At 28.6% G+C, this 66,582-nt stretch overlaps 3 protein-coding genes across 85 annotated transcripts in view; all 3 read left to right on the top strand.

Annotated features, from left to right (window-relative positions):
• Positions 1-13,545: 13,545 nt before the first annotated feature.
• Positions 13,546-16,686, top strand: LOC114183674 (ABC transporter C family member 13-like). Of its 10 annotated transcripts, XR_003604497.1 has the most exons (8): positions 13,780-13,940; positions 14,308-14,378; positions 14,473-14,562; positions 15,374-15,468; positions 15,553-15,663; positions 15,762-15,815; positions 16,080-16,202; positions 16,544-16,686. XR_003604497.1 is itself a non-coding variant. In XM_028070777.1 (5 exons), exons 2-5 carry the CDS (start codon positions 14,527-14,529, stop codon positions 16,592-16,594), a joined length of 264 nt encoding a protein of 87 aa, XP_027926578.1. In that variant the 5' UTR covers positions 13,546-14,378; positions 14,473-14,526; the 3' UTR covers positions 16,595-16,686. The 10 variants fall into 10 exon arrangements, 4 of the variants coding, with proteins under 4 accessions (XP_027926578.1, XP_027926579.1, XP_027926576.1 ...); XR_003604495.1 differs by having other exon boundaries at positions 13,547-14,378; XR_003604496.1 differs by lacking the exon at positions 14,308-14,378 and having other exon boundaries at positions 13,548-13,940.
• Positions 16,687-18,075: 1,389 nt separating this feature from the next.
• Positions 18,076-33,289, top strand: LOC114183665 (ABC transporter C family member 13-like). 37 transcript variants are annotated; one of them, XR_003604412.1, is made up of 21 exons: positions 18,076-18,138; positions 19,227-19,495; positions 19,570-19,644; positions 19,788-19,929; positions 20,058-20,153; positions 28,994-29,110; positions 29,227-29,307; positions 29,395-29,456; positions 29,556-29,706; positions 29,978-30,079; positions 30,159-30,226; positions 30,326-30,393; positions 30,511-30,571; positions 30,938-31,019; positions 31,111-31,184; positions 31,263-31,330; positions 31,492-31,535; positions 31,649-31,765; positions 32,152-32,401; positions 32,517-32,596; positions 32,684-32,938. XR_003604412.1 is itself a non-coding variant. In XM_028070757.1 (16 exons), the coding sequence occupies exons 4-15, from the start codon at positions 19,840-19,842 to the stop codon at positions 31,153-31,155; spliced, it is 1,023 nt and encodes a 340-aa protein (XP_027926558.1). In that variant the 5' UTR covers positions 18,076-18,138; positions 19,227-19,495; positions 19,570-19,644; positions 19,788-19,839; the 3' UTR covers positions 31,156-31,184; positions 33,204-33,289. The 37 variants fall into 37 exon arrangements, 3 of the variants coding, with proteins under 3 accessions (XP_027926558.1, XP_027926556.1, XP_027926557.1); XR_003604408.1 differs by having other exon boundaries at positions 31,445-31,535; XR_003604415.1 differs by having other exon boundaries at positions 31,437-31,535; positions 32,285-32,401.
• An 11,486-nt stretch (positions 33,290-44,775) lies between these two features.
• The window catches only part of LOC114183667 (ABC transporter C family member 13-like), a 22,830-nt gene continuing 1,023 nt past the window's right edge, over positions 44,776-66,582 (top strand). Inside the window, exons 1-32 of one of the 38 annotated variants that reach the window (XR_003604451.1) lie at positions 44,780-45,166; positions 45,723-45,812; positions 48,457-48,526; positions 48,842-48,901; positions 50,303-50,411; positions 50,485-50,559; positions 50,703-50,845; positions 50,929-51,003; positions 51,147-51,285; positions 51,416-51,538; positions 57,051-57,102; positions 57,251-57,324; positions 57,390-57,477; positions 59,373-59,425; positions 59,510-59,619; positions 60,215-60,328; positions 60,414-60,552; positions 61,174-61,288; positions 61,439-61,555; positions 61,672-61,752; positions 61,999-62,094; positions 62,367-62,468; positions 62,548-62,615; positions 62,753-62,884; positions 62,960-63,107; positions 63,305-63,455; positions 63,727-63,828; positions 63,933-63,977; positions 64,115-64,244; positions 64,320-64,467; positions 64,665-64,950; positions 65,036-65,049. Coding sequence is in view for 1 of the 38 variants with exons in the window: in XM_028070760.1 (XP_027926561.1) it covers positions 65,064-65,195; positions 65,548-65,723; positions 65,808-65,919; positions 66,018-66,068; positions 66,325-66,456 (603 nt within the window). In the remaining 37 variants the exon portion in view is untranslated. Of the gene's footprint in view, positions 45,167-45,722; positions 45,813-48,456; positions 48,527-48,841; positions 48,902-50,302; positions 50,412-50,484; positions 50,560-50,702; positions 50,846-50,928; positions 51,004-51,146; positions 51,286-51,415; positions 51,539-57,050; positions 57,103-57,250; positions 59,850-60,214; positions 60,329-60,413; positions 60,553-61,173; positions 61,289-61,438; positions 61,556-61,671; positions 61,753-61,998; positions 62,095-62,366; positions 62,469-62,544; positions 62,616-62,752; positions 62,885-62,959; positions 63,108-63,304; positions 63,456-63,726; positions 63,829-63,901; positions 63,978-64,114; positions 64,245-64,319; positions 64,468-64,664; positions 64,951-65,035; positions 65,196-65,547; positions 65,724-65,807; positions 65,920-66,017; positions 66,069-66,324; positions 66,457-66,582 lie in introns of those variants that run through there. The other 37 variants (XR_003604446.1, XR_003604443.1, XR_003604450.1 and 34 more) reach the window with 37 other exon arrangements.

Raw genomic sequence — 66,582 nt, 5'->3', positions numbered from 1 at the left:
TAAAAAAGATATAGAAAATAGGAATTGATTGAGAAACCAAAATGAGAGAATATAAAAAATTGAAATTGAGAGTTACTGATTAAAGACATGTCGAATCAGCGCCAGCGACAAAAGCTGAATTGATTATGCCAATTTTGTTTCGTCACCCTTTTTATGTCAAAAATTATAAAATGCTTCAATTATTTATTCCATTAATGCTGAATTTATTGTTACCAGCATAATCAAACTTTAATATAAATTTAAACTTTAGTTCATATTATTTGAATTATATATTTTCCTTTATGATTTTTTTTATGTTTTGGCTTTTATACTTCTAAAATCAACTCAATATAATTTTTAGTATAATTATCATAAAATAAATAATAGAATAAAAATGGAATATACATGCTTTTGTATAGGCCATAGAGTAAATTTAGATGAACTACAATAAATATATATATATATATATATATATATATATATATATTTATATAATTTCAGAAAGGTTGCTAAATAAAACAAAACTCCCTGTATTGGGTTACAAAGTTAGGTTAGAAAATAGTAATGGTTACGTACTTTTAATAACTATGTATGACAATAATAATAAAAACTGTCATACATTTCAAAAAATAAATAAATAGAAAAAAAAATTCAAAAGTTTGATTACCATCCGTCATATACCGAATTTTCACTCTTGCAACTTTCTTTCTCAGTTTTTTCGGTAAATTTTAATTTTTGTTGGAGTCCAAAATTACATTGACGTAAAAAATAAATAAATTTACTTTTAAGATTAAACATAAATCCATTCGTTCTACTCAAGTTTTTTATTTTTGTATTACCTTTTAAAAAATAATAGATTTATTCCTTCATTTCTAACTACACTATATTTGGTTAATTTATCAAATAATGTTAATTTATTGTTGTATTTATACAATATGATAGGACTTTTAAATATTACATAATAGGGAAAAAGTCTTCATAAATATAATAAATATAACGATTTCATTACAAAAATTGAAGTTATATATATATAAGATTATAATTATAGCATTATATACGTAATATATGATTTTGTATATACTATAAGGTTTATGTATATTATATTATATTGTACGTAATATATGTTTTTGTACTTATTATAAAATTTTGTACATAATATTTGTACGTATTATACAATTTTGTACGTAATATATAGCTTTTGCAGGAAACATGTTGTTGAACAATTTGTACGTAATATGTTTTTGAACAATGAAGAATATAAAAGGTCTGTTGGTTGTTTCTCGTTCCGGCATCTTGCCGTTCCAGGCTGACCGCCTATTTTGATTTACTGCCATTCATGGCTCCCTGCTGATTTTGATTTCTTGCCTATTTTAATTTCCTCGGTCATCGCTCCATGCTCCTCGTTCGTCACCGCTCTTGGCTCTCAGCTGCTTCGCTTCCTTGTTTCTCTTTGATTATTGTTCCATGATCATGTCATCTCTTTCGATTGTTAATTTGTTGTTCCTTTCTCCATAAATGTGAATTTTAACAAAAACATCATTATAACTTTTATATAAAAATTAAATTTGTTCTCAATTTTGAGAGGAATCACTAGTGTATATTTGACATTTTACTTCGTCTTATAACCGCACTCCTTCGTATACGTCAGGAGTCCATTGATGAGAAGGGGCTGGGGAAAGCTTGAACCCAATTCCTACAGTGATGAATAAAAGTGCAATGAAAATTCCTGGGGAGTTATACATTTGTGTATTGATAAGACCATTCACTATTTCTTGAAGCTCGATCTCTCCCCCGGATGAACCATATAGCCAAGAGAAACCATGAACCAGAATAGAAAAGCTTGCTCCACCCATGAGTAAATATTTCGTATAAAGAGGCGGTGGCATGTAACATGCTCTTAGGTTGAACAAAAATAAAATTGAATATAAAACATCGTCTCGTAACATGCTTTTAGGTTGACACATGGAGATTCTTTTCAAAAATAAATAAAAAATTAGAAAAAATTACGAAGTGACACGTGAAAGTGTCAGTGTTACTGTTTATTGCCATTAATAATGTTAAAAAAAATATCAAATTGTACAAAATGGATGAAAATTGCAATTTATTTAAAAAAAATAAAATTAGGATTGATTTGACACATTTAAAAAAATGTATTTTAAGCTTGATGACATACACTTTTATTACATATTTATAACATGGTTTTTAAAATGGGTGAGAATTTGGGTATAGGATAATCGAATTCTAAGTTTTGTTTTTGTTATTTCCTATTAAAATAACAAAATTCATTGTTCGAAGAACTGTATTCTGAATTAAATCTTTAAATCTTTTGTTGTTTTATGATGTTTTAAAAAATAGAGGAAGAAAAAGATAAAAGGAAATAAATGGATGGGAAGAATTATTATAGTAATGTTTTTGAGTGTTGTAATTTAAAAAAAGAATTGAGAAATATATCTTTATTTACTTCAAATAAATTAAAAAATAGTAATTTTGGTGTAGATATTAAAAAAAGTAGAAATAAATAATAACTTTATTTAGCAATAGTTATTTAGTAAAATAAGAAAAAATAATAAGATTATTTAGCCAAATTAATTCAAAGGAATTGAGTTGAGGAAGATAAACTAATACTAGTAAATAAAATAATCTTAACTTATAACTAAATAAGATTTTCTTAATCATTAACTTTAATTTAAATCAGCAGTAACTACAAACCATCATTAAATTTTAACTACATGTTTTAAAATAGGAAATTCTAATATATTTAAAAAAAAAAGAAATTAGTAAATAAAATAATCTTAACTTATAACTAAATAATATTTTCTGAATCATTAACTTTAATTTAAATCAGCAGTTGAGAAAAGTTTTCATCACGTCTTAACTATAATCATGTTTTAAGAAGGAAAATTGTAATCTAATCTGTTTAAAAAAATAAAAAATCTTATCTTACCATATTTTTTTTATCCACAATAAATCTTCTCTAAGAAATTAAAAAGGTTTTTTTTATTGTTAATTTAGTTCTGATTAAAGATTAGTAAAATAAAGAAGAAGAATAAGATTATTTAGGCAAATTAATTTGAAAAAAATGAGTTATTTAAGATAAATAAATTAATATTAATAAATAAATAATCTTAACTTATAATTAAATAATATTTTTGTAATCATTAACTTTAATTTATAACAACAGTAACTTCAAAAAAGTTTTCATCAAATTCTAATTATAATCATGTTTTAAAATAGGTAATTCTAGTATGTTTTAAAAAAGGAAATTAGTAAATAAAATAATCTTAACTTATAATTAAATAATATTTTCTTAATCATTAACTTTAAATTAAATCATTAATAACTTCAGAAAGTTTTCATCAAAATTTAACTATAATCATGCTTTAAAAAAGGAAATTATAATTTGTTAAAAAAATTAAAATAAAAAAGGAATCTTACCGTGGAAAAAATTTATTAAGGATATTAAAAAACTTTTTTGTGGAATTTTTATTTTATTCAGATTAAACCATTTTTTTGGGTTTTCTTTTTTGGTTTTTTTAGTAGTTATTTTTGTTTTTTTAATGTGTAGACATTATTTAGTAATAGTTATTTGGTAAACTAAGAAAAAGAATAAAATTATTTAAGCAAATTAATTTGAAAAAATTGAGTTATTTGAGATAGATAAATTAATATTTGTACATAAAATAATCTTAACTTATAACTAAATAATATTTTCTTAATCATTAACTTTAATTTAAATCAGCAGTAACTTTAAAAAATCATCAAATTTTCAAATTTAAACTATAATCGTGTTTTAAAAAAGGAGATTCTAATATGTTTTAAAAAAAGAGATTAGTAAATAAAATAATTTTAACTTATAACTAAATAATATTTTATGAATCATTAACTTTAATTTAAATCAGCACTAACTATTCAAGCATTCACAATCAACATAATGTTTGAATAATATTTTTGAAATTTGACACACGATGGAAATAAAAGTTTAAAACTTAATATTCATTACAATATTTTGACAGATAATAAAAAGGTAAATTATAGTTTTGATTCTTTATCCAAATTATAAAATTCTAGTTAACTTCGATATTTTAAATTGTATTTTATTCCTTATCTTTTAAATTTGAGTCAATTTGATTTTAAAATAAATATAATTTTTAATTTTAAGATGGGACCCGTGAAAATTATCCTATTATATATAAGTAATGTTTAAGCAAAAATTGGGCCCGTGAAGCAACAGAATAGTTTTGTGTGTTAATGGTTTTGTGTGTTATAAATAAATAATAAATAAAATATTAATGAAAAATGTTTTCAAATGACCACTAAATATTGTTTCAATTTGGGTCGACCCACAGCACGGTCCTGGTCCCATGTGGATTAAGGTAAAAAAAGTCTATATTGAAAAAAAAGTCTCTATCAAAATAGTTTATAGGACTAAAAACTCCACAAAAATCATGTGGGTCAGGGTTAATTTATTGATTTTCATCTTCAACATGAAAAATATATTATTTTTTAAAATATATCATTAAATTTTTCGGCGACTTAGACGCGCCTCATGAATCGAATTGGCCAAGCGGGCCAATGTTTCAGGCAAGGTCGACGATTCGGACAGGTCCGACAATCCAGACAGACCTGACGACAAAGATAATATCGACAACCCGGACGATCTCAATGACCGGGACAGGCCCGACGACTCGGACTGAACATATGATCTGGACAGGCCAAATAACTTGGTTGGCCCCGAGGACCCGGACGATCCCGATGACCCGGAGAACTCAAATGGGCCCGACGACGCGGATGACGTGGACGAACCCGACGACAAGAACGACCTTGACGGGTCCGACGTCATCGTGCTTGTCCGAATCATCGAGCACATCTTGGTCTTCAGGCCCGTTCGGCTCGTCCTGGTCGTTTGGCCCGTCCTTGTCGTCGAACCTGTCCAGGTCTTCGGGCCCATCCAGGTCTTTGGGCTCGTCGGGCTTGTTTGGGTCTTCGAACTTGTCCGGATCGCTCGACTTGATCTTTCACTCTGGCTTAATGTAGTATTATTTTGGGAGCCTAACCCACTTTAGCCTTGACCCTAACCCACTCGAGAGGGGGCTTTGGGACTTGAGCTTTTTTTGGCCCCCTCATTTGGGGCCCTCCTAAAAGGAGACTTAATGAATAGTGGGTCAGGGCTGGCCCATGGACTAGGAGCCAAATTGACATCTCATCTCATCATTGTCGATGCAAACAGTAGAAGATGTTCATAATGAAACATAAATAAATAAAAAATGGATTATAAAGATTATGTTAAAATTATATATATATATATATATATATATATATATATATATATATATATATATAGTTAAAAGAAAACATACCATATGTTATTTATAAAGAAAAAAGGTAGAGAAAGAATATTATTGAATGATAATATCATGTTCGATAACACTTGATATAGAAACAATAGAAAGTAAATTGGAGATATGATGAGGGTCAAAACTTAGTACAATATTTTTCATATTTGGTATATATTATTGGATTTGGAAGTGCATTCTGGTTTGACCAATTTAAAAATAATTTTGTGAATATAATGAAGATGAGTGTCGATGATTATGATTTTAAGGAGTTTTAAGCGGTTGAGATCAAGTACTAGGACTTTAAAAACTATGATTTTTTTAGTAAGTTAGGATTTTAAGAGAATTTAAGGTTTACTGAGTAAAATTTAAGGTCTAAGGTTTAAAGTTCAACTTCTTTCTTTTTGTCAATGATAAATCATATTTATCTTTTAGAAATATTTTTAATAATTTATTTTCTTATTGTAGAAAATTTACTTTTAATATATTATTTTTATTTTTTATTTGTAAAAAATTTGATATGTAAAAACTAGTCTCTGACCCGTGCATACGCACGGGTCTTTTTTTCTTTTTGCATTTTATAAAATAATAATATAATAATTGTTATATTTATTTAAATAAATTTAAAAATTATAAATTTAATAATTAAAAAAACTAATAATAATATTATTAATAATTATAAATTATAAATTTTTGAAAGATTAAAAATTTATTTAATAAAATTATGTAATACAGTAACATTTTTTATAAATAAAAAAAATACTTATAATAATAGTAAAACTAATATTAACAATAATTTATAACTATATATATAAAATATATATTTTTGGTGTCCTCTTTTAATTTTTTAAATTTATCATCTTAACTATTACTTTTAAATTGAAATAACTATTCATATAAAAAAAATTACATTTTAATTTTATCATTTTACTAATTTTAGTAATTAATTTTTAAATTCAAATAATTATTTCGATGTTGAGATAAATCAACAACAAAACAAATGAAAACTGTAAATAGTTAAGATGTGGTTATGTAATAAACAAAAACAAAAATGTATGTCTAACTATACTAATGATAGTAATAATAATAGTAATATCACTATAATAATATCAAGCAATGATAAAAATGCTAATAACAATAGTAATAATAATATTATTATAATAATATCCCGTGATAATAACAACAACGATAATAATAATAATAATACCACTATAGTAATATAATAATTATTATTATTATAAGTGCAATATAATTATCATTATAAAAAATTATTGTTTATTTCTTTTAATTTACTAATTTTAGTAACTACTTTTTGAGTTCAAAGATTTAAAGATAAATCAACAACAAAACAAACAAAAAATACACTTAATTAATATATGATCCTGTATTAAATAAAAATAAGATGTCTCACTATACTAATAATAATAATAACAATGGTATAATAATATCCCATGATAAAAAAAAAATAACAATACAACAACAACATATATGTAAGGATATACATATCTTTACTGTCCTCTTTTGTTTTTATAATTTTATTCTCTTAATTATTATTTTTTAAATTTAAATAATTTTTCATAATAAAAAAATTATTATCAATTTTATTATTTTACTATTTTTGTAACTATTTATTTGAATTCAAATAATAATCAGATGTATAGTTAAATAAACAATACAATAAATAAAAAATGCAAATAATTGAGATATGCTCCATAATAAACAAAAGAAAAATGTGTGTTTAATAACAACAACAAAAACAACAACAACAATAATAAAAATAATAGTAATAATAATAATAATAATATCACTATAATAATTTCCCGTAGTGATAGAAATACTAATACCAATAGTAATAATAATAATATCACTATTATAATATCTCGTAGTGATAACAACAACAATAATTGCAATAATAATAATAATAATACCACCATGTTAATATAATAATAATTATTATTATAATAAAAATAATAATTTTTGGTTCTATTAATTTACCAATTATTGTAACTACTTTTTTAGTTCAAAGATTTAAAGATAAATGAACAACAAAACAAATAAAGAATTGCAAGTTTTTGAGATATGATCTCATATTAAATAAAAGTGGAATGTGTGTCTCAACTGTCAAAACGAGTAACTCGGTCTGACCCGGTTCGACCCACTATGGGTTGATTACTTAGCGAGTCAACCCAACTCGGCTCACTTATTAGTGAGTAAAAAAAATTTCAACCCGATCCGGTCTACCGCGGGTTGGTAGGTTAAACGGGTTGGCTCACTATACTACTAATAATAATAATACCGCAATAATAATATCTTGTGATAGAAAAATAAATAATAATACAACAACTACATACATGTCTATAGTGTCCTCTTTTGTTTTTAAAAATTTATCCTCTTAATTATTATTTTTTAAATTTAAATAATTTTTCACAATAAAAAAATTATTTTCAATTTTATTATTTTATTACTTTTGTAACCACTTATTTGAATCCAAATAATACTCATATGTATAAATAAATAACAAAACAATAAATAACAAAACAATAAATAAAAATTGCAAGTAATCGAGATATCCTCCCATGGTAAACAAAAGTAAATTGTGTATCTAACTATAATAATAATAATAATAATAATAATAATATCACTATAATAATATCCGACAGTGATAAAAATACTAATAACAATAGTACTAATAATAATATCTATATAATAATATCCCGTAGTGATAATAACAACAACAACAATAATAATAATAATACTAATACCACTATAATAATATAATACTAATAATTATTAAAAGAAATATAATTATCATAATAAAAAATGTTTTTTAGTTGTATTAATTTATTAATTTTAGTAACTACTTTTTAAGTTCAAAGATTTAAAGAAAATCAACAATAAAACAAATAAAAAATGCAAATAATTGTTATATGATCCCGTATTAAAATAAAGTAAGATGTGTGTTTTACTATACTAATAATAATAATAATAATAATAATAATAATAATAATAATGTCATTGTAATAATATCCCGTGATAAAATAATAATAATATATATATATATATATATATATATATATATATATATATATATATATATATCTTTAGTGTCTATTTTGTTTTTTAAAATTTATCTTATTAATTATTATTTTTTAAATTTAAATAATTTTTCATTATAAAAAAATCGTTTTAAATTTTATTATTTTACTAATTTTGTAATTACTTATTGAATTCTAATAATACTAAGATGTATTGATAAATAAACAACCAATAAATAGAAATCTGGAAATAATTGAAATAAAAGTGATAGTAAATAAAACTAAAATGAGTGTGTAATTATCATGATAATACCACTATAAAAATAATATTTCGTATTCACAAAACTAATAATAATAATAATTATTATTATATAATAATATAATAATAATAATAATATTAATAACAATAATAGGTTCGTAAAAATATAATAATAATAACCATTATTCAGTATAGTTATTATAATAAAAAAATAATTTTTAAGTTTTATTAATTTATTAATTATAATTACCTTTTTGAGGTGAAATATTTAAAGACAAATCAATTATTAAACAAATAAAAAAAGTGTTATGATCCCAAAATAAATAAAAATAAAATATGTGTCTGTTTGTACTAATAATAATATTATTATTATCTAGTGACAAAAAAAATAATGATAATACAACACTAACATTACGTAAATAAATACACATTTAATGTTCTTTGAATTTAGTTCTTTTAATTATTATTTTTTAAATATAAATAATTATTCAAGATGAAAGATATTATTTTTTCAATTTTATTATTTTATTAATTTTGTAATAACAATAATTCAAAAAATTACTTATAGAAATAACAATAATATAATACTAATGATAATATTAATAATCATAATATAATAACAATTTATTTTTATTACTAATAATTATAACAACAACAAAAATAATAACAATAATACAAATTTTAATTGATACAATATCAATAATAATAAAAATTATAATAATAATAAAATTTAGTACTGTTACTAATATTTTAATGATTTAAAGTATAAAATTAATACAACAATTTTAATAACAATAATAATAAAAATTATAATAACTTTGATAATATAAAATATAATAATACTATCATAAGAATTATTATAATAATATTCGTAATAATATAAATAACAATAAAAAATATTATTATAAATAAAAGAATATTTATAATTATTATAATAAATATAATAATATTCACAATAATAATATCAGTAATAATAAAAGTTAACGTGACAAATAAAATAAAATAATATAATAACAATAATAATGACAAAAATAATATTAGTATTAATAATTCTAATAGTAATAAAACAATTTTAATAATAACAATAAAATGAATTGTAAAAATAATCTTAATAATAATAAAAAAATATTGAAATAATAATAATTTTAATAATAATAATAATAATATTAATGACAATAATAATAATATTAAAAATAATTATAATGATGTATAAAATTAAAATATTAATATTAATAATAATAGTAATATTTAATTTTTAGTAATCAGCTTGTGATTATTTTAATTTTTTAATTAAAAAAAAATTGGCACGTGTCAAAATATGATTCTGCCACGTATCAATTATTGAAGTGAAAAATATCAATTTGATCCCTGTATTTGTTATTTGTCTTAATTTAGTCCTAATTTCATTTTAAACTAAAGTAATTTTATCTCTTTCAAATTGAGACCAAATTAAAAAAATCACGACATGTGACAAAACCCTAATTTGACACGTGTCAACTGTTTTTTCAAGAAAAAAGTAAAAAAAATAAAAAAAAATCACGAGCTGACACGTGGCACAAAATTAACGCCGTCAATTATGCCATAACAAAAACGACCAAATTGGAACAAATTTTCAAAAAATATGACCTTCTGTGTGATTAAACCTAAAAGTAAATTGTATGTCTAACTATAATAATAATAATAATAATAATAACACAAATAATAATAATAATAATACTCTAGATTATTATCCTGTAATGATACAAATAATAATAATAATAATAATAATAATAATAATAATAATAATAGAACAACTACATATATGAAAATATACACATATTTGATGTCTTCTTTTGTTTTTACAATTTTATCCTTTTAATTATTATTTTTTAAATTTAACTAATTATTCATAATAAAAAAATTATTTTTTCAGTTTTATTATTTTACTAATTTTAGTAACTATTTTTTTATTTAATTACTCCGATGTAATAATAAATTAACAACAAAACGAACAAAAAAGTGCAAGTAATTGGAACATAATCATATAGTAAGTAAAAATAAGATGGGTGTCTAACTATAATAATATCCCGTATTGATAATAATGATAATAATAATACACAACTACATATATAGATATACATGGTCTCCTATTTTGTTTTTACAATTATATTCTCTTAATTATTATTTTATAAATTTAAATGATTATTGATAATAAAAAAAACACTTTTTAGTTCTATTATTTTACTAATTTTAGTAACTATTTTTTTTAATTCAGCTAATTCTTCAGATGTAAAGATAAATCAACAACAAAACCAATAAAAATGGAAGTAATTAATATATAATCCGTAGTAAATAAAAATAAATGTGTATCTAAATACTACAATTAAAATAATAACACTAAGATTAATATTAATATAATAATAATAACACTAATATTATTTAAAATAAAAATACAAATAATAATAATAATAATTATTATTATATTAATATTAATACTAATACTAATTATTCTTTTTCAAATTTAAATGATTATTTATAATATAAAAAATTACATTTTAATTTTATTATTTTACTAATTTTAGTAACTACTTGTTTGGATTCAACTAATTACTCAAATGTAAAAACAATCCAACAACAAAATAAATAAAAATACAAATAATTAAAATATAACTTCATAGTATATAAAAGTAAAATTTGTATTTAAATACTATAATCCAAATAATAAAAATGTAAATAATTAAAATATAATTTTGTTTCAAAATTGAAACAATAACAATAATACTAATATTATTTATGATAAGTATAGTACTAATAACAATAAATAATAATAATAATAATAATAATGTTATTAATAATAGTAAATTTTTCTAGTTTTTTTCATAATATATAAAAAGAATAATATATTATATGTTGATATTATAAGTAATACTATACTAATATTTTTACTACTACTAATATTATCAATAAATTTAATAATAATCACAATCATATATAATCATAATATTAATATATTATATATTAATATGGTTAATAATACTAATAATAATAATAACAATAATAATAACACTAATAACTTTACTATTACTAATAATGTTAATAATTTTTTCAATAACAAAATATAATAATAATAATAATAATACTAATAGTAATACTAATAATTTTACTACTAATTATAGTTAATAATTTTTCTAATTACTTCTTTACTACTACTAATAATAATAATAATAATAATAATATATAATAATAACAATGTTAATAATACCAATAATAATAATAATAATATATAATAGTAACATATTATAATAATAATAATAATAATAATTATTATAATATTAATATTGATTATAATTTTACTATTATCACTATAAATAATATTTATAATAATAATATTATTAATAATTACAAATAATAATAATACTTATAAAAATATTACAAATAATAATATTATTAATAATTACAAATAATAAAAATTATAAAAATATTACAAATAATAATATTTCTTATAATTAATATTATAGTTGAAATCATAAATAAATGAAAAAATAAAAATAAATTGGTTTTTGTAGGATTTGAATCCGGGTCCTTTTGTTACACAGTTTTAAAATGACGAAAAAACTAAACTTTATGACACTTGTCAATAAAAGGAGATGAGTAATGTAGTAATTTTTGTGGTATCTTCTTTTCTTAATATGTAATAGACTACAATTTATAAGCAATATCAATGTCCAATTATTATAATAAATACAATAAATATTAAAAAAAAAAATAACAGTAACCAAAAGCAAAAGATATTAAAACCTTAAAAAAAAACTTCTTTTCATAAAATAAATTTATAATAAAATACGATTTGATCACATATTCATAAAATTATTAGATAAATAAAATAAAGTACTGTAAATATATTTAAAAATTAAAATATATTCAAAAATACAAAATGTGTCTAATTTAATTTGAGAAAAAATCTAAAAAGATAATTAAAAATAAAATAAAATTTATTTTATCCTAAAAGTATGTAAAAAATAAAAATATATGATATTTATAGTTTTAAAATAAAATACATATCAAATCATAATAAAAAAATAAATAATAATAACTATTATAATAATTATATTTATTATTAATAATAATAATAATAATAAGGTAATAAAAATAATTATAGTTGTTATTAATGATAATAATATTTATAGTCGATAATAATAATCAATAACGATAATATAATTATAGATAATAATAATAATAATAATAATAATTATAGTTATAATTAGTAATAATTATAATGTAAAAATAAAATAATTATATTTTATAATAATAATAGTAATAACAACAAATAATAATAATAAGAATGGTGAATAATAAAAATAATATTAATAGTAATAATAATTATGGTGGTTAATAATATAATATTTTTGAAATATTAATTTTTTAAATTAGATAACAATTAGTCATATATAAAATATCAATCTCAGAACAATTAATAATTATGTTTTATTTAAATTGTTGTAATTAGTAACACTCTCATACTTTATGGTTATAATTTATATCTATTTTTACTATAGTTTTTTTTAATAGATTATTATTATTATTATTATTATTATTATATAATTTGACAATAACTTTTTCATTGAATTTAAAATTTATTGTATTTTATATTATTATTTATTTTCGATCTGCACATCCGATGTATACCAACTAATTCGAGCATGCATGGATGTAATTATTATTGACTATTTTTTATTTTTAATATCTTCATTAAGAAATAAATAATATAATTATTTTTATGTTTGACGAAAATATTTATTTATATTATTATATATATATATATATATTATGATTATTTATATTTTGTAAGAGTTTATAGATAATATTTTAATTTTTCAATTCAAACCTAATTATTATTCGATCAAAGGATAATTTGGTCAATACATTTTATAATAGTCTGTCGTTGTTAAAATAACCCTTGTTTTCTGATATTCAAATCCCCTTAATTTTCATCTGATCTTCAAACCCTTAATTTTGATCTTTCAGTCAGCATTTCTACTTTATACAATCTCATTTCAAATAGTTTCCATTCAAATCTCTTTCTCTCTCTTTCTGTTAATTTTCAAGCACCGGAGCTTTGGCCCTCTCTGTTCCTGCTGTCTGATTTCTCTTCGTCTAATAATATTTTGCTTGTGCTTTATTTTCTTTTCAGTTGCGCTGTTATTTATATTGTTTCCTATTCTTTTCGTTTCTGTTCTTGTTTTCTTCTCGTAACCATGGATGCAGGATCTTTGAGTTCTTCTGGAGCCCTCAAAGATCGGATGACGCTATCCTCTTCGAGAACAGTTTATTCAAAGAAAGAGTTCCCAAAAAAATGTAAAGAAATTATGGCAAGATTTTTTTCCCTGATTATAATTTGTGTATATTTTGCATGATTGTCGGGGCAACATTTTAGATTAGTGTTTAAAATCTAAGTAATTAGAAGTTCTAATTTTGTAGAAATGTTCAGAAAACTTGAAATTAGTTTAATATTTTCAAAGATTTTGAATGGCTTTGAAAACTAAAGATGATAAATCTTCATGTCTTACTTTGAATTTGTTTATGGAAAGCCACCTGCACCAGCTGACTTAATTCCGGGAAAATGCACCATCTCTTCCTCTATTATTTCCCAACACTACAATTTGAACCCTTTGGGGGCATGCCGTTTTTAACACATGCACCTCCTCCTGCAATGTTCTTTCAGGTTGCCAAACCTCTCTCGCCAATACAATAGTCAACCAAATTGATTATTACTTCAATTGATTATTATTTCAAGTAAATTATTGTTTGTTCTTCGTTATTTACTGTAGTGTTTCCCAACAAATCTTTGCAGTTGAATTTTATCTTCAATGTTCTTTTGTTTATGCAGTGATGCTAATTTAGTGAGGGATGAGTATTTAAGGTTCAACATGGATGAACAAAGATGGGTTCCAATTTCTCTGATTGCAAGCTTCCTCGTGTAAGTTAATTATTCTTGATCGAGTAATATTTTCAACCTATTCTGCATAAATTACAGTTTCATATCTTAAACTTATGTGTAGTGGTGATTTTTTATGATCTTGGTAATATGGTTCAATGTTTTAGACAGTAATAATCTATTTTTTATGGATTTTATTGATGGATTGTTATTTACCTTTAAGAAGTTTTAGGCTTTCATGGCTGATGAAAATTTTTCTTACCCTAAGAGCATTGTTGGCAGTATAATTCGAAGATAAAATATAAAGGAATAATGAAGATGGAAAAAATGAATTTACGTGATGTTTAGGAGAAAACAGTCTGTTTTTATCATTCCAAATTTGCTAGCTTTTTGTTTGGTGAATTTGGCTTTGATACTATGCTGCTTTTTAATACCCTTGTATGTTATTATTGGTTATATTTTTTAAATGTGACAGAATTAATGTGGAAATAAAAGTTTAAAACACAGTATTCATCACAATATTTTGACAGATAATAAAAATGTAAATTACAGCTTTGATTCTTTATCCTAATTATAAAATTCTTGTTAACTTCTTAATTTTAAATTGTATTTTATTGCTTATCTTTTAAATTTGAGTCAATTTGATTTTAAAATAAATATAACTTTTAAATTTTAAGATGGGACATTTAACAGTAAAAATTGTTCTATTATAATTTGAGTATTATTTGATTTAAGCCGTACAAAGCAGTCAAATCATCATTTTATAAATTATATTTTTCCTTTAATAAATAACCGTTATAGCTTAATTATTTAATTATGGCATGTTATAGCTTAATTATTTAATTATTACAAGCTGCAACTAAGGTACACAATAAATTGCTCAACAAGCTTTATGAATGCACCTGTCCAATTCTTTGATCAGACCCCTGGTGGGAGAATACTGAACAGGTTAGAATAAGATGTCTTCAGGGAATAATAGCAGATAATGATAATATGAATTTTATGTTTCACGATTTCTTCTGTTTTGTGTAGGTTATCTTCAGATCTTTATACCATTGATGATTCACTTCCATTCATTCTGAACATTCTCCTAGCGAATTCGTAGGCCTGTTGGGTATTACAATAATTTTGTGTTACGTACAGGTACAACGATTTTCTTAGTTTGTCATATGTATTATGGAACTACCAATATTTGTCTTAATGTTCCCCATGATCTATTTTTATCTTTCGATTTTCTGTAGGTCTTCTTCTTACTCTTGCTATTGCCATTTTGTTATATCTACAGTAGATTTCAGGTATTATTTTTTCTTATTGACACTTTCATATTTAACCACACTCCTTGTTTTTTAGAATGTAAGTTCCTAAAACTATTAGGATTATTTGTTATTAAATTGTACGAATTTGGAAACCCTCATAATTATGGAGTACAAAATAAAGCTTTTATAAAACTACAAATAAATTATTTCAGTGTTTCTTGGGTCTCAAACGTTTAAAACCATAATCACTTCTTTGACTTGGTATAATAGACAACAATCAACTGATCTATGCAGTGGCTTCAGTTCTTCTACAGGTCAACATCGAGAGAATTACTACGACTGGACAGTGTTTTACGCTCTCCAATATACTCATCATTCACGGAAACACTTGATGGATCATCAACTATTAGGGCGTTTAAATCTGAGGTAAATATAAGTCATTTTATAGTAATGATAATAAATAGAACTTTGTATCATGTTGAAGAACTTTACTCAACAAGGGTACTTAAGATATATATTGCATATCAATAAGATTTGAGGACGAGAAGATAGCTATTTGTTTAAAATCTTTTACTTGTCACATCCATTCATAATATGAAAATGAGTTGATTTGATTGTAGTAGCAGGCATAGTGCATGTGAAAATTACATTTTTGTTTATAGATCACGTTTCAATTCTGAATGAATATGCTGTCACAGTTTTAGTTTTTTGTTTTAATATTCTTCCTATATAGGGAAATGATGGAAACTTTTGGGATTTGATTTCAGCTTCACAACTCCATTAATGAATCATGGTGTGGTAAAACAATTAGACTCTGATAACCTGCTGCCACTACGGACTGATATGGGTCCTTCTTCCTGTCATGATGTGATTTTATCCTGCTGGCAAGATGAACTGAGTAACAATGGCTCTAACCATCTTTGTTTAGAGCACTCTGTAGTGCATCTGGATGGTCATATCTCCGCCTGGGTTTAATGAAGGTATTTTTCAAATTGAAATCGTGTTTTCCTCCCACATACTAAACCAAAGTTTGTGCATAATTCTCTAGTCTTTATATGCAATATTTATACTATATGACTGTTATGGACTGCTGGAATCTAATTCGTCCAAGTTATACCTTTTTCAACACTTTCGAATTTTCAATTCCAACATGGGATTCTACTTTTTCTGTGGAGATGCAAGTTCTAGCCTTTTTATCCTGAAATGAAAGGAAATTTAATGTCTGTCCAATAGCTCAGTAAGTTTATGTGTACAGAAGATGCTTTTTGTTTTGAATTATGCATTGATTTCTGTAACAAGCAATGGTTCAAGGTCTATCAATCAAAATAGTATAGTTTCCCAACTACTGTTGTGATAGATAACTGATTGTTTATGTACCTAGAAATTTCGGTTGTGCCACTAGAAAATATACTCATAGTATGACAGCCTGCATGACATAACATGTTTTACTTGTACCTTGACATCTTTATTAGAAAAATACGATCCTTATCAATTTCTAAATAAGTAGAGAATTTTTCATAGTTTGTATATGGCATTCCATGGTCCAAGGTATTGATACCTTGACATGTTTTAAAGTTACAGAATCTGAATTGTTTATCATGTCAATTTAAAAACAAGATCACTTAAGTAAGTAGGATTACAAGGATTATTACATAATTTTAATGACATCAACACCATGACAATTGACACATATACTTATTAGTTACAAGGGAACACAACAAGATGTTTTCATATGATAATGAGTCCTTATCATGTCCTTGTTTTGTATTTGGATGTCTTTTATGAAGTATATCTATGTCAATATTAAAATACCAATTCTTTGGCCATAAATAAACCAAAATTTAATCTGACTTTGCTTTATTTTATCTGGTTTCAATTTATTTACGCATTTACTAAATGTATGAGAAATTCTTCCAGGTGATTAATGATTGTTTTGGTTTTGCGGGGCCATTGTTTCTTAATAAACTGATCCAGTTTCTTCAACAAGGTGTTACGACGAGCAATAAAGTTTTTACTTGTACCAATTGTTTTATTAATCTCTTATTTGATATGCTTCTTCGTTACTTTATTCCCTTTAGGCACCATACTTTTATTTCGCATTCCTTCATACACAACTTTATATGTCAATTTAAAACATTGCAAATATCTATCTGTCAAATATATTAACATAAACATGGTTATGGTGATGGTGATGCCATTCCTTTTTTTTTTTCTTAAATAATTTCCTTCTATTTGCATATCAAACAATTGGAACAAAAAAACTTTAAAAAAATTTGGTTCCATCTTTGTTATTTCTTCCAGGTTCAGTGAATGTGGATGGGCATTTACTTGCATTATCCTTGGGGCTCACCTCTCTAATTAAGTAAGTTTAACTCTTGTAGTTAATATAGTTCATTATATTATATTTCACTTATATGTTTTTCCTGCATAATAAGTTTAAGGTTCAGGTGATGATTGTCCTAACCTTAAAAGCTCTATTTAAGTCATCTTTCTTCTATTCTTGTGCGTTATTGTTAGAAAGTTATCTTGATTGTGGTCATCCCTAATATGTTTTGGCTTTTATACTTCTAAAATCAACTCAATATAATTTTTAGTATAATTATCATAAAATAAATAATAGAATAAAAATCGAATATACATCTAAACATGATTGCTTTTTTATAGGCCATTGAGTGACTTTTGATGAACTGCATTTTATATATATATATATATATATATATATTCAGAAAGGTTGCTAAGTAAAACAAAAGTTCCCTATGTTGGGTTACAAATTTAGGTTAGAAAATAGTAATGGTTCCGGACTTTTAATAACTATGTATGACAATAATAATAAAAACACTCATACATTTCAATAGATAAATAAATAGAAAAAAAATTCAAAAGTTTGATTATCATCCGTCACGTATATCGAATTTTCACTCTGGTAGTCTTCTTTCTCAGTTTTTTCGGTAAATTTTAATTTTTGTTTCAAAATTAAATTATGAAAAAATAAATAAATTTATTTTTAGGATTAAAAATAAATCCATTTGTTCTACTCAGGTTTTTTATTTTTTTATTACCTTTTAGAAAATAATAGATTTATTCCTTCATCTCTAACTACACTATATTTGGTTAATTTATCAATCATTTGTTCTACTCAAGTTTTCTATTTTTTTATTACCTTTTAGAAAATAATAGATTTATTCCTTCATTTTTAATTACACTATATTTGGTTAATTTATCAAATAATGTTAATTTATTGTTGTATTTATACAATATAATTGGATTTTTAAATATTACATCATAGGAAAAAAGTCTTCATAAATATAATAAATGTAACGATTTCACTACAAAATTTGAGTCATATATCATATAAACGATTTCAGCTTTTATATATATATATATATATATATATATATATATATATATTCTTAATTCTAGTATATTTTAATAGTTGTTTAATCAAAGCAGCCTAGCCCATTCCCACGAAAAGATTGGGCTTTCAAATTTGGGTTGCCCATCCCAAGGCCCAAAATAGAAGACGCTTTTGAGAATTTGATATTAGCATTTAGCCGTTGTGATTTCAAACTTTGAAATCTAAAGAAAAAAACAGTACTCTATTCCTCTCTTCGCTCAATTGCTAAATCTCAGAAAGAAAAGAACGTTACTCTTTTGCGCTCCATTGCTCTCTTGCTTTATTGGTTAAGAAGTTGGATCTTGGAAATGGAGAACCATGAACGGTAATCTCACTTTCTCTCCACTAACCAATTGAATTAACCACTTCTTCTTTAACACAAAGCACCCGTTCTTGCAGATCAATCCATTCAAATCCAAATGCTCGCTGAAAATTCCACCGCTTTGTTCTTTGACTACGTTCCTTCTGAGTCAGGTTCCTTTTCTATTCTCTACTCTCTATTCAATTTCCCTTTTCGATTTGGATCGACCAAAAGAAAATAATGATCTTAATTTCAGCCAAAGATACATTGTTAATTCTGACGTTGGATGGTTCTTTGATTTGTGGAATTTCGACAGATGATGTATCGAAGCAAGTGAACGAGAAACAGACTCCGTGGATGAAAACACTATGTCACAGCGAATCCACCAAGTTTCTCCGGATAAGGGTCACACACTTCCCATATTGAAGAAAATACTTGATCTCGACACTAAAATTCAGGTAAATCTTTAAAATCCACATTGAATTCTGTTTCTTTCTTTTCCTTAAATTTGGATTTACTGTTCGCTCGCATTCTGTTAATCTTTCGCAAACTTTATTTTACCGGGGTTTTATTGTTCATGCATTAGGATATGAAGAAGCATCATATAGCACTGTCTGATGAAGTCCGTGCAGCTTTTCCGGTTGAATCTTTTCCGGGCACTGCTGTTTTGAAGTCCGTGCAGGTGAGTTCTTATTTTATTGTGGGGTTGAGGTCCAGGGTCTCATCTTTCATCCTTGTTCTTTAAATTTCTTTCCACTTTTGTTAATTTCTGGGTCTTATTTTTGTGCAGATTCCTTGTTCTTTAAATTTCTTTCCACTTTTGTTAATTTCTGGGTCTTACTTTTGTGCAGATTCCTTGTTCTTTAAATTTCTTTCCACTTTTATTAATTTCTGGGGCTTCCTTTTGTACGGATGTTTATGATTATATCTTTGAATGCGTTTTTTGTGGTTTTGATACTGTTGCAAATTGTTCAAAGGAGTTTAATTATGACTTGAGAAAAAGCCGGGGATTGTGGGTTGAATTAGATGGGTAGCTTTTAATTTAATTTAATTTTTTTAGCCTAAAGATGTCGTTGTATTTACTTAAATTTAGGGGTTTCGGTTTCTTCTCTTCATGTGAGGTTGGATTCTAGTTATTTGACAATTAGTTGATTTGTTTGGAATTGAGCTCATTCTTTAAAGTTTGGTGGTGCGATCTCTGTTTTGTGCTTTGTATTATGTGTTGTGTGTTATGTTTTTGATATGTTTTGTGTTATGTGTTTTGTGTGTTGTACGCATTGTGTTGTGTTTTGTGTTTTTATGGTTTTGTGTGTTTGTATTTTTTTGGTTGTGTTGTGTGTTTTGTTGCATGTTTTAATTTGTATGTGCTGTGTGTTTTTTGTTGTATGTGATGTGTGTTTTGTGTTTTGTGTGATTTTGTTGTGTTCTGTAATGTGTTTGTTCCTGTGTGTGTTTTGTGCGTTGTGAGTTTTGGGTTTTGTGTGTTTTATAGTGTGTGGGTGTGTGATTTGTGTTGTGTGTGTTTGTATTGTTTTGTATTGTTTGTGTTATGTGTTTTTTGGTTGTGTTAACTGTTTTTGTGCTTGTGTGTTTTTTTATTTTGTTTTTGTGGTTGTGTGGGGTGTTGGGTGTTTTTGATATATATTGTCTTTTGTGTGGGGTGTTGTGTTTTGTGTTGTGTGTGTGTTTTTTATGTTTTTATGTTGTGTTATGTGTTTGCTGTGTTGTGTGTGTGTGTTTTGTGTTGTGTATGCTTTGTGGTGTATGTGTTTTGGGTTGTGTGTTTTTGTGGTGTGTTTGGTGTTTTTGTGTTTTGTGTTGTATATGTTTTGTTGTGATTTGGGGTGTTTGTGTTTGTGTTGTGTTTTGTACGTGTTTGTGTTATTTTGTGTTGTTGTGTTCGGTGTTTTTGTTGTTGGGTTAATTGTTTTTGTGCTTGTGTGTTTTTTTATTTGTGTTTGTGATTGTGTGGGATGTTGGTTATTTTTTATTTATATTGTCTTTTGTGTGGAGTGTTGTTTTTGTATTGTGTGTTATGTGTTTGTGTGCTTTTTTGTGTGAATTGTTATGTTTTTTGTATGTGATTTGTGTTGTGTGTGTGTTTTTTGTGTTGTGTATGTTTTGTGTTGTGTTTTGTGGTGTGTGTTTTGGGTTGTGTTTTAGGGGTGTGTGTTTTTGTGTGATTTGTGTTTTGTTTTTTGGGGTGTTGTGATTTGGGGTGTGTGTGTTTTGTTGTGTTTTATGTTGTGCGTGTTTTGTGTTGTTGTATTCAGTGTTTTTGTGGTTGTGTTAATTGTTTTTGTGCTTGTGTGTTTTTTTATTTGTTTTTGTGCTTGTGTGGGGTGTTGGTTATTTTTTATTTATATTATCTATTGTGTGGGGTGTTGTGTTTTGTGTTTTTGTATTGTGTGTTATGTGTTTGGTGTGTTTTGTGTGTGTGTGTTTTGGGTTGTGTTATGTGGTGTGTGTTTGGTGTTTTTTGTGTTTTGTTGTGATTTGGGGTGTTTGTGTTGTTTTGTGTTGTTGTGTTCGTTGTTTTTGTAGTTGTGTTCAGTGTTTTTGTGGTTGTTCGAGATGTTGGATGCTTTTGATTTATATTGTCTTTTGTGTGAGGTGTTGTGTTTTGTGTTATGCGTGTGTTTTTTGTGTTGTGTGTGATTGTTGTTATGTGTATGTTTTCTGTTTTGTGTTGTATTTTGTGGTGTGTTGGTGTTTCTGTGGTTTGTGTTTTTGTGTGATTTGTGTTTTGTGTTTGGTGTTTTTTGTGTTTTGAGGTATTTTGATTTGGGGTGTGTTTGTTTTGTGTTGTGCGTGTTTGTGTTTTGTTGTTGTGTCCGGTGTTTTTGTGGTTGTGTTAATTGTTTGTGTTTTTGTGTTTTTTATTTGTTTTTGTGGTTGTGTTAGGTGTTGTTGTTTTGTGTTGTGTGTTTTTTGTGTTTGTGTTGTGTGGTATGTGTTTGGTGTGTTGTGTATGTTTTATGTTGTGTTTTATGGTAGGTGTGTGTTTTGTGTTTTGGGGTGTGTGTTTTGTGTTATGTTTTGTTTTGTGTGTGTTTGTGTTGTTGTGTTCGGTGTTTTTTAGTTGTGTTAATTGTTTTTATGACTTGTGTGTTTTTTTATGTTTTTGTGGTTGTGTTGGGTGTTGTGTTTTGTTTTGTGTGTGTTGTGTATGTTTTGTGTTTTGTGTTGTGTTTTGTGGTGTGTGTGTTTTGTCTTGTATGTGTTTTGTTGTGATTTGGGATGTTTGTGTGTTTTCGTGTTGTTGTGTTTAGTGTTTTTGTGGTTGTGTTGATTGTTTTTGTTCATGTGACTTTTTTTATTTGTTTTTGTGGTTTTTGGGGTATTGGATGTTTTTTATTTATATTTTCTTTTGTGTGTGTTTTTTATGTTTTTGTGTTGTGTTGTTTGGTGTGTTGTGTGTGTGTGTGTTTTTGGTGTTGTGTATGTTTTGTGATTTGGGATGTGTGTGTTATTGTGTTTGGTGTTTTTGTGGATTTGTTGACTGATTTTGTGCTTTTATGTTTTCTTATTTGTTTTTGTGGTTGTGGGGGGGGGGGGGGTGTTGGATATTGTATGTGATTTGTGTTGTGTGTGTGTTTGTGTTGTGTTGTCTGTTTGTTTTTTGTGTTGTCTATGTTTTGTGTTATGTTTTGTGGTGTGTATGTGTGTGTTTTGGGTTGTGTTTTAGTGGTGTGTGTTTTGGGGTGTGTGCTTTTTTGTGTTGTGTTTTGTGCGTGGTTGTGTTGTTTTGTTTTGTTGTGTTCGGTGTTTTTGTGGTTATATTAATTGTTTTTGTGCTTATGTGTTTTTTTTTATTTGTTTTTGTGGTTGTGTGAGGTGTTGGTTATTTTTGATTTATATTGTCTTTTGTGTGGGTTGTTGTGTTTTTATATTGTGTGTTATGTGTTTGATGTGTTGTGTGTGTGTTTTTTGTGTGTGTTGTGTTTTGTGTGTTTTGGGTTGTGTGTTTTTTGTGTTGTATGTGTTTTGTTGTGATTTGGGGTGTTTGTGTTGTTGTGTTCAGTGTTTTTGTGGTTGTGTTGACTGTTTTTGTGGTTGTGCGGGGTGTTGGATGTTTATGATTTATATTGTTTTTTGTGTGATATGTTGTGCGTGTGTTTTTTGTGTTGTGTGTGTGTGTGTGTTTGTTGTGTTGTGTATGTTTTGTGTGTGTTTTGTGTTTTGGGGGGTGTGTGTTGTGTTTTGTTTTGCGTGTGTTTGTGTTGTTTTTTGTTGTTGTGTTCGGTGTTTTTGTGGTTGTGTTAATTGTTCTTGTGCTTGTGTGTTTGTTTATTTGTTTTTGTGGTTGTGTGGGGGTGTTGGATATTGTCTTTTGTGTGGGATGTTGTGTTTTTTATATGTGATTTGTGTTGTGTGTGTGTGTTTTTTTTGTATTGTGTATGTTGTGTGTGTGGTTTTCTTTTTTGTGATTTGTTTTATGGTGTGTGCGTGTGTGTGGTTTTCTTTTTTGTGATGTGTTTTATGGTGTGTGCGTGTGTGTGTTTGTGTGTTTTGTATTTGGTGTTTTTGTGTTGTGTTTTGGGGTGTGTGTGTTTTGTTTTGTGTGTGTTTGGTGTTTTTGTGATTGTGTTAATTGTTTTTATGACTTGTGTACTTTTTATTTGTTTTTGTGGTTGTGTGGGGTGTTGATTGTTTTTGATTTATATTATTTTTTGTGTGTTGTTGTGTGTTGTGTTATGTGTGTTGTTTGTGTTGTGTATGTTTTGTGGTGTGTTGTGTGTGTGTGCTTTGTGTGTTTTGGGTTGTGTTTTTGTGGTGTGTGTTTTTGTGCGTTTTGTGGTGTGTTCAGTGTTTTGTGTTTTGTTGTGATTTGGGGTGTTTGTGTTGTTTCGTGTTGTTGTGTTCATTGTTTTTATGCATTTGTGTTTTTTTATTTGTTTTAGTGGTTTTGTGGGGTGTTGAATGTTTTTTATTTATATTGTCTTTTGTGTGGGGTGTTGTGTGTTTTTTATGTTTTTGTGTTGTGTTATGTGTTTGTGTGTGTGTGTGTTGTGTGTATATTTTTGTGCATGTGTTTTTTTATTTGTTTTAGTGCTTTTGTGGAATGTTGAATGTTTTTTTATTTATGTGGGGTGTTGTGTTTTGTGTTGTGTATTTTTTATGTTTTTGTGTTGTGTGTTTTTTATGTTTTTGTGTTGTGTGTTATGTGTTTGGTGTGTAGTGTGTGTGTGTTTTGTGGTGTGTGTTTGTGTTATGTGGTGTGTTTGGTGTTTTTTGTGTTTTTGTGTTGTGATTTGGACGTGTGTTTTTTGTTGTGTTTTGTGTTGTTGTGTTCGGTGTTTTTCTGGGTTTGTTGACTGATTTTGTGCTTTTGTATTTTTTTTTTGAAGTTGTGTGGGGGTGTTAAATATTGTCTTTTGTGTGGGATGTTGTGTTTTTTGTATGTGATTTGTGTTGTGTGTGTGTTTGTGTTGTGTTGTGGTGTGTGTATGTGTTTTGGGTTTGGTGTGTGTTGTGTTTTGGGGTGTTGTGATTTGGGGTGTGTATGTTTAGTTGTGTTTTGTGTTGTGCTTTGTTTTGTGCATGTTTGTGTTGTTGTGTTCGGTGTTTTTGTGGTTGCGTTAATTGTTTTTGTGCTTGTGTGTGTTTTTATTTGTTTTTGTGGTTGTGGGGTATTGGTTGTTTTTTATTTATATTGTCTTTTGTGTGGTGTTGTGTTTTGTGTTGTGTATTTTTTTGTGTTTGTGTTGTGTGTTATGTGTGTGTGTTTTTTTCGTGTTGTGTATGTTTTGTGTTGTGTTTTGCTGTGATTTGAAGTGTGTGTTTTGTTGTATTTTGTGTTGTGCGTGTTTGTATTGTTGTGTTCAGTGTTTTTGTGTGTGTGTTTTTTGTGTTGTGTGTTTTGGGTTGTGTGTTTTTGTGGTGTGTTTGGTGTTTTTTGTGTTTTGTGTTGTATGTGTTTTGTTGTGATTTGAGGGGTGTGTGTTTTGTTGTGTTTTGTGTTGTGCGTGTTTGTATTATTTTGTGTTGTGTTCGATGTTTTTGTGGTTGTGTTAAGTGTTTTTGTGCTCGTGTGTTTTTTAGTTATTTTTGTGGTTGTCCGGTGTTGGGTGTTTTGGATTTATATTATCTTTTGTGTGGGGCATTGTGTTTTGTGTTGTGTGTTTTTTTTATATTTTTGTATTGTGTGTTATGTGTTTGGTATATTTTTGTGGTTGTGTAAGGATGTTGGATGTTTTTTATTTATATTGTCTTTTGTGTGGGGTGTTGTGTTTTTTGTATATGATTTGTGTTGTGTGTGTGTTTTTGTGTTGTGTGTGTATGTGTTTTGTGGTGTGTGTGTATTTTTTGGGTTGTGTGTTTTTGTGGTGTGTGTTTTATATTGAATCGCAGTTTTATACAATAGTTTAATTCAGTTATCAGATTTTGCAATTTTAGCCTTTTCTAAGTTTATTTTACCTTTTAGGTACTTAGATTTTTTGTTGTAACCGGTGTTGGTAGTTTGAACTGTGTTTTAGTCATATTTTGTCGTTAGAAACTTTTTACGATAGTTAGATTGCAATTTCGTAGACCTCGCCAAGCCGAGGTATCTGTTTATGTCCTCCTACGAACAGGTTAGTCTTTATATCTATGCATAATTCGCTCCTTTTTAACATTGTTTGATAAATTGTTTGTCAGTTCTAGTGATTTTTTTCAATGCTTTCTCTCAAATTGTTGTCAATAAATATGCCTTTGTTTTAATATTTTCGTTTTTTTTCTTATAGAGGGTGCAACCCTTTGATAAAAGATATCAGTACCTTCTGTTGCAGCTGAACCGTATAAAATAATTGCATTCAAGGTATTTTCTTACTTTTGTTTGTGTGTTTTAACGTTAAATTAAACTACGTATACTTGTACATATTGTCCGTAGATATTCAAACACAGGCCGATTCAAGAGAATCCAAGTCATTTCACTTTAATTGTTTGCCCTTGTAACTAACAGCAGCAGAACTAGGTTGGTAATTTCCTGTCTTCTTTTTTGCTTTCGTTTATTTTGTTACTTAGTGATATTCTTAGTTATTTGTTGTTTTTAGATATTGACTCTTGTCTTAGCTTTGTTTTATAGTCTTAAACTTGTTTAGATATGTTTCCAAGTGCTGTACAGATTTTGCATGGTTACTTGTCTACTTCTTAGTTCTTGATTGTGAATGACTTTTTGAGTTTCTAATTTGAGTTGATAGTTTCTAGTCAGTTTTACAACTTCTTTCAATAGAATTGAATAGTTTTTACATGAAAAGTCAGTTTTGAACCAGTTTTGACAAGATTTTACCTACTGTGAGATTTGAGCTTTACTTTCTTTCATTGTGTGATGCATTCATGTTATTTACATTTTCAGAACTTGTATTGTTTCTCTTCGAACTCTGACATTTAGATTTGCACTCTAGAGATGATATTAGGCCATGTTTGTTTCTAGTCAGCTAGCCAAATAAAGCTCACCCTGAACTTATCTCCTTTGCACCTGAATTTTGTGCCCGATTTACCTTTTTTTGTTTATTTTAAGCTCAATACAAGCCTTAGACCAGAAACACCATGAAAATGCCCAAATCTTAGAGTTGTGAGATGGTTTAGGAAGTGTTTAAGGAATATGTAAAGTTCAAGTGTAGGGATCTGAAAAATCTGAAGGTGTGGTCTCTTCTGACTTGGAAGAGAAAGGAGAGTGAAAAAAGAAAAAGAAAAAGAAAGAAAAGTAGAAAAAAAATAAAGGAAAAAAAAGAAAAAAAAGTGAAAAAGAATAAGAAATATAGAAGGAAGTGAGTAATAAAATATATGAAAGAAGTTGGAAAAGAAAGGAGAATTGAAAAAAAAAAAAGAGAATGAAAAGTGGAAAATATGTGAAAGAAAGGAAGGAAGGGATGAATAAAGGTGGTGAAAGAGTTGATGATTCCATGCACTTGAATTCCACATTTTCCACCTAGGTCTATCTCACTTCTCTTTGATTTTAGCTTGGATTTTTTTCCTCTTTTTACCTCACCTATACCTAGGCCACATTACAAGCCTTGATTAAAGTCCTATTGATCTTGAGTGCATTTCTAATTTGATTGGTGTGATTAGAAGCTTTCCAAGTTTATGATAATGTGAATTTGCATAATGTGCTGAGAGTTAAACACCTAGACTGAAAAACTTGAGTGAAAGAGATGTAAACACTGCCTTGGTGAGGTCAATTCTGGTTTAGATGCTGATTTGGATCGTTTGCTATTTGGTTTTATTGATTTGAGTTGTTTTTCTCTGGGTGGAATGCTTGAAACTTAGATTAGTTATTCTTTTGTCATTTACAGTTTTGAACTAGGAAGGTAGATTGGTTTTTCTATGCAGAATTGTGAGTAGATATTTTAGTCCAGTTTTAGTTAGTTGGTATATTTTTTTTTGTTTTTTAATGCCTAATTTCTTGCTTTTAGGACAAATTTGGTTTATAGAGTAAACTTTTAATCCAGTTTTGTGTAGAGTTTAACATATTTGATTGCTTATTATTCACTCGTATTTGTATGTAGATAAATATTATTTTCTTCACAGAGCGTGGCAACAGTGTATGAAATTCTTCCAGGTGATTAATGATTGTATTGGTTTTGTTCTCTAACTCTTGATGACTAGTTGTACTTAAGATGATATGTTTGGTTTGTAATCTTTGACCTGATGTTTCATTGCCTTTTAAGCTACTTTGAAGCACTCTGGGACCCCTCCAACTAATCCTTCTGTTGATTATCCGTCTGGTGATTCAGATCATGTTTCTAAGAGAACAAGACCAATGGGAATATCATATGAGGTAAGCTGGTTTGATTTATTGAAACATCGTATATAATCTTAGAACTCATTATTAGTTACATGTATTAACTATTCATGCGGGAAATTGACTAAATTTTGTTTTCTTGATGCAATCTGTTTGTTGCCACGAATGTGGGGGACATTGCTTTGTGGGAACTGGGCTCCAATGAGCGGTTGTTGATAAGGAACTTGAAAGTGTGGGATCTTATTGCTTGTTCAATGCTCTTTCAGGTTGTCCTATCTCACCTTATTTATTGATTACTGAACCCTCAGAATTGTTGAGTTTGCAATTATTGAAAGAAAAACTAATCATAATTAATCCTCTATTGTTGTGCTTGGGTGTTGTGGTGTGTTTTTGTTTTGTATGTTATGTGTTGTGTGTTGTGTTTTTCTTGTGTCTTATGTGTTGTGCGCTTTATACTTTTCTTGTGAGTTGTGTGCTCTGTACTTTTCTTGTGTGTTGTTTTGTTGTGTTGTATCTTGTGTTTTGTGATTTGGATTTTTTGCTTTGTGCTTTTGTTGTGGTTTGTTTTGTTGTGTGTTGTGTGTTGTGATATATTTTTATTTTATATATTGTGTTGTGTAAGTTGTGTTTTGTGTGAGCTATGCGGGTTGTGCGTGCTGTGCGGGCTGTGCGTGCTCTGGAGGGAGCAGAGGAGATAGTTGATGTTGAGTTGAGGAAAGAGGGAAAAGTTGAAATTGGAGTGTATAAGTAAACATATACATCTCTGATGCGTCGTCATGTTTCATCCACTTTTATAGACTAGAAAGTACTTGGATGCGTGGTGTGTTTTCTTTTGGGCTACAACACCAACACTCTTCTCCCTTTCCACATTTGGACTCTATGCACTGATGGGACATCAACTTGATGCTGCAATGGTATTTTCAAATTTATTTCACCTAATCTTACTGATTAGTTTTTCTTCTTTATTTTGCACTTAATTATTTTCTGTCAATGTTAAGAAATCTAATGCAGTAAAAAACCTCTATTGTAGGTTTTCAGTTGTCTTGCATTGTTCAACACCCTTATTTCACCACTAAATTCATTCCCTTGGGTAATTAATGGATTGATTGATGTGAGTCTCCTATATTCCATAGTTTTTATGAACATATTTGATTTGTACATGCATTGGGATGAATAGTTTCTATTAATGTCACTGCAGGCCATCATATCTTCTGGACGGTTGAGTAGGTTTCTCGCTTGTCCTGAACATAAATTTAAAAGGTGTATTTTTCAGGGGATATGTATTATATATTTTGTATTTGTATAAAAGGTGTACTTATATAAGGATTAACTTATTGATGCATCTAAATTTATGTGCAGGCAACAGCCTGATTCTGATCAAGGTTTGGGTGTATTTATCAAAGATGCATGTTGTACTTTGTCAAGTAGTGAGGAACAGGCATTAAATATGGTGTTGAATCATGTGACTCTAAGTGTGTCCCAGGGTTCCTTTGTTGCAGTTATTGGAGAGGTCAGATCCTTGTTTGAATTTAATCAAGATGTCTTTAGCAAATAATGTAAAATAATCTTATATGGTAGAGTAATTTCATTGGATATGCTCACCTATCAAACTTGTGAAAAATGGATACTAGAGATCATTAGTTCCATTCACTCAGTCCTCTATATCTGTTAACATCACCAGCATTACTATATTCACAATTCAAATCGATAAATGAACCTACTAATATCTGAAACACAACTTAATTATATCTATAATTACCTCTCCTACTGTGTGTATTCAGGTTGGTTCAGGTAAATCATCCCTGTTATATTCAATCCTTGGAGAAATGCAGCTTGTTCGTGGCTCTGTTTATTCCAATGAATCCACTGCTTATGTACCACAGGTTTGTAGATGATAATTGATATGCTTAGCCTTGAATGAAATTTCTTGTGTCTTTGTTTCCTCAAATTCTCACACAACAGGTCCCTTGGATTTTATCTGGAAGGGTGCACGACAACATATTATTCGGGAAAATTTATGATCCTGAAAGGTATAATGCCTTCAACCTTAGGAGTTTTTTATGCCTCAATTTTAATCTCCTTGAATGAAATTTCTTGTGTCTTTGTTTCCTCAAATTCTCACACAACAGGTCCCGTGGATTTTATCTGGAACGGTGCGTGACAACATATTATTTGGGAAAAGTTATGATCCTGAAAGGTGATGGTGATGCCATTCCTTTTTTTTTCTTAAATAATTTCCTTCTATTTGCATATCAAACAATTGGAACAAGAAAACTTAAGAAAAATTTGGTTCCATTTTTGTTATTTCTTCTAGGTTCAGTGAATGTGGATGGGTATTTACTTGCGTTATCCTTGGGGCTCACCTCTATAATTAAGTAAGTTTAACTCTTGTGGTGTGTGTGTGTTTTGGGTTGTGTGTTTTTGTGGTGTGTGTTTTATACTGTATTGCAGTTTTATACAATAGTTTAGTTCAGTTATCAGAATTTGCAATTTTATCCTTTTCTAAGTTTATTTTACGTTTTAGGTAGTTAGATTTTTTGTTGTAACCGGTGTTGGTAGTTTGAACTGTCTTTTAGTCATATTTTGTCATTAGAAACTTTTTACGATAGTTAGATTGCAGTTTCGTAGACCTTTCCAAGCCGAGGTATCTGTTTATGTCCTCCTACGAACAGGTTATTCTTTATATCTATGCATAATTCGCTCCTTTTTAACATTGTCTGATAAATTGTGTGTGTTTTTAGTTCCTTGATGATGCAGATTGAATATCCAGAGACTGTAGACCTTGCCAAGTTGAGGCACCGATTTATGTCCTCCTATGAACAGGTCAATTGTAGTGATTTTTTTCAATGCTTTCTCTCAAATTGTTGTCAATAATTATGCCTTTGTTTTAATATTTCCATTTTTTTTCTAATAGAAGGTGCAACCCTTTGATAAAAGATATCAGTACCTTCTGTTGTAGCTGAACCGTATGAAATAATTGCATTCAAGGTATTTTCTTACTTTTGTTTGTGTGTTTTAGTTTTAACGTTAAATTAAACTACGTAAACCTGTACATATTGCCCATAGATATCCAAATACAGGCCGATTCAAGAGAATCCAAGTCATTTCACTTTAAGTGTATGAAATTCTTCCAGGTGATTAATGATTGTATTGGTTTTGTTCTCTAACTCTTGATGACTAGTTGTACTTAAGATGATATGTTTGGTTTGTAATCTTTGACCTGATGTTTCTGCTTTGAAGCACTCTAGGACCCCTCCAACTAATCCTTCTGTTGATTATCCGTTTGGTGATTCAGATCATGTTTCTAAGAGAACAAGACCAATGGGAATATCATATGAGGTAAGCTGGTTTGATTTATTGAAACATCGTATATAATCTTAGAACTCATTATTAGTTACATGTATTAACTATTCATGCTGGAAATTGACTAAATTTTGTTTTCTTGATGCAAGTTGTTTGTTGGCACGAATGTGGGGGACATTGCTTTGTGGGAACTAGGCTCCAATGAGCGGTTGTTGATAAGGAACTTGAAAGTGTGGGATCTTATTGCTTGTTCAATGCCCTTTTAGGTTGTCCTATCTCACCTTATTTATTGAGTACTGAACCCTCAGAATTGTTGAGTTTGCAATTATTGAAAGAAAAACTAATCATAATTAATCCTCTATTGTTGTGCTTGGGGTGTTGTGGTGTATTTTTGTTTTGTATGTTATGTGTTGTGTGTTGTGTTCTTCTTGTGTCTTGTGTGTTGTGCGCTTTATACTTTTCTTGTGAGTTGTGTGCTCTGTACTTTTCTTGTGTGTTGTATCTTTTGTGTTTTGTGATTTGGATTTTTTGCTTTGTGCTTTTGTTGTGGTTTGTTTTGTTGTGTGTTGTGTGTTGTGATATATTTTTATTTTATATATTGTGTTGTGTAAGTTGTGTTTTGTGTTTTGTGTGAGCTATGCGGGTTGTGCAGGCTGTGCGTGCTCTGGAGGGAGCAGAGGAGATAGTTGATGTTGAGTTGAGGAAAGAGGGAAAAGTTGAAATTGGAGTGTATAAGTAAACATATACATCTCTGATGCGTCGTCATGTTTCATCCACTTTTATAGACTAGAAAGTACTTGGATGCGTGGTGTGTTTTCTTTTGGGCTACAACACCAACACTCTTCTCCCTTTTCACATTTGGACTCTACACACTGATGGGACATCAACTTGATGCTGCAATGGTATTTTCAAATTTATTTCACCTAACCTTACTGATTAGTTTTTCTTCTTTATTTTGCAGTTAATTATTTTCTGTCAATGTTAAGAAATCTAATACAGTAAAAAACGTCTTTGCAGGTTTTCACTTGTCTTGCATTGTTCAACCCCTTATTTCACCACTAAATTCATTCCCTTGGGTAATTAATGGATTGATTGATGTGAGTCTCCTATATTCCATAGTTTTTATGAACATATTTGATTTGTACATGCATTGGGATGAATAGTTTCTATTAATGTCACTGCAGGCCATCATATCTTCTGGACGGTTGAGTAGGTTTCTCGCTTGTCCTGAACATAAATTTAAAGATGGAGACACAAATTCCTGTCCATCATCATTCCTAAGTGAACAGTCTGATTGTGTTCAAGGTTTGGGTGTATTTATCCAAGATGCATGTTGTACTTGGTCAAGTAGTGAGGAACAGGCATTAAATATGGTGTTGAATCATGTGACTCTAAGTGTATCCCAGGGTTCCTTTGTTGCAGTTATTGGAGAGGTCAGATTCTTGTTTGAATTTAATCAAGATGTCTTTAGCAAATAATGTAAAATAATCTTATATGGTAGAGTAATTTCATTGGATATGCTCACCTATCAAACTTGTGAAAAATGGATACTAGAGATCATTAGTTCCATTCACTCAGTCCTCTATATCTGTTAACATCACCAGCATTACTATATTCACAATTCAAATTGATAAATGAACCTACTAATATCTGAAACACAGCTTAATTATATCTATAATTACCTCTCCTACTGTGTGTATTCAGGTTGGTTCAGGTAAATCATCCCTGTTATATTCAATCCTTGGAGAAATGCAGCTTGTTCGTGGCTCTGTTTATTCCAATGAATCCACTGCTTATGTACCACAGGTTTGTATATGATAATTGATATGCTTAGCCTTGAATGAAATTTCCTGTGTCTATAATTACCTCTCATACTGTGTCAACTACTATATACAGTGGAGAAGAAGCTCGAGGAAATGGAAATGGAGATAGAATACATGCGTGCAACGGTGGAAGAAGGTGGTGTTAAGTGGATCAGTTGTTTTTTCATGACCCAGATTGGTTCATGATTGAGATATGCAACTGTGATGTTCTTCCCGTGATTCCCTTAGCAAGTGACATGGTTAGGTCATGCTCTCGAATGAACCTTCAGATGCTTCAGCAGAGACAGATACACCAAATCGTGAAACAGGACTCAACTTTTCCTTCGGGTCACACCAAAATTCAAAATACTATTGTTTAAGTCACACATGCATGTATAAATATCAACTCCTTCTTTTTCTTCTTTCTTCTTCATGCTGTTACACTGTGCTTTTTTCTTGTTCTGTCAATTTTGTTTTCTCTATATTGCTTGATTTGAAGTGTAAACTACAGTTTTTTTTTACTATGTATACTTATTATTGTATCATTGGTCTTTTCAAATGTGAAAAATGCTTAGTTTCTATAAGCGTTCTGTTCTTGGATATGTATCTCTTTGTTAATGTAAGTGGCAAATTATTAAGGGTGATTAAAGGGAAGGATTCCACCAAAATAAAATTTGAATTTCTGTACTCATTTTATTTTAGTTTTTTTAATTGAAAGTAAATAAATTTGCTTAATTTAAAAATAATATTAACAGTTTTTTCAAAGCCTATAAGTATAACAGCAAACGAGAGAACCATGTGTGTATGTGGTTAACCAATTAAGCACGTAAAGAAATCAGGTCATAAAAATTTTCAAAAGATTTTTAGGTTTGACCCGATTCAAAAGATATCAGCCGAAGTAGGCATGATTTATATATTACTTTTGGTTAAAATATTTTTTTATCCTAATTTTCGTCAAATTGTTAAATTATTCATAATTTTTGTCAATTTTGTTCAATTAAGTCTTTTTTTTTGACACCGTTTCAATAATTAACGGTCATGAATAATAATTTTTCACACGGCCATTAATAATTTAAACGATATTAGAAAAATATGACATAATTGAACAAAATTGACAAAAATTAAAATATATTTAAGCATAAAAAACAGGATTAATTTGACAAAACTTGACAAAAATTGGGACAAAAAAAATTAATCTTACTTTTTTTACACCCTCATTAGCTTTATTTATGAATTAAATGTTGAATTATTTTATAATGGTCATTTTAAAGTTATATTAAAATTAGGTCAATTTTTTATATTAAATTAGCTATTTCAATTCCATAAAAAAATTAATTTCGTTTCAAAATTTATGTAACTTTGAAACTTAATTAACTTTTTTTACAAATGAAAAAAAGTTTCTCCTAACTATCTTAATATTTAATGTACATTCTACAAATTACTCTGATAATTAATTTCAAAATATCCTTATATATACGTATTTCATTTTTTTTAATTGTATATTTTCCTCACTATATCATATTTTATGTAGTAAATACATCTATATCAAATTAATTATTCAATAATTTAAGAAAAAATATCATTAATTCAAATAATTATATATGATAAACAAATTATTTATTACAAATCTTAAATAAAAAATCACTTTTTAAACATTTCAAATCAATAACTAATGAAGGAAAAACTAGTGAACCGACAAACTCACCAATTTAGATAGCGGTATATATATAAAAGAATTAGAAAAATAGAGTATTAATAATTTTTCATATAAATATAGATATATTTTTATTTTATTTTTTATTTCATTTCACGTAATTTATATTATATTATACCTTGTCCACAAAATTATGTCTCAACGTGTATTATTGCTGAAACAAACGTTTTCATCGTGAAGTGTGATAGATGTCAATTCATTTCATTTATTTTTATGGAGATAAGTTCTATATGTGTGTTCGTGTTGTGCGTGAGAAAAGAAATAGCATTTTCTAACACTCAGTCTCTTTAATTGGTTCATTTTTTAAATAAAATAATTTTTTTAATTATATTGGAGTGGGAAATAAATTATAAATTTTAAAACAATCCAAATATTATTAATAAGTTTGAAAAAAATAATATAAAAACATAAAAAAGATATAAAAAATAGGAATTGATTGAGAAACCAAAATGAGAGAATATAAAAAATCGAAATTGAGAGTTACTGATTAAAGACATGTCGATGTCGAGTCAGCACCAGCCACAAAAGCTGAATTGATTATGCCAATTTTGTTTCGTCACCCTTTTTATGTCAAAAATTATAAAATGCTTCAATTATTTATTCCATTAATGCTGAATTTATTGTTGCCAGCATAATCAAACTTTAATATAAGTTTAAACTTTAGTTCATATTATTTGAATTATATATTTCCCTTTATGATTTTTTTTATGTTTTGGCTTTTATACTTCTAAAATCAACTTAATATAATTTTTAGTATAATTATCATAAAATAAATAATAGAATAAAAATCGAATACACATGCTTTTGTATAGGCCATAGAGTGAATTTAGATGAACTACAATAAATATAAATATAAATATATATATATATATATATATATATATATATATATATATATATATATATATATATATATATATATAACTTCAGGAAGGTTGCTAAATAAAAACAAGAGCTCCCTGTATTGGGTTACAAAGTTAGGTTAGAAAATAGTAATGGTTACGTACTTTTAATAACTATGTATGACAATAATAATAAAAATTGTCATACATTTCAATAAATAAATAAATAGAAAAAAAATTCAAAAGTTTGATTACCATCCGTCATATACCGAATTTTCACTCTTGCAACTTTCTTTCTCAGTTTTTTGGGTAAATTTTAATTTTTGTTGGAGTCCAAAATTACATTTACGTAAAAAATAAATAAATTTACTTTTAAAATTAAACATAAATCCGTTCGTTCTACTCAAGTTTTTTAAATTTTTATTACATTTTAAAAAATAATAGATTTATTCCTTCATTTCTAACTACACTATATTTGGTTAATTTATCAAATAATGTTAATTTATTATTGTATTTATACAATATGATAGGACTTTTAAATATTACATAATAGGGAAAAAGTCTTCATAAATATAATAAATATAACGATTTCATTACAAAAATTGAAGTTATATATATATATATATATATATATATATATATATATATATATATATAAAAGATTATAATTACAGCACTACATACCTAATATATAATTTTGTATGTACTATAAGGTTTATGTATATTATATTATACATATTGTTGTACGTAATATATGTTTTTATACTTATTATAAAATTTTGTACATAATATTTGTACGTATTATACATATTGTTGTACGTAATATATGTTTTTATACTTATTATAAAATTTTGTACATAATATTTGTACGTATTATACAATTTTGTACGTAATATATAGCTTTTGCAGGAAACATGTTGTTGAACAATTTGTACGTAACATGTTTTTGAACAAATCTAAAAGGTCTCTTGATTGTTTGTTGCTCCTGCATCTTGCCGTTCCAGGCTGACCGCCTATTTTGATTTGGACAATGATATTTTAACCTACTTTTTTTGACCCACTTTTAATCCACCACTTCAATCACCATTAGATCATACATCACATCACTAAAAAGAATAAAGAAAGATGATCTAATGGTGATTAAAGCAATGGGTTAAAAGTGGGTCAAAAAAAGTGAATTAAAATATCATTTTCCTTTTGATTTACTGCCATTCATGACTCCTGCTGATTTTGATTTCTTGCCTATTTTGATTTCCTCGGTCATCGTTCCATGCTCCTCGTTCCTCACCGCTCTTGGCTCTCAGCTGCTACGCTTCCTTGTTTCTCCTTGATTATTGTTCTATGATCATGTCATCTCTTTCGATTGTTAATTTGTTGTTCCTTTCTCTACAAATGTGAATTTTAACAAAAACATCATTATAACTTTTATATAAAAATTAAATATGTTCTCAATTTTGAGAGGGATCACTAGTGCATATTTAACATTTTACTTCGTCTTATAGGTTTCGGTTGCAGCTGAACAGAAGTCTATAAGAAGGCGGTGGCATGTAACATGCTCTTAAGTTGAACAAAAATAAAATTGAATATAAAACATCATCACTGACATGTAACATCGTCTCGTAACATGCTCTTAGGTTGGCACAAGGAGATTCTTTTCAAAAATAAATAAAAAATTAAAAAAAATCACGAAGTGATACGTGGAAGTGTTAGTGTTACTGTTTATTACTGTTAATAGTGTTAAAAAAAATATCAATTGAACAAAATGAATGAAAATTACAATTTATTTTAAAAAAATAAAATTAGGATTGATTTGACACATTTAAAAAAAATGTATTTTAACATTGATGGCATACACTTTTATTACATATTTATAACATGATTTTTAAAATGGGTGAGAATTTGGGTATAGGATAATCGAATTCTAAGTTTTGTTTTTGTTATTTCCTATTAAAATAACAAAATTGATTGTTGGAAGAACTGTATTCTGAATTAAATATTTAAATCTTTTGTTGTTTTATGATGTTTTAAAAGATAGAGGAAAAAAAAGATAGAAGGAAATAAATGGATGGGAAGAATTATTATAGTAATGTTTTTGAGTGTTGTAATTTAAAAAAAGAATTGAGAAATATATCTTTATTTACTTCAAATAAATTACAAAATAGTAATTTTGGTGTAGATATTAAAAAAAGTATAAATAAATAATAACTTTATTTAGCAATAGTTATTTAGTAAAATAAGAAAAAATAATAAGATTATTTAGCCAAATTAATTCGAAGAAATTGAGTTGAGAAAGATAAACTAATACTAGTAAATAAAATAATCTTAACTTATAACTAAATAAGATTTTCTTAATCATTAACTTTAATTTAAATCAGCAGTGACTACAAACCATCATTAAATTTTAACTACATGTTTTAAAATAGGAAATTCTAATATATTTAAAAAAAAGAAATTAGTAAATAAAATAATCTTAACTTATAACTAAATAATATTTTCTGAATCATTAACTTTAATTTAAATCAGCAGTTGAGAAAAGTTTTCATCACGTCTTAACTATAATCATGTTTTAAGAAGGAAAATTGTAATATAATCTGTTTTTTTTTTTTAAAAAAAAAAATCTTATCTTACCATATTTTTTTATCCACAATAAATCTTCTCTAAGAAATTAAAAAGGTTTTTTTATTGTTAATTTCGTTCTGATTAAAGATTAGTAAAATAAAGAAGAAGAATAACATTATTTAGGCAAATTAATTTGAAAAAAAATGAGTTATTTAATATAAATAAATTAATATTAATAAATAAATAATATTAACTTATAATTAAATAATATTTTTGTAATCATTAACTTTAATTTATAACAACAGTAACTTCAAAAAAGTTTTCATCAAATTCTAATTATAATCATGTTTTAAAATAGGTAATTCTAGTCTGTTTTAAAAAAGGAAATTAGTAAATAAAATAATCTTAACTTATAATTAAATAATATTTTCTTAATCATTAACTTTAAATTAAATAATCAATAACTTCAGAAAGTTTTCATCAAAATTTAACTATAATCATGGTTTAAAAAAGGAAATTATAATTTGTTAAAAAAATTAAAATAAAAAAGGAATCTTACCGTGGAAAAAAATTATTAAGGATATTAAAAAACTTTTTTGTGGAATTTTTATTTTATTCAGATTAAACCATTTTTTTGGGTTTTCTTTTTTGGTTTTTTTAGTAGTTATTTTTGTTTTTTTAATGTGTAGACATTATTTAGTAATAGTTATTTGGTAAACTAAGAGAAAGAATAAAATTATTTAAGCAAATTAATTTGAAAAAATTGAGTTATTTGAGATTGATAAATTAATATTTGTACATAAAATAATCTTAACTTATAACTAAATAATATTTTCTTAATCATTAACTTTAATTTAAATCAGCAGTAACTTTAAAAAATCATCAAATTTTCAAATTTAAACTATAATCGTGTTTTAGAAAAGGAGATTCTAATATGTTTTAAAAAAAGAGATTAGTAAATAAAATAATCTTAACTTAAATAATATTTTATGAATCATTAACTTTAATTTAAATCAGCACTAACTTCCAACAAGTTTTAATAAAAATTTAACTATAGCCACGTTTTAAAAAAGGAAATTCTAATCTGTTTTTTTAATTAAAAAAAGAATCTTACCTTTATTTTTATTTTTTATCCACAATAAACCATGTTTTTAACGTAAATTAAGCTACGTAAACCTGTATTTTGCCCCTAGACATCAACCACAGGGCCGATTCAAGACAATCCAAGTCATTCCATTTTAATTGTTTGCCCTTGTACTTATAAAATATAAATACAATCTAATTATTCAAGCATTGACAATCAACATAATGTTTGAATAATATTTTTGAAATTTGACACACGATGGAAATAAAAGTTTAAAATTTAATATTCATTACAATATTTTGACAGATAATAAAAAGGTATATTATAGCTTTGATTCTTTATCCAAATTATAAAATTCTAGTTAACTTCGATATTTTAAATTGTATTTTATTCCTTATCTTTTAAATTTGAGTCAATTTGATTTTAAAATAAATATAATTTTTAATTTTAAGATGGGACCCGTGAAAATCATCCTATTATATATAAGTAATGTTTAAGCAAAAATTGGGCCCGTGAAGCAACAGAATAGTTTTGTGTGTTAATGGTTCTGTGTGTTATAAATAAATAATAAATAAAATATTAATGAAAAATGTTTTCAAATGACCACTAAAGATGGTTTCAATTTGAGCCGACCCACAGCATGGTCCTGGTCCGATGTGGGTTAGGGTATAAAAAGTCTATATTGAAAAAAAGTCTTTATCAAAATAGTTTATAGGACTAAAAATTCCACAAAAATCATGTGGGTCAGGATCAATCTATTGATTTTCATCTTCAACATGAAAAATATATTATTTTTTAAAATATATCAGTAAACTTTTCGGCGACTTTGACGTGCCTCATGAATCGAATTGGCCAAGCGGGCCAATGTTTCAGGCAAGGTCGACGATTCGGACAGGTCCGACAATCCAGACGAACTTGACGACAAAGATAATATCGACAACCCGGACGATCCCAATGACCGGGACGGGCCCGACAACTCGGATTGAACATATGATTTGGACGGGCCAAATAACTTGGTTGGCCCCGAGGACCCGGACGATCCCGATGACCCGGAGAACTCAAATGGGCCCGACGACGCGAATGACGTGGACAAACCCGACGACAAGAACGACCTTGACGGGCCCGACGTCATCGTGCTTGTCTGAATCATCGAGCACGTCTTGGTCTTCAGGCCCGTTCGGCTCGTCTTGGTCGTTTGGCCCGTCCTTGTCGTCGAACCTGTCCGGGTCTTCGGCCCGTCCAGGTCTTTGGGCTCGTCGGGCTTGTTTGGGTCTTTGAACTTGTCCGGATCGCTCAACTTGATCTTTCACTCTGGCTTAATGTAATATTATTTTGGGAGCCTAACCCACTTTAGCCCTGACCCTAACCCACTCGAGAGGGGGCTTTGGGACTTGAGCTTTTTTTGACCCCCTCATTTGGGGCCCTCCTAAAAGGAGACTTAATGAAGAGTGGGTCAAGGCTGGCCCATGGACTAGGAGCAAAATTGACATCTCATCTCATCATGTCGATGCAAACAGTAGAAGATGTTCATAATGAAACATAAATAAATAAAAAATGGATTATAAAGATTATGTTAAAATTATATATATATATATATATATATATATATATATATATATATATATATATATGGGTTAAATATGTTTTTGGTCCCTTAACTTTCAGTGAATTTTGGAATTAGTCCATTTTGAAACTTTGGACCAATTTAGTCCTCCATCTTTTGAAATGCGTGAATTTAGTCCTTTTAATCAAATTTTGTTAAGTTTATTTGACATTTCAAGCGCGTTTCATAATAGTATTTGACTTAACATTAAAGCAAAAATGTGTCAAACAGTATAAACAACTCAAATACAATTCTGAAATGCGTACAAAACATCCAATAAACCTACCAAAATTTGATTAAAAGGACTAAATCCACGTATTTTGAAAGATCAAGGACTAAATTGGTCCAAAGTTTCAAAATGGACTAATTCCAAAATTTACTAAAAGTTAAGGGACCAAAAACATATTTAACCCTATATATATATATAAAGTTAAAAGAAAAACATACCATATGTTATTTATAAAGAAAAAAGGTAGAGAAAGAATATTATAGAATGATAATATCATGTTCGATAACACTTGATATAGAAATAATAGAAAGTAAATTGGAGATATGATGAGGGTCAAAACTTAGTACAATGTTTTTCATATTTGGTATATATTATTGGATTTGAAAGTGCATTCTGGTTTGACCAATTTAAAAATAATTCTGTGAATATAATGAAGATGAGTGTCAATGATTATGATTTGAAGGAGTTTTAAGCGGTTGAGATCAAGTACTAGGACTTTAAAAACTATGATTTTTTAGTAAGTTAGGATTTTAAGAGAATTTAAGGTTTACTGTGTAAAATTTAAGGTCTAAGGTTTAAAGTTCAACGTCTTTCTTTTTGTTAATGATAAATCATATTTATCTTTTAGAAATATTTTTAATAATTTATTTTCTCATTGTAGAAAATTTACTTTTAATATATTATTTGTTACTTTTTATTTGTAAAAGATTTGATATGTAAAAACTACAATTTATAAGCAATATTAATGTCCAATTATTATAATAAATACAATAAATATTAAAAAAAAATAACAGTAACCAAAAGCAAAAGATATTAAAACCTTAAAAAAAAAACTTCTTTTCATAAAATAAATTTATAATAAAATACGATTTGATCACATATTCATAAAATTATTAGATAAATAAAATAAAGTAATGTAAATATATTTAAAAATTAAAATATATTCAAAAATACAAAATGTGTCTAATTTAATTTGAGAAAAATTCTAAAAAGATAATTAAAAATAAAATAAAATATATTTTATCCTAAAAGTATGTAAAAAATAAAAATATATGATATTTATAGTTTTTAAATAATTTTTATTTTGACTTATTATTAAAAATAAAAAATATATTTCTCTCTTATTCTTCTTATTCACTTCCATACTTCACTTTCTTGCTATTCTAACACGATTTTTTTTCTCTCCATGTATAATCCAATTTTTCATATTTTTATTTTAGTTTTTATTTTTCTCCTATCGGGTTCTCTTTATAAATGTGGTATTTTAAACGAAGAAGTTGCTATGATGGTTGTGATAGTACTAATGGCCCTGTGATATTTGTAGTGTGAATTGGTGATTTTGTAAAAGACATTCAAAATGCTATTATTAATCAAATTATAGAATTCATTCAATTCAATCTTACTCACATTGGTGATGTGAATTAAGTTTAATATAAAAAAATGTAAAAACACAACTCAATCCAACTTATATTTTGTTGATGGATTGATAATGAGTTTGTTCAAAACTGACTCAAGCTATAAACACTCTTAACAATAAATGATAACGACTAGTGTTTAATTTAATTTTCTTTTCTTTTTGTTTAGAGTGATATATTATTTTTTTATCATATATTATAATTTTTAATTAAATAATAATATACAGTGTAACTTAATTAAATTATTTTTAATTCTTCTAAAAATATTTGGGCTGATCTAAAGTTTTGGGTTGACTCCGTTTCAAATACACCGGTTGGCGCATTTCTACCTGCACCCCTTTTTTCTTCCTGCACCTATAAAATTTTATCTCATCTTACCTCTCCATAAAATATAATAAAATCTTAAGTTTATTTTATTATTTTCACCTCATATCCCATAGTGATAATAATAATATAAATAATAATGAAACTAATACTAACAAACTAATGATAACAACAATTATCTTTATGTTATAAATATTAATGTTAATACTAATATTAAGGTTAATGTTAACGATAATGATCTATAATTATATATAAAATTATATTTTAACAACAAAATAAATAAAAAGGACAAGTATTTGAAATATGATCCTATAATAAATAAAATTAAGGATAATAACATTTTTTTAATTCAAATAATTACTATGATATAATGAAAAATAAACAATTAAATAAATAAAAAGTGCAAATAATCAAGATATGATCCCGTAGTAACTATAATAATAATAATAATAATACCACTATAGTAATATCGTGTAATAATAATTAAAAAAAATAAAAATAAAAATAATAATAATACAACTGCATATATAAAAATATCAACATCTTTGGTGTCTTTTTTATTTTTTCAATTTTATCCTCTTAATTATTATATTTTAAATTTTTAAAAAAATATAATAAAAAATTATTTTTCAGTTATCATTTTACTAATTTTAGTAATTATGTTTTTCAGTTGAAATAATTGTTTAAATATAAAAATAAATGAAAAACAAAACGAATCAAAATGATAAATAACTGAAAAATGATCCACAGTAAGTAAAAATAAAATACATATCAAATCATAATAAAAAAATAAAAAATAATAACTATTATAATAATTATATTTCTTAATAATAATAATAATATGGTAATAAAAGTAATTATAATTTTTAGTAATGATAATAATATTTATAGTCGATAGTAATAATGATCATAATAATAGTCGATAACAATAACGATAATATAATTATAGATAATAATAATAATAATAATAATAATAATAATAATAATAGTTATAGTTATAATTAGTAATAATGATAATGTAAAAATAAAATAATTATATTTTATAATAATAATATTAATAATAATAACAACAAATAATAATAATAAGAATTGTGAATAATAAAAATAATATTAATAGTAATAATAATTATGGTGGTTAATAATATAATATTTTTGGAATATTAATTTTTTAAATTAGACAACAATTAGCCATATATAAAATATTAATCTCAGAACAATTAATAATTATGTTTTATTTAAATTGTTGTAATTAGTAACACTCTCATACTTTATGGTTATAATTTATATATATTTTTACTATAGGTTTTTTATAGATTATTATTATTATTATTATTATTATTATTATATAATTTGACAATAACTTTTTCATTGAATTTAAAATTTATTGTATTTTATATTATTATTTATTTTCAATCTGCACATCCAATGTATACCAACTAATTCGAGCATGCATGGATGTAATTATTATTGACTATTTCTTATTTTTAATATCTTCGATTAAGAAATAAATAATATAATTATTTTTATGTTTGACGAAAATATTTATTTATATTATTATATATATATTATGATTATTTATAGTTTGTAAGAGTTTATAGATAATATTTTAATTTTTCAATTCAAACCTAATTATTATTCGATCAAAGGATAATTTGGTCAATACATTTTATAATAGTATGTCGTTGTTAAAATAACCCTTGTTTTCTGATATTCAAATCCCCTTAATTTTCATCTGATCTTCAAACCCTTAATTTTGATCTTTCAGTCAGCATTTCTACTTTATACAATCTCATTTCAAATAGTTTCCATTCAAATCTCTTTCTCTCTCTTTCTGTTAATTTTCAAGCACCGGAGCTTTGGCCCTCTCTGTTCCTGCTGTCTGATTTCTCTTCGTCTAATAATATTTTGCTTGTGCTTTATTTTCTTTTCAGTTGCGCTGTTATTTATATTGTTTCCTATTCTTTTCGTTTCTGTTCTTGTTTTCTTCTCGTAACCATGGATGCAGGATCTTTGAGTTCTTCTGGAGCCCTCAAAGATCGGATGACGCTATCCTCTTCGAGAACAGTTTATTCAAAGAAAGAGTTCCCAAAAAAATGTAAAGAAATTATTGCAAGATTTTTTCCCCTGATTATAATTTGTGTATATTTTGCATGATTGTCGGGGCAACATTTTAGATTAGTGTTTAAAATCTAAGTAATTAGAAGTTCTAATTTTGTAGAAATGTTCAGAAAACTTGAAATTAGTTTAATATTTTCAAAGATTTTGAATGGCTTTGAAAACTAAAGATGATAAATCTTCATGTCTCACTTTGAATGTGTTTATGGAAGCCACCTGCACCAGCTGACTTAATTCCCCACTAGCTATCCAATCTTGTCCCTCTCGCCGAGAAAATGCACCATCTCTTCCTTTATAGAATTCTATTATTTCCCAACGCTACAATTTGAACCCTTTGGGGGCATGCCGTTTTTAACACATGCACCTCCTCCTGCAATGTTCTTTCAGGTGCCGAAACCTCTCTCGCCAATACAATAGTCAACCAAATTGATTATTACTTCAAGTAAATTATTGTCTGTTATTCGTTATTTACTGTTGTGTTTCCTAACAAATCTTTGCTGTTGAATTTTATCTTCAATGCTGTTTTGTTTATGCAGTGATGCTAATTTAGTGAGGGATGAGTATTTAAGGTTCAACATGGATGAACAAGGATGGGTTCCAATTTCTTTGATTGCAAGCTTCCTCGTGTAAGTTAATTATTCTTGATCGAGTAATATTTTCAACCTATTCTGCATAAATTACAGTTTCATATCTTAAACTTATGTGTAGTGGTGATTTTTTATGATCTTGGTAATATGGTTCAATGTTTTAGACAGTAATAATCTATTTTTTATGGATTTTCTTGATGGATTGTTATTTACCTTTAAGGAGTTTTAGGCTTTCATGGCTGATGGAAAATTTTCTTACCCTAAGAGCATTGTTGGCAGTATAATTCGAAGATAAAATATAAAGGAATAATGGAGATGGAAAAAATGAATTTACGTGATGTTTAGGAGAAAACAGTCTGTTTTTATCATGTCCAAATTTGCTAGCTTTTTGTTTGGTGAATTTGGCTTTGATACTATGCTGCTTTTTAATACCCTTGTATGTTATTATTGGTTATATTTTTTAAATGTGACAGAATGTGGAAATAAAAGTTTAAAACATAGTATTCATCACAATATTTTGACAGATAATAAAAATGTAAATTACAGCTTTGATTCTTTATCCTAATTATAAAATTCTTGTTAACTTCTTAATTTTAAATTGTATTTTATTCCTTATCTTTTAAATTTGAGTCAATTTGATTTTAAAATAAATATAACTTTTAAATTTTAAGATGGGACATTTAACAGTAAAAATTGTTCTATTATAATTTAAGTATTATTTGATTTAACCCGTACAAAGCAGTCAAATCATCATTTTATAAATTATATTTTTCCTTTAATAAATAAACTTATAGCTTAATTATTTAATTATGGCATGTTATAGCTTAATTATTTGATGGTGGCACCTTGAAAAACGTAAATATGCACAAATATGCGCATTAATATTAAAATTAAAGTTTACATAGATGATTTCTATATTGATGTGAAAGACATACAAATATGTGCGTATCTAATAAAACGGGAAAAAGAAAAAAGAAAAAATCCATGAACCAGTGCCTCCTTTTTATATGCATGAACACACTATAAAGCAACCCACACACTACATATACCTCATAATTCCTGTCTCTTGTTCTTCTTCTATTCCATGGACGATTTCTTGCATCTAATTTGCCCTAATTCTCCATTCGTATGCATCTCTTCCTCTTTCCAATCTTTTTCTTTTCTCTATTTTCTGTAAGCAATTTTGTATAAGCAATCGACTCTTGTCACCCGCAGCCATACATTTCTGTATTTTAATATATCTCTACCATTTTTTCTTTAAATTCTAAGGTTTTACAACTGTATGTTTCTACCTGTGTTCTTTTTCAACTATGCCCAAAGAAACTGTAATTCTTTATTGCACGAAGTCTCTTAATCTCCATTTATCGTGTTTGCTACTAAATTTGTGTTCTGCCGTTTACACATTCTGCATACAAGTTTTATCCTCCTTTTAGATGAACCAAGATTTCCAATATGGTGTAAGAGCCAGAGTTAATTCACACTCTGCTGCCACTGGTTTTACCCTCCGTCTTCTTGTCTGTTCTTGATCTTCTTCTTCCGTCTTTTTCTTGTTTGTTCTTGACCTTCTTCTTTCTTACATATAAATCATGGTGTGGTAAAACAATTAGACTCTAATTACCTGCTGCCACTACCAACTGATATGGGTCCTTCTTCCTGTCATGATGTGATTTTATCTTGCTGGCAAGATGAACTGAGTAACAATGGCTCTAATCCATCTTTGTTTAGAGCACTCCGCCTGAGTTTATTGAACGTATTTTTCAATTTGAAATCGTGTTTTTCTCCCACATACTAAACCAAAGTTTGTGCGTAATTCTCTAGTCTTTATATGCAATATTTATACTATATGACTGTTATGGACTGCTGGAATCTAATTCGTCCAAGTTATACCTTCTTCCACACTTTCGAATTTTCAATTCCAACATGGGATTCTACTTTTTCTGTGGAGATGCAAGTTCTAGCCTTTTTATCCTGAAATGAAAGGAAATTTAATGTCTGTCCAATAGCTCAGTAAGTTTATGTGTACAGAAGATGCTTTTAATTTTGAATTATGCATTGATTTCTGTAACAAGCAATGGTTCAAGGTCTATCAATCAAAATAGTATAGTTTCCCAACTACTATTGTGATAGATAACTGATTGTTTATGTACCTAGAAATTTCGGTTGTGCCACTAGAAAATATACTGATAGTATGACAGCCTGCATGACATAACATGTTTTACTTGTACCTTGACATCTTTATTAGAAAAATACTATCTTTATCAATGTCTAAATAAGTAGAGAATTTTTCATAGTTTGTATATGGCATTTCATGGTCCAAGGTATTGATACCTTGACATGTTTTAAAGTTACAGAATCTGAATTGTTTATCATGTCAATTTAAAAACAAGATCACTTAAGTAGGATTACAAGGATTATTACATAATTTTAATAACATCAACACCATGACAATTGACACATATACTTATTAATTACAAGGGAACACAACAAGATGTTTCCATATGATAATGAGTCCTTATCATGTCCTTGTCTTGTATTTGGATGTCTTTTATGAAGTATATCTATGTCAATATTAAAATACCAATTCTTTGGCCATAAATAAACGAAAATTTAATCTGAATTTGCTTTATTTTATCTGGTTTCAATTTATTTACGCATTTACTAAGTGTATGAGAAATTCTTCCAGGTGATTAATGATTGTTTTGGTTTTGCGGGGCCATTGCTTCTCAATAAACTGATCCAGTTTCTTCAACAAGGTATTACGACGAGCAATAAAGTTTTTATTTGTACCAATTGCTTTATTAATCTCTTATTTAATAAGCTTCTTCTTTACTTTATTCCCTTTAGGCACCATACTTTTATTTCGCATTCCTTGATAAACAACTTTATATGTCAGTTGAAAACATTGCAAATATCTACCTGTCAAATATATTAACATAAACATGGTTATGGTGATGGTGATGCCATTCCTTTTTTCTTTTTCTTACATAATTTCCTTCTATTTGCATATCAAACAATTGGAACAAGAAAACTTAAGAAAAATTTGGTTCCATCTTTGTTATTTCTTTCAGGTTCCGTGAATGTGGATGGGTATTTACTTGCATTATCCTTGGGCTCACCTCTATAATTAAGTAAGTTTAACTCTTGTAGTTATATAGTTCATTATATTATATTTCACTTATATGTTTTTCCTGCATAATAAGTTTAAGGTTCAGGTGATGATTGTCCAACCCTTAAAAGCTCTATATAAGTCATCTTTCTTCTCTTCTTGTGCGTTATTGTTAGAAAGTTATCTTGATTGTGGTCATCCCTAATATGTTTTGGCTTTTATACTTCTAAAATCAACACAATATAATTTTTAGTATAATTATCATAAAATAAATAATAAAATAAAAATCGAATATACATCTAAACATGATTGCTTTTGTATAGGCCATTGAGTGAATTTTGATGAACTGCATTATATATATATATATATATATATATATATATATATATATATATATATATATATATATATATATAACTTCAGAAAGGTTGCTGAGTAAAACAAAAGTTCCCTGTGTTGGGTTACAAAGTTAGGTTAGTAATAAAAACTATGTATGACAATAATAATAAAAACTGTCATACATCTCAATAAATAAATAAATATAGAAAAAAATTCAAAAGTTTGATTACCATCCGTCACGTATACCGAATTTTCACTCTTGCAGCCTTCTTTCTCAGTTTTTCGGTAAATTTTAATTTTTGTTTCAAAATTACATTGACGTAAAAAATAAATAAATTTATTTTTAGGATTAAAAATAAATCCATTTGTTCTACTCAAGTTTTTTATTTTTTTATTACGTTTTAGAAAATAATAGATTTATTCCTTCATTTCTAACTACATTATATTTCTAACTACATTATATTTGGTTAATTTATCAAATAATGTTAATCATTTGTTCTACTCAAGTTTTTTATTTTTTTATTACCTTTTAGAAAATAATAGATTTATTCCTTCATTTCTAACTACACTACACTATATTTGGTTAATTTATCAAATAATGTTAATTTATTGTTGTATTTATACAATATGATTGGATTTTTAAATATTACATAATAGGGAACAAGTCTTCATAAATATAATAAATGTAACGATTTCACTACAAAAATTAAGTCATATATCATATAAACGATTTCAGCTTTTATATATATATATATATATATATATATATTCTTAATTCTAGTATATTTTAATAGTTGTTTAATCAAAGATAAACGATTTCAGCTTTTATATATATATTTATATATATATATATTCTTAATTCTAGTATATTTTAATAGTTGTTTAATCAAAGCAGCCTAGCCCATTCCCACGAAAAGGTTGTTTAATTCTAGTATATATATATTCTTAATTCTAGTATATTTTAATAGTGGTAGACGCTCTTGAGAATTTGATATTAGCATTTAGCCGTTGTGATTTCAAACTTTGAAATCTAAAGAAAAAAACAGTACTCTATTCCTCTCTTCGCTCAATTGCTAAATCTCAGAAAGAAAAGAACGTTACTCTGTTTCGCTCCATTGCTCTCTGTTGCGCTCCATTGCTCTCTTGCTCTATTGCTCAAGAAGTTGGATCTTGGAAATCGAGAACCATGAACGGTAATCTCACTTTCCCTTTACTAACCAATTGAATTAACCACTTCTTCTTTAACACAAAGCACCGTTTTTGCAGATCAATCCATTCAAATCCAAATGCTCGCTGAAAAATTCCACCGCTTTGTTCTTGACTACGTTCCTTCTGAGCTAGGTTCCTTTTCTATTCTCTACTCTCTATTCAATTTCCCTTTTCGATTTGGATCGACCAAAAGAAAATAATGATCTTAATTTCAGCCAAAGATACATTGTTAATTCTGACGTTGGATGGTTCTTTGATTTGTGGAATTTCGACAGATGATGTATCGAAGCAAGTGAACGAGAATTCAGACTCCATGGATGAAAACACTATGTCACAGGGAATCCACGAATTTTCTCCGGATAAGGGTCACACACTTCCCATATTGAAGAAAATACTTGATCTCGACACTAAAATTCAGGTAAATCTTTAAAATCCACAATGAATTCTGTTTCTTTCTTTTCCTTAAATTTCTTCTTTAACACAAAGCACCCGTTCCTTCAGATCAATCCATTCAAATTCAAATGCTCGCTGAAAAATTCCACCGCTTTGTTCTTGACTACGTTCCTTCTGAGCCAGGTTCGTTTTCTATTCTGTACTCTCTATTCAATTTCCCTTTTCGATTTGGATCGACCAAAAGAAAATAATGATCTTAATTTCAGCCAAAGATACATTGTTAATTCTGACGTTGGATGGTTCTTTGATTTGTGGAATTTCGACAGATGATGTATCGAAGTCAGTGAACGAGAACTCAGACTCCATGGATGAAAACACTATGTCACAGGGAATCCACGAAGTTTCTCCGGATAAGGGTCACACACTTCCCATATTGAAGAACTTGATCTCGACACTAAAATTCAGGTAAATCTTTAAAATCCACAATGAATTCTGTTTCTTTCTTTTCCTTAAATTTCTGGATTTACTGTTCGCTCGCATTCTGTTTATCTTTCGCAAACTTTATTTTAACGGGGTTTTATTGTTCATGCATTAGGATTTGAAGAAGCATCATATAGCACTGTGACGAAGTGAAGCTCACGGTTGAATCTTTTCCGGGCACTGATGTTTTGAAGTCCGTGCAGCTTCTCGGTATGCTTCCACTGTCGCGGAAGTGCATGTGAGTTCTTATTTTATTGTGGGGTCCAGGTCCAGGGTCTCATCTTTCACCCTTGTTCTTTAAATTTCTTTCCACTTTTGTTAATTTCTGGGTCTTTTTTTTGTGCAGATTCCTTGTTCTTTAAATTTCTTTCCACTTTTGTTAATTTTTGGGTCTTACTTTTGTGCAGATTCCTTGTTCTTTAAATTTCTTTCCACTTTTATTAATTTCTGGGTCTTACTTTTGTACGGATGTGCTTATGATTATATTTTTGAATGCGTTTTTTGTGGTTTTGATACGGTTGCAAATTGTTCAGAGGAGTTTACTTATGACAGAAAAAGCCGGGGACTGTGGGTTGAATTAGATGGGTAGCTTTTAATTTAATTTTATTTTTTTAGCCTAAAGATGTCGTTGTATTTACTTAAATTTAGGGGTTTCGGTTTCTTCTCTTCATGTGAGGTTGGATTCTAGTTATTTGACAATTAGTTGATTTGTTTGGAATTGAGCTCATTCTTTAAAGTTTGGTGGTGCGATTCATCTATGTCTTGTGCTTTGTATTATGTGTTGTGTGTTATGTGTTTGGTATGTTTTGTGTTATGTGTTTTGTGTGTTGAATGTTTTGTGTTGTATGCATTTTGTTGTGTTGTGTTTTGTGTTGTGTGTGTTTTTATGGTTGTGTTGTGTGTTTTGCTGTATGTTTTTCTTTTGTATGTGCTGTGTGTTTTTTGTTGTATGTGTTGTGTGTTTTGTGTTTTGTGTGATTTTGTTGTGGTATGTAATGTGTTTGCTCTTGTGTGTTTTGTGCGTTGTGAGTTTTGGGTTTTGTGTGTTTTATAGTGTGTGGGTGTGTGATTTGTGGTTTGTGTGTTTTGTGTTGTGTGTGTTTGTATTGTTTTGTATTGTTGTGTTATGTGTTTTTTGGTTGTGTTAACTGTTTTAGTGCTTGTGTTTTTTTATTTTGTTTTTGTGGTTGTGTGGGGCGTTGGGTGTTTTTGATATATATTGTCTTTTGTGTGGGGTGTTGTGTTTTTTGTTGTGTGTGTTTTTTATGTTGTGTGTTATGTGTTTGGTGTGTTGTGTGTATGTGTGTGTTTTGTGTTGTGTATGCTTTGTGGTGTGTGTGTTTTGGGTTGTGTGTTCTTGTGGTGTGTGTTTGGTGTTTTTGTGTTTTGTGTTGTATATGTTTTGTTGTGATTTGGGGTGTTTGTGTTTTATGTTGTGTGTGTTTGTGTTGTGTTTTGTTTTGTACGTGTTTGTGTTGTTGTGTTCAGTGTTTTTGTGGTTAGGTTAATAGTTTTTGTGCTTGTGTGTTTTTTTATTTTTTTTTGTTGTGTGGGGTGTTGGTTATTTTTGATTTATATTGTCTTTTGTGTGGGGTGTTGTGTTTTTGTATTGTGTGTTATGTGTTTGGTGTGTTGTGTGTGTGTTTTTTGTGTGTTGTGTATGTTTTGTGGTGTGTGTGTGTGTGTTTTGGGTTGTGTGTTTTTGTGTGTTTGGTGTTTTTTTGTTTTGTGTGTGTTTGTTGTTATGTGTATGTTTTGTGTGTGTGTTGTGTGTGTGTTTGTTGTTATGTGTATGTTTTGTGTGTGTGTTGTGTGTGTGTTTGTTATTATGTGTATGTTTTGTGTTTTGTGGTGTGTGTGTATGTTTTTGTGTGATTTTTGTTGTGTTTGGTGTTTTGGGGTGTTGTGATTTGGGGTGTGTATGTTTTGTTGTGTTTTGTGTTGTGCGTGTTTCATTGTGTTTTGTGTTGTGCGTGTTTTGTTTTGTGCGTGTTTGTGTTGTGTTTTGTTGTTGTATTCGGTGTTTTTGTGGTTGTGTTAATTGTTTTTGTGCTTGTGAGTTTTTTTATTTGTTTTTGTGGTTGTGTGGGGTGTTGGTTGTTTTTGATTTATATTGTCTTTTGTGTGGGGAGTTGTGTGTGTTTTTTGTGTTTGTGTTGTGTATGTGTGTGTGTTTAGTGTGTTTTTGTGTTATGTGTTTTGGGGTGTGTGTTTTGTGTTGTCTGTGTTTGTGTTGTTTTGTTCAGTGTTTTTGTGGTTGTGTTAATTGTTTTTATGACATGTTTTTTTATTTGTTTTTGTGGTTGTGTGGTGGTGTTGATTGTTTTTGATTTATATTGTTTTTTGTTGTGGTGTGTTGTGTTTTGTGTATTTTGTGGAGTGTGTGTGTGTGTGTTTTGGGTTGTGTTTTTGTGTGTTTTGTGGTGTGTGATCACTGCTTTTTGTGTTTTGTGTTGTATGTGTTTTGTTGTGATTTGGGATGTTTGTGTTGTTTCGTGTTGTTGTGTTCAGTGTTTTTGTTGTGTTGATTGTTTTTGTGAATGTGAGTTTTTTTATTTGTTTTTGTGTGGTTGTTTGGGGTATTGGATGCTTTTTATTTATATATTCTTTTGTGTGTGGTGTTGTGTGTGTTTTTTGTGTTGTGTGTTATGTGTTTGGTGTGTTGTGTGTGTGTTTTTGGTGTTGTGTATGTTTTGTGATTTGGGACGTGTGTGTTTTGTGTTGTTGTGTTCGGTGTTTTTGTGGATTTGTTGACTGATCTTGTGCTTTTGTGTTTTCTTATTTGTTTTTGTGGTTGTGGGGGGGGGGGGGTGTGGGATATTGTCTTTTGTGTGAATTGTTATGTTTTTTGTATATGATTTGGGTTGTGTGTGTGTTTTTTTGTGTTGTGTATGTTTTGTGGTGTGTGTGTGTGTGTTTTGGGTTTGGTGTGTGTTTTTGTGTGATTTGTTTTTGGGGTGTTGTGATTTGGGGTGTGTGTGCTTTGTTGTGTTTTGTGCGTGCTTGTGTTGTTTTTGTTTTGTTGTGTTCAGTGTTTTTGTGGTTATATTAATTGTTTTTGTGCTTATGTGTTTTTTTATTTGTTTTTGTGGTTGTGTGAGGTGTTGGTTATTTTTGATTTATATTGTCTTTTGTGTGAATTGTTGTGTTTTTGTATTGTGTGTTATGTGTTTGGTGTGTTTTTTGTGTTGTGTTGTATGTGTTTTGTTGTGATTTGGGGTGTTTGTGTTGTTTTGTGTTGTGTTCGGTGTTTTTGTGGTTGTGTTGACGGTTTTTGTGCTTGTGTGTTTTTATTTTTGTGGTTGTGCGGGGTGTTGGATGTTTATGATTTATATTGTCTTTTGTGTGATGTGTTGTGCGTGTGTTTTTTGTGTTGTGTGTGTTTGTTGTGTGTTGTGTTTTGTTTTTTGTCGTGTGTTTTTGTGTGATTTGTGTTTGGTGTTTTTTGTGTTTTAGGGGGTGTGTGTTTTGTTTTGCGTGTGTGTGTGTTTTTTGTATTGTGTATGTTGTGTGTGTGTTTTATTGTGTGTGTTTTTGTGTGTTTTGTGTTTTGGATTTGGTGTTTTTGTGTTGTGTTTTGGAGTGTGTTTTGTTGTGTTTTGGAGTGTGTTTTGTTGTGATTTGGGGTGTGTGTGTTTTGATGTGTTTTGTTTTGTGTGTTCAATGTTTTTGTGATTGTGTTAATTGTTATTGTTTTTATGACTTGTGTATTTTTTATTTGTTTTTGTGGTTGCGTGGGGTATTGATTGTTTTTGATTTATATTGTTTTTTGTGTGGTGTGGTGGGTTGTGTTATGTGTGTGTTTTTTGTGTTGTGTGTTATGTGCTTGGTGTGTTGTGTATGTTCTGTGTTGTGTTTTGTGGTCTGTGTGTGTGTTTTTGTGCGTTTTGTGGTATGTGTTCAGTGTTTTTTGTGTTTTGTTGTGATTTGGGTTGTTTATGTTGTTTCGTGTTGTTGTGTTCAGTATTTTTGTGCATGTGTGTTTTTTTATTTGTTTTAGTGGTTTTGTGGGGTGTTGAATGTTTTTGATTTATATTGTCTTTTGTGTGGGGTGTTGTGTTTTGTGTTGTGTGTTTTTTATGTTTTTGTGTTGTGTGTTGTGTGTTATGTGTTTGGTGTGTCGTGTGTGTGTTATGTGTGTGTGTTTTTGTGCATGTGTTTTTTTATTTGTTTTAGTGGTTTTGTGGGGTGTTGAATGTTTTTGATTTTTATATTGTCTTTTGTGTGTTTTGTGTTGTGTATGTTTTGTGGTGTGTTTTTATGTGTTCTGTTGTGTGTCTGGTGTTTTTTGTGTTTTTGTGTTTTTGTGTTGTGTTGTGATTTGGATGTGTGTTTTTTGTTGTGTTGTTGTGTTCGGTGTTTTTCTGGGTTTGTTGACTGATTTTGTGCTTTTGTGTTTTTCTTTTTTTTAGTTGTGTGGGGGTGTTGAATATTGTCTTCTGTGTGGGGTGTTGTGTTTTTTGTATGTGATTTGTGTTGTGTGTGTGTGTTTTTTTTTGTGTTGTGTATGTTTTGTGTTGTGTTTTGTGGTGTGTGTGTGTGTGTTTTGGGTTTGGTGTGTGTTTTTGTGTGATTTGTGTTTTGGGGTGTTGTGACTTGGGGTGTGTGTGTTTTGTTGTGTTTTGTGTTGTGCGTGCTTGTGTTGTATTTTGTCTTGTGCGTGTTTGTGTTGTGTTTTGTCTTGTGGGTGTTTGTGTTGTGTTCGGTGTTTTTGTGGTTGTGTTAATTGTTTTTGTGCTTATGTGTGTTTTTATTTGTTTTTGTGGTTGTGGGGTGTTGGTTGTTTTTTATTTATATTGTCTTTTGTGTGGGCTGTTCTGTTTTGTGTTGTGTGTGTTTTTGTGTTTGTGTTGTGTGTTATGTGTTTTGTGTGTTTTTTTTTTGTGTGTTGTGTGTTTTGCTGTGATTTGAGGTGTGTGTGTTTTGTGTTGTGCGTGTTTGTATTGTTGTGTTCAGTGTTTTTGTGGTTGTATTGACTGTTTTTGTGCATGTGTGTTTTTTTATTTGTTTTTGTGGTTGTGTGGGGTGATAAATGTTTTTGATTTATAGTCTTTTTTGTGGGGTGTTGTGTTTTATGTTGTGTGTGTTTTTTATGTTTTTGTGTTGTGTTATGTGTTTGGTGTGTTTTGTGTGCGTGTTTTTTGTGTTGTGTTTTTGTGGTGTGTGTTTGGTGTTTTTTGTGTTTTGTGTTGTATGTGTTTTGTTGTGATTTGGGGTGTGTGTGTTTTGTTGTGTTTTGTGTTGTGTTCGGTGTTTTTGTGGTTGTGTTAAGTGTTTTTGTGCTCGTGTGTTTTTTTATTTATTTTTGTGGTTGTCCGGTGTTGGGTGTTTTGGATTTATATTGTCTTTTGTGTGGGGCATTGTGTTTTGTGTTGTGTGTGTGTTTTTATATTTTTGTGTTGTGTGTTATGTGTTTGGTGTGTTTTTGTTGATTGTTTTTGTGCTTGTGTGTTTTTGTGGTTGTGTGAGGGTGTTGGATGTTTTTGATTTATATTGTCTTTTGTGTGGGGTATTGTGTTTTTTGTATATGATTTGTGTTGTGTGTGTGTTTTTGTGTTGTGTGTTTTATACTGAATTGCAGTTTCATACAATAGTTTAATTCAGTTATTAGATTTTGCAAATTTAGCCTTTTCTAAGTTTATTTTACGGTTTAGGTAGTTAGATTTTTTGTTGTAACCGGTGTTGGTAGTTTGAACTGTCTTTTAGTCATATTTTGTCATTAGAAACTTTTTACGATAGTTAGATTGCAGTTTCGTAGACCTTGCCAAGCCGAGGTATCTGTTTATGTCCTCCTACGAACAGGTTAGTCTTTATATCTATGCATAATTCGCTCCTTTTTAACATTGTCTAATAAATTGTGTCAATTCTAGTGATTTTTTTCAGTGCTTTCTCTCAAATTGTTGTCAATAAATATGCCTTTGTTTTAATATTTTCGTTTTTTTTCTTATAGAGGGTGCAACCCTTTGATATAAGATATCAGTACCTTCTGCTGCAGCTGAACCGTATGAAATAATTGCTTTCAAGGTATTTTCTTACTTTTGTTTGTGTGTTTTAACGTTAAATTAAACTACGTAAACTTGTGCCCGTAGATAACCAAACACAGGTCGATTCAAGAGAATCCAAGTCATTTCACTTTAATTATTTGCCCTTGTAACTAACAGCAGCAGAACTAAATTGGTAATTTCCTGTCTTCTTTTTTGCTTTCGTTTATTGATGTCTTTTGTTTATGCGGCGTGCATGAGTGATTTTTGATGTCCACCATTTGTTAATGATGACGTCAATTGATACTTTGTATTCATTTACTGTGTTACCACCATCAACATTATAAGGTGACTGATTAATGGTTTTACATTGCTTTTATGACTGTTTCAAACCAATAATTAGAAGTCGAGACTTTAGTACTTACTCTTATTTAGTCGGAAGCTTCAAGAGATATAATAGTTTTTCTTTATTTTGTTACTTAGTGAGATTCTTAGTTATTTGTTGTTTTTAGATATTGACCCTTGTCTTAGCTTTGTTTTATAGTCTTAGACTTGTTTAGATATGTTTCCAAGTGCTGTACAGATTTTGCATGGTTACTTGTCTACTTCTTAGTTCTTGATTGTGAATGACCTTTTGAGTTTCTAATTTAAGTTGATAGTTTCTAGTCAGTTTTACAACTTCTTTCAATAGAATTGAATAGTTTTTACATGAAAAGTCAGTTTTTAACCAGTTTTGACAAGATTTTACCTACTGTGAGATTTGAGATTTACTTTCTTTCATTGTGTGATGCATTCATGTTTATTTACATTTTCAGAACTTGTATTGTTCCTCTTCGAACTCTGACAGTTAGATTTGCACTCTAGAGATGATATTAGGCCATGTTTGTTTCTCGTCAGCTAGCCAAATAAAGCTCACCCTGAACTTATCTCATTTGCACCTGAATTTTGTGCCTGATTTACCTTTTTTTGTTCATTTTAAGCTCAATACAAGCCTTAGACCAGAAACACCATGAAAATGCCCAAATCTTAGAGTTGTGAGATGGTTTAGGAAGTGTGTAAGGAATATGTAAAGTTCAAGTGTGGGGATCTGAAAAATCTGAAGGTGTGGTCTGTTTTGACTTGGAAGAGAAAGGAGAGTGAAAAAAGAAAGAAAAGTAGAAAAAAAATAAAGGAAAAAAAAAGAAAAAAAAAGTGAAAAAGAATAAGAAATATAGAAGGAAGTGAGTAATAAAATATATGAAAGAAGTTGGAAAAGAAAGGAGAATTAAAAAAAAAGAATGAAAAGTGGAAAATATGTGAAAGAAAGGAAGGAAGTGATGAACAGAGGTGGTGAAAGAGTTGATGATTCCATGCACTTGAATTCCACATTTTCCACCTAGGTCTATCTCACTTCTCTTTGATTTTAGCTTTGATTTTTTTCCTCTTTTTACCTCACCTATACCTTGGCCACATTACAAGCCTTGATTGAAGTCCTATTGATCTTGAGTGCATTTCTAATTTGATTGGTGTGATTAGAAGCTTTCCAAGTTTATGATAATTTGAATTTGCATAATGTGCTGAGAGTTAAACACCTAGACTGAAACACTTGAGTGAAGAGATGTAAACACTACCTTGGTGAGGTCAATTCTGGTTTAGATGCTGATTTTGATTGTTTGCTATTTGGTTTTATTGATTAGAGTTGTTTTTTTCTGGGTGGAGAGCTTGAACCTTAAATTAGTTGATTCTTTTGTCATTTACAGTTTTGAACTAGGAAGGTAGATTGGTTTTCCTATGCAGAATTGTGAGCAGATATTTTAGTCCGGTTTTAGTTTGTTGGTATATATTTTTTGTTTTTTATGTTTGCCCTAGAATGCAAAGGTTTTAAGCTTGGGCTATGACCAGTCTCTAATTGTTCATATTTTTCTAGACTAATTGTATGGGTTGTGTTTAATGCCTAATTTCTTGCTTTTAGGACAAAGTTGGTTTATAGAGTAAACTTCTACTGATTTTATTTTATTTTTCTATGCAGAATTGTGAGCAGATATTTTAATCCAGTTTTGTGTAGAGTTTAACATATTTGATTGCTTATTATTCACTCGTATTTGTATGTAGATAAATATTATTTTGTTCACAACGCGTGGCAACAGTGTATGAAATTCTTCCAGGTGATTAATGATTGTATTGGTTTTGTTCCCTAACTCTTGATGACTAGTTGTAATCTTTGACCTGATGTTTCATTGTCTTTTAAGCTACTTTGAAGCACTCTAGGACCCCTCCAACTAATCCTTCTGTTGATTATCCGTCTGGTGATTCAGATCATGTTACTAAGAGAACAAGACCAATGGGAATATCATATGAGGTAAGCTGGTTTGATTTATTGAAACATCGTATATAATCTTAGAACTCATTATTAGTTACATGTATTAACTATTCATGCTGGAAATTGACTAAATTTTGTTTTCTTGATGCAATCTGTTTGTTGGCACGAATGTGGGGGACATTGCTTTGTGGGAACTGGGCTCCAATGAGCGGTTGTTGATAAGGAACTTGAAAGTGTGGGATCTTATTGCTTGTTCAATGCTCTTTCAGGTTGTCCTATCTCACCTTATTTATTGATTACTGAACTCTCAGAATTTTTGAGTTTGCAATTATTGAAAGAAAGACTAATCATAATTAATCCTCTATTGTTGTGCTTGGGGTGTTGTGGTGTGTTTTTGTTTTGTATGTTATGTGTTGTGTTTTCTTGTGTTTTGTGTGTTGTGCGCTTTATACTTTTCTTGTGAGTTGTGTTCTCTGTTCTTTTCTTGTGTGATGTTTTGTTGTGTTGTATCTTTTGTGTTTTGTGTTTTGGATTTTTTGCTTTGTACTTTTGTTGTGTGTTATGTGTTGTGGTTTGTTTTGTTGTTTGTTGTGTGTTGTGATATATTTTTATTTTATATATTGTGTTGTGTAAGTTGTGTTTTCTGTGCTGTGCGGGTTATGCGGGCTGTGCGTGCTCTGGAGGGAGCAGAGGAGATAGTTGAAGTTGAGTTGAGGAAAGAGGGAAAAGTTGAAATTGGAGTGTATAAGTAAGTAAGCATATACGTCTCTGATATCAGACATGTATGGGGATTGGTCTTCAATAGTTGATTAACAATTTAGTGCCTTTTGAAGGAATTATGCTGTCTTTACTGGCTGGTTCATGACAGTCATTATATGCCTATCAGCTATTCTGATGCAAGCTTCTCATAATGGAAACGATTTATGGTTATCATATTGGGTTGATACAACAACAGAAAGCAGTCAGACAATGGTAACTCTTCCATAGTACATTTTTCTTTCATGGACATTTAAATATAGCTAGTGCAAGAAGCACAAAATACTTATAGTTCAATTATTTTTCTTAATTATAACAGTTCAAAGTAATGCAAAGGTTTATAACAGTTTATAAAGTAATGCAAAATACTTGTAGTAATTCAGATAATTTCAGTATTAAACATTTTTTAATTTCTTGGTTCACTATTTTAAAACCATTTGTAGTACGTTAAAATTTACCTGATTATTTACCTACTACACTATAAGCTACTATTGAATGTAATTTTCTAATTTGTTTGAGATGATAATTAATGGTGCAGGCTATACTCTATCTCTTTTGTATTATTAATTCCTTTTTCACATTGTGCAATCATTTCATTTGCTTTGGAGTTTGGAGAAGTTTTCTAGTTATCAGTGAATGATCGGAGTTTCTAGAAAGTAAAGTGTTGCTTGGATGAGAAGCAACTTTTACTCTTAAGATTAACAGCTTAAGATTAACAGCTTATTATTCTTTGCCTGATTTTCTCATTTAACTTTTTTCTTTGGGGCAATGGTGGATGGATATGATCAAATCTGTTGGTGCATATTTGCAATATTAAAATTTATGATTTTGTTACAGGATTCGTAAGACAGGAGAACTTTTGACTTATATTCGCACTTTGAAGATGTATGGATGGGAACTTTTTTCTAGTTGGTTGATGGATACAAGATCTTTGGAAGTCAAACACTTAGCTGTAAGAATTTGTGTTCTGATTTTATTTTACGGATAAAACTGTAGAATTTTTCTTGAAATCCATTGAGGTAGTATTCAAGAATGGCAAAAGAAAATTGTTTGTTTTCTTGCTCATCTAATGTTTATGATCATGTTTCATCCACTTTTATAGACTAGAAAGTTCTTGGATGCGTGGTGTGTTTTCTTTTGGGCTACAACACAAACACTCTTCTCCCTTTTCACATTTGGACTCTATGCACTAATGGGACATCAACTTGATGTTGCAATGGTATTTTCAAATTTATTTCACCTAATCTTACTGATTAGTTTTTCTTCTTTATTTTCCACTTAATTATTTTCTGTCAATGTTAAGAAATCTAATGCAGTAAAAAACCTCTATTGTAGGTTTTCACTTGTCTTGCATTGTTCAACACCCTTATTTCAACAATAAATTCATTCCCTTGGGTAATTAATGGATTGATTGATGTGAGTCTCCTATATTCCAGTTTTTATGAACATATTTGATTTGTACATGCATTGGGATGAATAGTTTCTATTAATGTCACTGCAAGCCATCATATCTTCTAGTCGGTTGAGTAGGTTTCTCGGTTTTCCCAAACATAAATTTAAAAGGTGTATTTTTCAGGAGTTATGTATTATATATTTTGTATTTGTATAAAAAGTGTACTTATATAAAGATTAACTTATTGATATATCTAAATTTATGTGCAGGCAACAACCTGATTCTGTTAAAGGTTTGGGTGTATTTATCCAAGATGCATGTTGTACTTGGTCAAGAAGTGAGGAACAAGCATTAAATATGGAGAGGTCAGATTCTTGTTACTGTTATAATCAAGATGTCTTCAGTAAATAATGTAAAGTATTCTTATATGGTAGAGTAATTTCATTGGATATGCTCACCTATCAAACTTGTGAAAAATGGATACTAGAGATCATTAGTTCCATTCACTCAGTCCTCTATATCTGTTAACATCACCAGCATTACTATATTCACAATTCAAATTGATAAATGAACCTACTAATATCTGAAACACAACTTAATTATATCTATAATTACCTCTCCTACTGTGTGTATTCAGGTTGGTTCAGGTAAATCGTCCCTGTTATATTCAGTCCTTGGAGAAATGCAGCTTGTTCGTGGCTCTGTTTATTCCAATGAATCCACTGCTTATGTACCACAGGTTTGTATATGATAATTGATATGCTTAGCCTTGAATGAAATTTCTTGTGTCCTTGTTTCCTCAAGTTCTCACACAGCAGGTCCCTTGGATTTTATCTGGAACGGTGTGCGACAACATATTATTCGGGAAAAGTTATGATCCTGAAAGGTATAATGCCTTCAACTTTAGGAGTTTTTTATGCCTCAATTTTAATCTTGTTGAAACCTAGAGTTTTTTATTCTGCTCAACGTGACCTTGAGCTTTACAAATATGTTTTGAACCAAAATAACTAATGCTCTTAACAGGTATACTGATACACTGAAGGCATGTGCATTAGATGTTGATATCTCATTGATGATTGGAGGTGACATGGCTTATATTGGAGAGAAAGGAGTCAACTTATCGAGTGGACAGAGAGCTCGTCTTGCTTTGGCGAGGTGCTTATATTTTGAGAGATTTATGCCCTGATTATTTTTATAAAAAAAGTTGTTCTAATACTGCTCAATTAACAGGGCATTGTATCATGACTCAGCTGTTGTTATGCTTGATGATGTCCTGAGTGCAGAAGATGTACAAGTTGCTCAATGTATCTTATACAATGCCATTCTAGGCCCCCTTATGCAGAGAAAAACCCGATTGCTCTGTACTCTTAATATTCAGGTTATTGTGTACTCTCTTCAAAACTATTATTTAGTGTTATAATTACATTGGTTTTTTGTAGTATTCTGATTAAATTCAGAAGAACATGATATTTTCACTGATATTTTTCAGGAGATATGTATTATATATTCTGTATTTGTATAAAAGGTGTACTTATATAAGGATTAACTTATTGATGCATCTAAATTTATGTGCAGGCAACAGCCTGATTCTGTTCAAGGTTTGGGTGTATTTATCCAAGATGCATGTTGTACTTGGTCAAGTAGTGAGGAACAGGCATTAAATATGGTGTTGAATCATGTGACTCTAAGTGTGTCCCAGGGTTCCTTTGTTGCAGTTATTGGAAAGGTCAGATTCTTGTTTGAATTTAATCAAGATGTCTTTAGTAAATAATGTAAAATAATCTTATATGGTAGAGTAATTTCATTGGATATGCTCACCTACCAAACTTGTGAAAAATGGATACTAGAGATCATTAGTTCCATTCACTCAGTCCTCTATATCTGTTAACATCACCAGCATTACTATATTCACAATTCAAATTGATAAATGAACCTACTAATATCTGAAACACAGCTTAATTATATCTATAATTACCTCTCCTACTGTGTGTATTCAGGTTGGTTCAGGTAAATCATCCCTGTTATATTCAATCCTTGGAGAAATGCAGCTTGTTCGTGGCTCTGTTTATTCCAATGAATCCACTGCTTATGTACCACAGGTTTGTATATGATAATTGATATGCTTAGCCTTGAATGAAATTTCTTGTGTCTTTGTTTCCTCAAATTCTCACACAGCAGGTCCCTTGGATTTTATCTGGAACAGTGTGCAACAACATATTATTCGGGAAAAGTTATGATCCTCTGAAAGGTATAATGCCTTCAACTTTAGGAGTTTTTTATGCCTCAATTTTAATCTTGTTGAAACCTAGAGTTTTTTCTTCTGCTCAACGTGACCTTGAGCTTTACAAATATGTTTTAAACCAAAATAACTAATGCTCTTAACAGGTATACTGATACACTGAAGGCATGTGCATTAGATGTTGATATCTCATTGATGATTGGAGGTGACATGGCTTATATTGGAGAGAAAGGAGTCAACTTATCGAGTGGACAGAGCTCGTCTTGCTTTGGGAAGGTGCTTATATTTTGAGAGATTTATGCCCTGATTATTTTTATAAAAAAAGTTGTTCTAATACTGCTCAATTAACAGGGCATTGTATCATGACTCAGCTGTTGTTATGCTTGATGATGTCCTGAGTGCAGTAGATGTACAAGTTGCTCAATGTATCTTATACAATGCCATTCTAGGCCCCCTTATGCAGAGAAAAACCCGATTGCTCTGTACTCTTAATATTCAGGTTATTGTGTACTCTCTTCAAAACTATTATTTATTGTTATAATTACATTGGTTTTTTGTAGTATTCTGATTAAATTCAGAAGAACATGATATTTTCACTGATATTTTTTAGGAAATATGTATTATATATTTTGTATTTGTATAAAAGGTGTACTTATATAAGGATTAACTTATTGATGCATCTAAATTTATGTGCAGGCAATATCTTCTGCTTACAAGATTGTTGTAATGGACAATGGACGCATAAAATGGATAGGAAATTTAGATGACTTTCCAATTAATTCATGTACACAATTCTCTCCGCTGAATGAAATTGATTCAGCTTTACAGAATCATGGAGAATCTTGCAGCCCAAATCTTTCTTCCAAATCCGAGGAGCAGTGTCTCTTCTTGGCACAGGTATTGTGCATGCTCTGGAGGGAGCAGAGGAGATAGTTGAAGTTGAGTTGAGGAAAGAGGGAAAAGTTGAAATTGGAGTGTATAAGTAAGTAAACATATACGTCTCTGATATCAGACATGTATGGGGATTGGTCTTCAATAGTTGATTAACAATTTAGTGCCTTTTGAAGGAATTATGCTGTCTTCACTGGCTGGTTCATGACAGTCATTATATGCCTATCAGCTATTCTGATGCAAGCTTCTCGTAATGGAAATGATCTATGGTTGTCATATTGGGTTGATACAACAACAGAAAGCAGTCAGACAAGATATTCTGTGTCTTTCTATCTGGTAAGGGATGAGCAGCGGTGCTAGCTTCCATAGTACATTTTTCTTTCTGGACATGACTCATGGACATTTAAATATAGCTAGTGCAAGAAGCACAAAATAGTTATAGTTCAATTATTTTTCTTAATTATAACAGTTCAAAGTAATGCAAAGGTTTATAACAGCTTATAAAGTAATGCAAAATACTTGTAGTAATTCAGATAATTTCAGTATTAAACATTTTTTAATTTCTTGGTTCACTATTTTAAAACCATTTGTAGTACGTTAAAATTTACCTGATTATTTACCTACTACACTACAAGCTACTATTGAATGTAATTTTCTAATTTGTTTGAGATGATAATTAATGGTGCAGGCTATACTGTGTCTCTTTTGTATTATTAATTCCTTTTTCACATTGGTGAGGGCATTCTCTTTTGCATTTGGTGGATTAGAAACTGCAACTAAGGTACACAATAAATTGCTCAACAAGCTTATGAATGCACCTGTCCAATTCTTTGATCAGACCCCTGGTGGGAGAATACTGAACAGGTTAGAATAAGATGTCTTCCGGGAATAATAGCAGATAATGATAATATGAATTTTATGTTTTACGATTTCTTATGTTTTGTGTAGGTTATCTTCAGATCTTTATACCATTGATGATTCACTTCCATTCATTCTGAACATTCTCCTAGCGAATTTCGTAGGCCTGTTGGGTATTACAATAATTTTGTGTTTCGTACAGGTACAATGATTTTCTTAGTTTGTCATATGTATTATGGAACTACCAAGATTTGTCTTAATGTTCCCCATGATCTATTTTTATCTTTCGATTTTCTGTAGGTCTTCTTACTCTTGCTATTGCCATTTTGGTATATCTACAGTAGACTTCAGGTATTATTTTTTCTTATTGACACTTTTATATTTAACCAAACTCCTTGTTTTCTAGACTGTAAGTTCCTATAACTATTAGGATTATTTGTTATTAAATTGTACGAATTTGGAAACCCTCATAATTATTGAGTACAAAATAAGGCTTTTATCAAAACTACAAATAAATTATTTCGGTGTTTCTTGGGTCTCAAACGTTTAAAACCATAATCACTTCTTTGACTTGGTATAATAGACAACAATCAACTGATCTATGCAGTGGCTTCAGTTCTTCTACACGTCAACATCGAGAGAATTACGACGACCGGACGGTGTTTCACGCTCTCCAATATACTCATCATTAACTGAAACACTTGATGGATCATCAACTATTAGGGCGTTTAAATCTGAGGTAAATATAAGTCATTTTATAGTAATGATAATAAATAGAACTTTGTATCATGTTGAAGAACTTTACTCAACAAGGGTACTTAAGATATATACTGCATATCAATAAGATTTGAGGACGAGAAGATAG

The sequence above is a fragment of the Vigna unguiculata genome, chromosome 5 (assembly GCF_004118075.2).
Source record: "Vigna unguiculata cultivar IT97K-499-35 chromosome 5, ASM411807v1, whole genome shotgun sequence".
In the NCBI taxonomy this organism is placed as follows: Eukaryota; Viridiplantae; Streptophyta; class Magnoliopsida; order Fabales; family Fabaceae; genus Vigna; species Vigna unguiculata.
This window is presented reverse-complemented; position numbering and strand designations above follow the sequence as displayed.

Coding starts and splice junctions, on each gene's coding strand:
- LOC114183674 (XM_028070775.1), top strand. CDS start 13,841: ATGGATGCAGGATCTTTGAGTTCTTCTGGAGCCCTCAAAGATCGGATG. Junction 14,363..14,472: donor CAAATTGATTATTACTTCAA/TTGATTATTATT, acceptor TTGTTTATGCAG/TGATGCTAATTTAGTGAGGG. Junction 14,563..15,761: donor CTGATTGCAAGCTTCCTCGT/GTAAGTTAATTA, acceptor GATTTTCTGTAG/GTCTTCTTCTTACTCTTGCT.
- LOC114183665 (XM_028070757.1), top strand. CDS start 19,840: ATGTCACAGCGAATCCACCAAGTTTCTCCGGATAAGGGTCACACACTT. Junction 20,154..28,993: donor CTGTTTTGAAGTCCGTGCAG/GTGAGTTCTTAT, acceptor CCACTTTTATAG/ACTAGAAAGTACTTGGATGC. Junction 30,080..30,158: donor CCACTGCTTATGTACCACAG/GTTTGTAGATGA, acceptor CTCACACAACAG/GTCCCTTGGATTTTATCTGG.